Genomic DNA, 63,921 nt, shown 5'->3' with positions numbered 1-63,921 from the left:
AAAACAAGTTGACAGAAGAAAGAAATGCATCTTTTCCTAGTCATTAAATTACAAATAGATATTGGGTCGCTTCAAATTCTCAAAACTCAAAACCATACTTCTGGATTCATATGTATATTCACTTGAGATCATCCTATCAAATTCGGTAACACAGCCACCAACAATTGCAAAAGAATTCAAAAGTTCAATCCAGACGAATTACCTGAAAAAGAGCTTTGGACAACTGTGGACTTGCTTGCAAAAGTTGGTGAGCTAGAGCCTTGTTCTTAGCAGTCAGGGCCTGTTATCAGAATGAGACAAAATACTTGATTATTAACTGCAGACATATTAATACTAAAAGAAGAAAGCAGAAAGAGAAGTGACCTTCATCTCAGACATAATTTCATGCATTTGGTGTCTAGATAATCTAGACAGATAGTGAGTCAAGGGATCATTTCCTACTCCAGGTTGGCTCTGTAACACATTTTGTGCATTAGAAGTCTGAGCTCCACCGAGAACTCCAGCCATGACAGAAGCAGCAGTTGCAGCTAATGGGAGCCCTAGTGGTTGATGAAGAGTTGAATCACCCAAGATAGGGGCTCCACTAAATTGTTTTTGAACATCTGCCATATTTGAAAAAGCATCTTAACAAAGAAATTGTTCATGAATCATACAAAAACAGAATAAAAGAAATCACGAAAAACCTAATTAAAAATGAGAAATGAGAAAGACAACCAGCACTTGACGCCAATCCTGGTCCACCACGACCCTGCAAAGATAATACTGATTAGATATCTACTCAATGAGTCCATCTTAAAGTGTACTTCTAAAAATTGCAGTCACCAACAATGTAAAAAAACTAATGCCAGATGAAACTTCCAATCAAATGTATACTAGCAGATGACAGAGAAGCACAACATATTTATGAGGACGTACATCTTTTGCTTTATTAGTAAATAGTAATATCATGCTCAATAATGGTAATAAATGTGCCATAATAGTCTTCAAAAGCTATTTAACAAAATATTAATTTCCATGGAAAAAAATTAATTCTCAACTCATGTATTAAGAAAAATAAAGTTTGTTCCTATGTTAATAGGAAGAAAAGAACTAGTACAAAGGAGCAACATGCCAGAATTGGCCTGCAAAAATAACTAATAGCAAGGGACAGTAGGCACAAATATGACAGCATCTGGTGGCCATAAACCTTTGAGATAAATCTCACTGTTAAAACCCAAGGAGACACGAAAGGGGAACTTTGAAAGAGAATTGAAATACTCCTACTAGGTAACCAGCTAAAGGGTATCAACCTGCTCCCTGTTACGGTCAGCATTTTTATCATTTTCGGCAAAGTCAACTCGTAACTGACGACCATTTATCTCATAGCCCTGAAGGTTGCGGCGAGCACTCAGAGCTGTTTCTTCATCTTTATACTCACAAAACCCATAACCTTTGGGTTTTCCAGTTTCTCTATCAAAGACCAACCTGCATCAATATGACAGTACCATTAAAAGGCATACATAGGAAAAAGATGAACAGATCTACCCCATGTTAGATATGTTCCCACAGTGAGTTCCCTAAGATATTGATAACCATTCAACATTAACAGTTTTAGGTATGGAACTTTGCTATTTGTATACGGGTTCCTGTCAATATATATGTTCAGCTAGTCTGAGAGGCTTATTAAAGGAACTATTTACTGAATACAATGGTATCTATAGATAACAAGTACCATCCACAGCATAGAGAGAAGCTTATGGTAAGTGAGTTATATAGTACCTACACATCACTAGCCTGTGGAAAATCATATAAAGAAAGATGAAGAATGAAGTGTGAAAAAATATGCGACCAATTAAAAGTAAAAACCATGTTAATAACACTAAAAGATTGAAATTGCAAGGTGGACAAAATGAACTAGCCTACATGTAAATGTGTACCATCTCATTCCATTAAGAGTAAAAAAATCAGAGGTTAAAAGGACAACAATAGAGAACCATAACGAGTAAAAAAAGGTAAGCTTCCAACACGTCAAGATTGTTAGGGTTTTCAAGAATGCAGACCTGAAGGACACCACGGGGCCAACTTCCTCGCATATCTGAATAAGCTGCTCCTCCGTTGCATCGTACGGTATGTTACCAACTGCCAAAACCCCAAAAAATTGAAGTGAAAAACCCTGTTACACTCCAAGAATCGAACTTGCAACCGAATCGAAGACAGAAAGCAGCTCAAAGACGATCTTTCCTATTGAAGCAACTAAAAATACAAAGCCAACGAGAACATGCACCGATAGCAGGCAAAAGACAGAACATCGACAACATAATACTGATGACGAAACAGGGGGAATCCAACCGACCGAAGACGCAGCGGTGCTGGGAACCACCGGAGGCGGCCATGTCATGACAAGGGGCGAGCCTCCTTCCACTCGGTCTCCGGCCCTTCTCTTCTGCGATCGCCACCGCTTCCAATCCAACAGTCGCAGCCAGAGAGGCGGCCGCGATCCATATACAGACAGATTCGATCGACGGGCAGGGGCAGGTCACAACATGGAAACTCGAAGTCCCGCGCTGGCAAGAGGGACGAGAGGCGGTGCGGGAGATCTAAAAAGAGGGCTTTTCTTTAATTATCGGAATTCGGGGGGGCGGGCGCGAGGCGAGGTGGGAGGAGGAGACGGCGGCGGGGTTAGGACAAGGGGGAAAGGACCGGAGGAAGAAGGGAGGAGGGCGTTTATGTTTCCGGAATCGTGGTCGGAGTTGACCCTTTGATTTATGCAGCAGCAGCAGCAGCGATTCGTATGAAAGAGGAAGGCCTGACGATTAGGGTCTCAAATATATACACCCCCTTTGGGTGATTCCAATTCTAATTAGCCCGTAATAGAAAACAGAGGCGTCTGCCTCAAATAGTTTCATGTGGATCACATATTCCGAAAAATTAATACTTTGTGATTTATCATCATACGACTGTCATTAATACGGGGGTATGAAGAGGTACGAAGAGAGTCAATGCATAGGGACAGTCTCCATAACTCAAACCTTCATCTCTCATGTTGTTCTGATGTCTTATCTATCATGGAACCTAAACTGGGTTTGCACAGATTGGATGATATCTGACTGAATCCAGATTTGAATTGAATTATGATAAGATGGGATTTGGTAGCTTTAAGATTTGCAATCTGATGCAAACCATCATGATACTACTAATTGGAAACCAAATTCGAATCAGAGTTAGTAATATGTATATAATTATATACAGTTCTCAACAACAATGACATTTCTCAGAATGATAATTTTTGTGGATTAAAACATGATATTATCATCCGGCCTGCACTGTGATCGCAACAAAGTACACGAGAGTTGCAAGTCTCCAGAGAACACTCACAGGGAAATTAAGACTACAAATATCAACAAGAGTAGCAAAATTATGAGTCACACAGTATACAACAACACAAGGGAATTCTACAATCAACAAACACTAAATCATGCAGTATGATGAGAAGCCAAAGATCTCACCGGGGTGGGGAGGAAGTCACTGAACTTTGACGGCTTTTTCTTTGCATAATATATGCCACTCCTGTAGAACTGCAGACTGAAGGGCACGATGTTCCACTTCCTCTGCAGTAAGAGTTGATAAGGTTGACGGTTCTTTAGGGTTACCATTCTCATCATCAGTCTCTTTCTTTTTCTGATCTTCATCTTCCTCTTCTTCTTCCACCTTTGGAGGCTGTGGAGGTGGCTTGGCTGCTTTGAACAGGGCTATTTTTTCCATGGAGATTCTTAGCCTCTCTGCAGCCGCAGTCTTAACCTCTTCTTCGGGCATGTACTCCACACCCCCGTCCGTAATATCATCTAACCAGCCTTGCAGGTCTGATCCTATTTCCTTTGTGATTGATGGATCAGATGCTCGGATGACAAACTTACACATCATCGTTGTTGTCTCATCTCCCAGATCCACATTTCTGCTCACCTCGCTGGCACCGAAGATCATCATACCGACAAAACCACCATACCAAGTTTTTGCAGCATAGCACAACTGTCGAGATAAATCAGAATAAGAAACTGCTTTTACAATCAGCAGAACAGTCCAAAAAATTCAATCAACAATTGCAAAGGCATTAGAAGATGCTTGCCGGTGAAACAGGATATGCATTTTGATTCTAAGATTGAAAAGATCAATAATTATTATTTTATTAATCATTCACAAAATGGAACAAGGTCAACCATGCATGATAGATCAGAATGTTGGGCATTTAGAAAAACATATACCAAAAGTTATTATTGTTGAGATGAATGTATAGATTTACTAGAAATAATAGAAAAATACATATTTATACTTATAAACATTGAGTATAACTCATACAAAAGATAAAACGAAGCAAAAGATGTTTCATGTGTTACGAATATACCCAAAGAAGACAAATAAATATTGTTTCAATGAGATGAATCAATTAGGATTAGTGGTGATGAAGTAGAGGGAGACCTAAGAGAAATTATTTTTTTTTTTAATTAGGAACTCTTAATTTGGCTAGCGAAAGTGCCCTAGACAGAGCTCAATGGTTGGAAAAAATCCATGCAGACATCCCAAAACAAGTGGGTCATTATGGCTTTCTTTTCTTCTTTTTTTTCTTTTCCAAATTATGGCTTCTTATCGTTGTTGTATACTCACTATGATTCTAAAGACACTGCATGTATAAGATGAAAAAATGCAGTTTAATAGGAAGAGTATTCTAAATTATAGAACTAAGTATAAAACAATCTAGGACTTACCTGAAAGCCTGCCACTGTGCGGATGAAGTGTGAGCAGACTTGATGGAAAGGCTTAGATGCGAGTGATCTGAGCCCACTGAGGAATGGGGAAGCCTCATACTGTTGTGCAGCAGTGGCTTTAAAACCACTTCCTTCATAAGTATATGCACCTGTATACTCCAATATAGCTGGTAAACTTGGCCACAAGCGAAAATATTCAACAGGAGAACATTTATGTGGCAAAAGAAGATCTGTTAGCGGGATCTTGTAAGGCTGACACCGTAAGATTACAGGCTCTCCAAGTTCTGGTTTCTGGGAATGCTTTTGCCGCAAAATCTGAGAATCCTCTTCTGCATAATCTCCTTCATAATCTCCAGAAACACCACTTCCATAGAAAGGGTAATAAAGAACTTGAACCCAAAGAGCACATCTCTCAAAGTGCGAAACACCAACAGTGACGCTGCTAAGGACTGGATCCTAACATAAACAAATTTCACGTGAGGCTACAACATTAATCTAAATATTATCATAAGTAGATAGATACACTTTTGTCTTATATGCACCAAAAAAGTATTCAAATTGATTCACATTCTAAAAGGAAAAATGAGCCAAAACAAAACATGCTCACATGTAATGTATTCCAACCAATCAAATTAAGCAATGGAGACTGTATAAAAGGAGAAAGAACTGCTTCAAAAATGACCAGACTCACACATAGATATCATTGTGATGTGGCACTGGAAGGTACATCTCTTATAATTATTTTGTCATATAAATTAGGCCATTCATCCACTAATACACTAAATCATTACAGTTCTTCAACACAATAGCTCTTCACAATTAATGATAGGTATTAATGAGAAAATTGGATCTTATCATGCAATTATATATAATTAAACCCAACTTTGTAACTTACAGTTCAAAGAAATTAATGCCGAGTGCATACTAGTGTCTTCTCTAAAGGCTTTGCCATAGCATTGCAGTAAGAACATGAAAAAATTGGGAGAATATGTAATTTCTTTCCACTAAAGTAATATGACAACATGAAAAAACTTAAAACGTACTCTAGCACTATAGGCTTAAAAGTGCTGATTTATTCAGGTTGAAAAGATTTTGAAAGATATGTTTTAACACCTAAAAATGAAACTAGAAGTAGATAAAACTAATTTATGGAGAGGCACATATATGTATATATAGCATATATTGTAATATGTATGCATGTGCATGTGCAAGTGCAAGTACAAACAGATACCAACAAAGCAGTTTTTTTTAAAGCATCTATGTGCCACAAATACACATCAACAAGTGATAGCAAGGTAAAACAAATTGCAAAGTCAAAGGAAAATAAGCATCAACTGGAAAATTACAGAAGCAAACTCTAAGAAAATTAGCAGGGTCCCAAAAAACACCTGTGAGACAAGATTTCTTAGCGGCCGAACTGCCTGAAGTGACCCATCCATAAAGTACAATGCTCCAGATAGTCCAACACGGATATCCACCCTATTAATCTCTAGTTCAGTCAAGTTTAAGATCTGCATTTATTGACTTAATCAGAATGATTGATTGGTCTAACAAGTATACTGTAAAAAGTATTCAATTACTTTGCATTTAAATGTAAAAAGTATTCAGTCACAACAAAAATAATGAATTGCTTCGTCATGAATTTGTGACTTTTTTTTAGGAGATCTCGAGATGTAACATATAACATGAAAGTCAAAAGTTACATTTTTTCTATGACAACAACAAGAATTTGCAACCACTTATTACAATGCAGCACAATGAAAAACAGAAAGAGAAATCATATCTAAGGTAAAACAAATCAATAACTTTCAACTACTTAGCTAAACAAAAAAAGAATGCCCTATAATCATAGTTCACACTTCACAGCATCAGCTAATTCCAGTATGATACACCCGATTAGAATCAACGGAACCAGCTATAGTCCATCAAACTTATCCAGAATTAGCAGTTTTTTGCAGATTTTTTATTGTCTCACAGCCTCAAAAAGGGAGGAGGGGATATAGAACAAGAAGGAAAAGAATATCTACAACTATGAGTGTGAGATAGAGAATACAATGCTAGTATTAGCATTATGTTAAAACCATTGCATTTACCATGTACCACCATTCAACCACCATAATGTAAGATAAAGACGGAAGGATACAAGGAGGGAAAAGTGAAGAATAGAGTCGATCATTTATTGATGATCTTAACGATGTCGATCATATCATTCATAACCAAACACAAACCTGTTAGACAATCTTGCAAACTATGCCTCAAATAATCCTCAAAACTATGTCATTCTCAATTGGTTCTACCTAAAACGTTTAAGAAACAAAACTATCATACTAGAGAATGTCAAGAAACTTGATGCAACACTGGTTGGAGAAGTACCCAGCCAAGAGGATATTGCTAGAATTCTTATCAATCTCCTGTTCAAGAAAGATATATCTAGCTCTATAGTTAAAACAATTAGCTGCAGCATGGGTGGAAGAACATGCTGAAACAAACACCCAAAAGTGGACCATGCCACACTTGGAGCTGCAGGCTAATAGAGATGTGCAGGTCCAGGCCATTTTCTTAACCAATTTCTACAGAAGTATCCTCAATAAGTGCATAATTTGCATTTCCTTGTTTTATCTTTCTCTTTAAAACAAGCATCCACCCCAAGGTCCTCATACTTGCAACACTAGTTTCTCATATAAGCTGATTCCTGTTTATCGAATATTCTTAACATAATCATGTTTTTTTTCTTATTGCTTTCCACAAGGTTTCAATATCAGTTGGACTAGTACATGTCAACCGGTCTTTATAGTCTGATCATAAATCAATAGAAGACCATGTAGGTCAATACCAGTCAGTATTTAATATTTTATTTTATTTTCCCAGTGATGCTGGAAAGTCAGTATACCTCGCAAAGTATCAACACTGGCTAATCGACTGTCAAAACTGTAATCAGTCGAGATTTAAACCCTTTATACCTCAGTTACACACTAACTGAATAAGCTCTACAACCATCCTGTTGTACACCCAAACGCAATATCCATTTTATTTCCCTTTTCTGTTATTCCATTACTGAAATCTTCTATTTTTGCTAGCCCTGGGAAATATGTTTTAAATATTCCTTCACTTCATGGTTTGAAAAATTAAAATTATAAATATATATAATAATATAAATGCTAATTATGGAAGCAAAGTAGGCTTCAAAAAAACTATGTGAAATTAAAAACCTTAAACAAAACATGACATAAGTATGAAAGTCTAATACCTTTAAGTGCAGGGTGATCCTTCCATCCGTCGAATCTGCCAGGTGATATGCTTCAACATAGCAAGGATCACTACTACCAGTCAGTGCATGTGGTTTTGGAGATACTTTATGCCCAGTGGAATCGATGCCTTTGGTTAACAAAAGGCTCAATTCACTGGGATCATGCCTCCAAAGCTCTTGAATAGCCTTATGAACCAATCCCTCCAACTTTCTGTCTTGTGCTACAGATGTCTCAAAAAACTGGACTGTGAGCTTATGGTGGCTAAAAGGATAATCTCCTGTCGTCTCGCTAACACCTACCCATCTGAAAAGTATTACATGTTAATCATTACTCAAAAAATCAAACTGGCAGGAGCATATGTAGCTACAGATAGCCCAAAAATATAGCACAGAACTAAAGTTGATTTAGAAGATTGAAGTACGAATGACATCAGCACAGGTGAAAGATTCAAGAATGTGTTATCAATCCTTTCACAGAAATATACCATATATAGAGAGATAATTACTAATTAATTTCTTGTTCGTGTTATGCACTAGCAACACTACAAAATTATGATTCATGGATCTGAGTGCCCTCTCAGATAAAAGCTTCAAAGCATAAAACATTTTGACCCAAGAAGTTGGGTTCTAGAAGAGGAAAGTATAACAATAAGCTTGGGCAAAAGAAATCTACCGTGTAGCTTTTAATGCAGTATAGCCTGGATGATATGAACAGATCAAAACATGACTTGCACCTAATGGGCCACATATGTATGCATGGAGGATCGATAATCAGCTCAAGAGAACGAAAAGAATACAAAAGTTAAAAAAAATGAAATGTGTATATATATAGACATACACATATGAATATATACATATATATGTATATCTTATCCAAATTTCATCTTAAAGTGCATATGAAAGTTTCATGTTAAAGTCCAAATCTACTATTTTGAAAAGGGTGAGGATTGTTTTGCAAAAATGTATATCCTAGGCCTACGTCATAGCAGTTTAGTGTCATCAGAGTCCTAGAGCTGTTGGATCTGATAGTAACTCCCTCACCATTCAGAACATGCAACTACTCAACCACATGTACTGACCATGTACCCAATTTCCAACCCTCCTCATTTACTGTCTCACCGTCTAGATTACTCCATAGAACTTAAAAATGACAATGATGTCACTATTGACCAATGAACATAAAGAACTATCTGCTAATGTACTGGACAAGCAATAACGGCATCCAGCAAACAACAGATTAGTATTTCTTTCTCCAACCTTTCTTCGGACTCCTTCAACCTCTTGTCTTCTCCTCTCCTTTTGTCCCATTTACTTTCCTCTTCTACCTAGAACTCTCTGCCAAGGTTGGTTCTCTAGTATAATATTCATCCAAACCAGCCAATCCAACAACATTCTGGCGAAATCAACTGCAATATTAGAACAGGGGATAATCATCAACTAAATCAAACTTAGGACCGAGGCTGGATCAAAATTGAATTGTAATTGACCGATCCTTAAAACCATCGTAATAAGCATATTAATGCTCCAAAATTCCAAGTGTAGCAAAGTCCTACATGCATTAGGTCTGAGGTACAAAACCAATCATGCACCTCTGGCCGTGACAAGTATATCCTCTGCAGGACACTAAGTTATTGCTTTTTACCAGCTATTCTAGTCCATTAAATACAACTAAAAGTAAATATAGTTTTCACTATTGAAAATTGAATTATCTAAGAAGTATATTGGTAGCTATAACAAAACTAAATAATCATTGTACTGCAGTTCCAAAGAAACTATGCTACATAACGAATATGAGATTTATATTAGTACAATATAAAAAATAAAGTAAACTAACAACTTTATAACACTATTGGATTAACATTTGTGAAATTTCTGCATACGAAATTAACTTGTGCCATAAACACTCCCCCAAGCCATAAGCACATATTTATCAAATCATGTCTCTAGCTTTCTCAGTTTGACAAACCATCTATATCCCCAGAGAAAACCCCATATTTTGTTCACAAAAAAACCCTTGTTCTTCTGCTAAATGCAGTTACAGTTGCATTGCCATTGTTATTTTTTCCTATCAATAGAATTTCTTAGAGTCAACAGCCACAAACATATAGGATAAATGAATTAAACAAATGGACTTAAACTGAAGTGTTCCTTGGCCATTTTTAAGCTTTTTGCTAAATGTTATTATCAGCAACTGAAACACATTTCTTAATTTAACCAGCTAATATATTAAAATTGATATCTAATAGATACTTCAACAGTGAGTGAACTCAATTAACTGACAAAAGGCATTTGCGGAACTTGTAAAAACATGCATACACGACTGACCTGCTTTCTGGATGACTGGCAACGTACTTCAATATCTGCAATATATAGCGACTTTGATGCTTGTTTACAGAGTCAGCTAAGGTGCTACCTCTAAAATCTTCAAGTTCTTTACTCAACAGCTGACCTGCTCTGAGATTCCGTGTACCTAAACGTTGTGCACAAATAAGGATAGCTTGCACATCTTGTAGCCTGTTTGCAGTAGTTGCAGAGGACTCGGTGTTGAACAACACATTGTGTATATTTGATATAATTATGTTTAACGGATCCTCCAGGTCATCAGCTAGAAGTGGATCAAGACCTTCCATATCAAAATGTTCAGCAATGGCCCAAATTAAGCGTGCAGATATTCTTGGTGTATGCACCTTGTAAAGGAAATCAAGTATGAAATCTTACTTTAACATGATAAATAGGCAGACAAGGAAAACATAGGTGTTTATAGATATAAAATAGATTTAAAAAAACGAGAAACATGAGATCCTATGATGTACAAGTGATGTTTTCTAATTTACTAGAATTGATGTTTTAAGCACATATGAGATTACTAAAGAGGATCTTGGTTGTTTCACCAAGAAAGGAACCTTCACAACTTCAAATGCATAAGGATGAAAAAACTGTTACATTTTTATCCTGAACAAAGCAAATAAACTGATATGAAGATAGATCTCTTTGTTAGATTTCTTTTTTCACAAATACCATAGTGTCAGACTATCGCATGAATATTAAAAGAAGAATCCAAACAATTACATACAATAGATAATCCCCTAAGCACCCAGCGGCAACAAATAACTTAACCGGATTCAAGCACAAATGAATATGAGAGTGAGAAAAGAAAGGAAGCATTTAGAAAAACAGATTTTATTGCAATCATGAAGAATACTAAACCTGAAGAGGAAGCAAGGAAGAGAATAGCAAATTACTCGAAGTTGAACGTACTTTATCTCTAATAGGTCATGCTTACTTACTACAAATTTGCAATTTCCCACATCTGCACAATGCTTTAATATTTTATAATGTTGGTCTAATATCAGTTTAGTAACTGGCCGAACCAGTGTGGTACCCGTATACCGGGCAGTACACCAACATATACCGTATGGTATCACCAAAAAAATAATAAGTATTAAATATTGACCAACACCAATCTATACAGTCTAGGCCATGGATTGATTGGTAAATACCGATTGGTACATACCAATCTGGGAAATATTAGATTCCTTGACTGGGATAAATGATAAGACTAACCTCACGAAGATCTTTGATAAGTTGTAATTGCAAGTTGCGTAACCGAGTCTCATTCAGAATCTGCTCCTGAGAAGCACCATCCTTGATCCTCTTCACACCTCCTCTTGTATCATAAATGTGACAGAGCCTGACAAGTAACTTCAGGTAACAATCTATGGCATAAGTTCGTCCATCACAGTCCCATAAAACACATGGTCTGCACACTTCTACAACCTCCAAAGCTGACTCTGTCCAATTAAGTGCACCATAACCAGTACCATAGGCTAAAGCACCAATGACTCTACCCTCAGTTCCCGAATTCTTCTGCTCAGGCAACGGAAGAGATAATTGAAAGCAACTTTCTACTAGTGAAGCAACTAATTCCTCTCTGAACAAGCTTTTACTCATTACACTGTTCAAGTCATCCTTTATCCTTGCATCCTCGAAAAGTGAAGTAATGTCTGTTCCAGGGAGGGGCTTTTGTCCTCTTCGCACACTTTCTTTTGCAAAAAGATCAACACAAAGGGCTGTGCGGCATATACATGCCAGAGCATGCATACGATCTGATTCTGCCCTTAAGTTTCTCACCATCAGAAGCAGCATCTTAAATAAAGAAACCTGAAATCAGGAGGAATGATAGAAACTTCAGTCCAACATATAACCCTCCAAAACCACAAGAAGGCAGTCGAAGTAAAGAAAATCTATGCTTACCCCTCTGAGCTATCACAAAAAGTAAACTTTGCCTTTGAACTACAATATTAGGAAAAAAAAGGAATATCTCTGATCAATGTGAGCAGCTAATGCCTTAGTCTACTATTCTTTATCAAAGAACATTCCTAGTTCTTGAAAGGCTAAGATAACGTGGCTAATCCAGTCCAAACATGGAGGTGCTTTGGTGCATGTCCTCAACATGTAACATATTAGAGATCAAGACAAAAGAAACCAGATGCTTGGATGTGCTCAGGTGCGCGTCCTTGATATGCAATATGTTAAAGATTGCATATGCAATATAAGGCTGGTGGTGGCATCAGAACAGCTAGACTAGCTTGAGTGACGCCTTCCTCCTGCATTATGCTGCTGCTAGTAGCTTAAGTTCTTTCTAGTCATCTTTTTCTGTTGACTCTACACATAGATAGATAAATCATTCTCGAGTAGACAAAGACGGACTGAGAAATGTACCTGCATGCTGAGATCGAGAAGGTGGAGATTCGTGACGACAGCTCTCACAATGCTTTCTCTAGCGGAAGAGAACTCCTGCCTATCCCAGAGTGTCAGAATGGCGATGATTGATGCTGAAGCCCACTCCGGCTTTCCTCCCCGAACATCAGCCAGAGAGAGCATATTGATTCCGACCTCGAAGATCAAAGGTGGATCCAAAGAGCTCAAGAACGGCAGGAGATGGGAGACCACGTCCGAGACCCCGACGTGCTTCTCAGCGTTCATCGAGGAGTCCACCGCGGTGGCGGTGCCCGTGTTGTTGTTGCTCTCTCCAGACCTGGATAGCTTCCGGAACACCTCGAGGGAACCAGAAGCCACGGCCTTTGCAGCATAGACGAGCGGGAACACGGTGGCACGGAAGCTTTCAACAGGGATGATGAGGGAGCGGGCCATGAGGGCATTGCGCTTTTTCCAGACGAGGTCAATGGCGGCGACAACCCAATTGGAGCGGATCGCGAGTGAGTTCTCGCCATCGATGAGCTTGTCCCCCGCTAGGCGGCTCATGCGCTTGGTCTCGAACTCCTGGAAGAGGCGGCCGACGGCCGCGAAGGCGGCGCAGGAAACAGCGTCGGAGCGGTCGAGCGTGCCTTCAGCGATGCGGTCCCACCAGGCGGAGGCGCGGTCAAGGAGGCCTGGGGCGGTGTCGCAGAGGAGGACGAGATCGTCGCGAGCGAGTACGCATCCGAGGGTCTCAGTGGCAGCGAGGCGGAGGGTCTCGCTGGGGGAGTCGAAGCAGGCGGCGATCTCGCGGTGGGCGTCGGCAACGAGGCGGGGGAGGCGGTGGGAGGGAATGGCAGAAAGGATGGAGACGGCGGCGGCGGCGACGTCAGGGTCGGGGAAGTCGAGGTCGGCGCGGACGGCGGAGCAGACGGTGTCCCAGAGGTCGGGGGTGAGGCGGGTAGATCGGATGAGGTCGAAGGCGAGCTTCTTGGAGACGGCGGAAGCCGGGGAAGCGAGGATCTCCTCGCAGGTGGAGCGGGCCACAGCAGAGACGTCCCGCCCCGCCGCCGACTGCTGCAGCGCCTGCAGAAGCGCCCCCGATTGGCGCAGCGCGTCGCTCGACCGCAGGTCCGCCTGGATCTGCGCGATCAAGATGTCCATTTGCCTCGATTCCCCTCCTCCTCTTCAAGCCCAAGGAGATCGACGAAGGTGTCAAGTGGCTTGGAGTCGAAAGGGGCGAAAGAGAGAGAGAGAGAGAGAGAGAGAGAGAATGGGTCCTCTCGTGAAGTCAATAGTAGAGGAAACCTCTTTTACTTGCGAGAATGTATTTTCCAATTTCAAGTATTAAAAACTGAACAATTTATGGTGGGAATTCCCAAAAAATTATTTTTAAAAACTTTCCGTAGAATATTCATATATTTAAAATTTTATAAATAATATTTTTAAAAAAATAAATTTTTTTTCTCCGATCGATTGTCACCGTACGACTTTGCCCCGTCGACCATCCCTCGTTTTGAATGATTGTTCGTAAATATAATGTAAGAGTCCATTGTCATCGCTTAAATCTCTCGTTGTCGACTATAGAAGAGAAAGGAGATGCACCATCGATTACGAGCGATAAAGGAGAGGGAATGATTGTATATCTCATCGATTACATTTCAGAGTAGTCTTTGTCTTTGCTCGCAAACTCATCTTTCATGAAAGAGAAAGGTTAACCTATGTAACCATGTTGTGTGCTATAGTAGAGTGAGGATAGTCAAACTCAAGATTTTTTTTTAGAGCTATAAATTTTTTTCTCAATAAAATTCTTAAAATATTTTATATATTTATTACAATAAAAAAATTATCAAACCTATTTTCACATTAAATAACCTTCTGATCCGATCATTATTTAAGTTCCTTAAAATGATTTTTATAAGCACAAACAGCTAATAGAGAATAAGATGAGTTTAAAGAAATATATATATGCTTTGGAAGGATTAAGAGCGTAGGCCATAAGTCTTCAATAACATCAAATGATTTTTATTCCTTACATGCTTATAATATCTCTAAGCAGTATGTTTATATTTACTTCAATTATATTTTTTATGTCACATCTCTCTCTCTCTCTCTCTTATCGTGGAAAATAAAACAATAACTATGATACGTACTAAACCCGAGAAAATCAAAAACCTCATTTTGTAGACAACATTTTTGGTATATTTTACATTTAATATTTATCATATACTTCTATATCATCCACTACAACACAAATTCATAACTAAAATAGGTACTTATAAATAATGTTATCATTTAAAATAAGGATAACATATCATGATATTCGAACAATTCTTGATACTTAAAATTATAACTAAAACTCCATGTTAAATTTGCGAAAAAATATCTTACAACTCCTATGCAATTGAATAAGCCTTTATTTCTAACATAATTAAAATGACAATATTTCACAATAAAATATTTCTAAATTCACACTCCATGTCCATTTATTAGGTCAAAAATCATTCATTGTCTCCGTATGCAAGTGTTTACGGATTTCTTTCATTGTATTATACCATTATATTTTATTTATTTAATAGTTTTAAGATTACAAGATTGACACAAGACCTAGTTACATTATCTATCGGATTAATGATTTACTTATGTTTATCTATATATAATTAGCTAAAAACATACTATTTATTATATCATAAACTTAAGTCTATGAGCCACTTTTCAAGCCTTCCTTCCTGGTGTGATTTAGCATAGTCGAATCATTGGGAATGTTTCTTCCTAGAAATCTTAAATTCATATGAACTTGTGTTTTATAACATAATATTTCGGTTTTCTTTTTTTTCGTAAGCAAGCTCTTCATATAACCCCCTTTCAATTTTTCTAAATTTAATATAATTTTTTTTAAAAAAATATTATATGAGTTATAATTACGATAATTTTTTTAATTTTTTTAAAGAATAAATGATGAAGACGAGATTCAGAGTCCTCTCGTATTTTGTTTTATACATTATTACCAAACTACTAAAAAATAATAAATAAATATAGAGACTTATCTATGTGGATCCAATTGGGTCGTTCACATTAAGTGAGTTGGGCTCACTAAACTCGACCAACTTAGGCGTAATTCGGAAAATATGTCATCAAAATTTGCTTTTGTCTCTGTCTTTTTTGTTTCTTTCTATTATTTGCAATATGCCATCTAAGGATTGACTTAACCAATCTATGGAGTGTGTGAAGAGAGGAGGAAACAAAATCAAATGTTAAAAGAAAGATATGTCTCACATGCAAACAATACTCACACTACATGCTAATCATCGAGATGATTTAGATTAAAAAGGGTTCATTATTCTCTATCACTAATCCTTCCTACAAACATATTATTATAACAATGGTTAAGCAAGACAATTTATAGCAATACATAACAAGAGTAAAGGAAAGGAATCCCTACCTCTCTCTCTTTGGGCAGTTTCCCTTCCATCTCATTATCTTTTTGCTAGTCGATCTCATTATCCACGATAATTTGTTTTCATTAGCCGATTTCATTTTCACAATGTTCTAAGACAAGAGGATGGATGTATATATATATATATAGAGGAGACCAATAACCCTAAATCATAGATAATTTTAAATTACTAAAATACCCATGTCATAGACCATAAAAGGAAAATAAATAGATACATGCATCCTCTCAAGAATAACTTAACTCAGCTAATATTTATAATTATATATATATATATATGATTATGATTTATTCCTTATGAATATTTCTATCGTCATTTTATAAGTAAAAGCCTCCTAGATAAATTTAAGTGAAGAAAATTGAAATTGTTTATGAAAAAAAATAATGTTTTATTATTTTTTTGGGAATAATAATAATAATAACTATATTGATTAAAGAATATCCCTTGGGACATTAACCTATCAAAATAACATTTGGACACTTGCAAAGTAATTCCTAAATAACTCTAATTCATTTATTGAATGGATGAATCACAATCTTCCTCATTTAAGAATGCAATTTATCATAATCTAACATGATAAATTAACTCACTAACTTCATTCAACATCAACCACTAACAAAAAAAATACTTAAGATCAAATTAGTAATAATACACATATCAAGTTCTTATAAATCAATCAAAGTTTTAACCTACTTATAAAGTGAGGCGTGATTCATAATTCATATTTTTTATTTTTATATTTATTAATTTAAATATGTAATTTTTTAACCCAACAAATGTATCATCAAATTTAACACTAATGATACTAAAACACATGCCGATCATCAAAGAAAGCTACGGGTGTGTCCTAAACGGGCTTTGCGGCACTACCACACCATTTTTGGTTTTTTCATATAGTGTGATATCGCTTATCACGTTAAAATCTATGATATGTTATATATAATGTGAAAAAATATATATATTAAAATTAAAATCAAATAACATTAGATCGATTTTAAGATGTGTACTTTTCGATGTCATATGAAAAAGAAGTTATGTGTGATCTGGACATCGTCTTTAAATTAAACAATCGTTGTCAATTTGTAAAGAAAACTAGATTCTTTTTTTTCCTTTTTTTATCTTTTCGTAGAACTACTTATACTGATAGATTAAGAAGATTGTGAAAGAAATTATAATATCTCAACTGTATCCTCCGTAACAAGTATCATTTAAATCATGTTTATTTATAGACGAGAACAGAAGATCCATGATAAATAATTGTTCTTATAACAAGTTGTTCCTATAAAAAAAAATCCCCTAAAAAATTCTCGAATATCTGTCACCATCATCTTAACCTGGCATCCGAGTTCTGTGTAGCTTAAGTATGCGCACAGATCTGTTGAGGAGGCACAACGAGAAAGAGAATGGACAGCATCAACATTCGTCACTGTACCTGCAACTGGGGCTGATGGCCACGGCCACGGCCATCATTGCTGCCCTCTGCACTTTGTGCTGTAAAGAACCCCAACAGTGCCTCCATCTGCATGGTTGAATGATGCACTCAAAGGAGCAGCTTCCCATCATATGGCTTCACCCTTTTCTTTGCCACCTAAAAGTCATCATGCCTACTACACCTTCTTTCCTCAATCATTGTTCTTCCCTGCTTTCTTATCATATCGAGGGGAAACTAATTACTGGTTTTAGGAGATCACCGGACTCGATAGCCTCCTCGGTAGATAAAGTGTTCGACGTTTGTCCTCTGGATTCGGAGAAGAGATATGCGAAAGCCTTGGAAGACCAGACATACACCGAAACTTACAGCAGCTACGAGTCAATCTTCGAAGGCATACGATGGAAGAACTGTGATCGACAGGCTACAACTCAAATCAAATTGACTGCGGTGGTTCTTTTCTTTCACACCCGATATTTCGATGGAAAGGAATCGAATGCGATGGGAAGAGGTAGGTCCTCTTCCACATTGATCTCCTGCTTCATATTATTTCTTGGCCTTTTGGTTCTCTTCCTTCCACTGTGTCATACGCCAAAACAGTTGGGTGAGGAGTAAAGACCGGATGGTGGTGAAGCCGAGTCATGGCTTAGTCAATGAATGAGGGAGGAGGAAAGAAGCAAGAAAAAAGGAATGGCAGAAGGGAGGCATGTGAAGGGGGTGATGAGATTTGATGCATCGCAGCCACCGGCAAGAAGGCTTTTAGTAAGCTCCCTCATAAAGCTGCGTAGCTGCAATTGTTTTGAGTAGATAATGCAGGCAGAGGGTGCAGCTCGATGACCCACCTCATTACTGTCCACCTGTATCCACGTAATTTAATATGTGTGCGTGACAGATTTGGCTCCTCCACATTCTGATATTTAAAATGCTACAGTGCTGATCTGCAAACCCATGATTGGCCCACATGGTTAATGAGCTTGTTCTTGACAGTTTGTATGCTCTCCAAGGACAGGAGAAAGAATCATTGTCCAGGAAGAAGGAAATAGAGAGAGAGAGAGAGAGAGAGAGAGAGAGAGGAGTTCATGAGACATGAGCTGTGAGGAGGGGGAAGAAGACAAGCGCAAGGCTACAAACCAATCCATTACTAAGGATCTCAATCGACATGGTTTGTACTTTTCCTAATCTCAATGACAAAAACCACTACCGATGTTGCTGTGAGCTCTCTTTTTTTTTTCTTTTTTGGCTTAGAGATGGGAAGTACTTTGTGACTGCAGTTAGGGAGGGAGGACAGTCATTGGGAAGAGCACATGAGATCTCGCAGTTCAAGTGTGGATCGAGAGGGAATCTACCTCCATTCATGAGACTTTTTTTGTTTTTGGGTCACCCCTGGTGGAGGATTTCTGCTTTCAAATCCTCTAAGCTCACATCTCAAATCCAGACGAAGAAGAAGAAGAAGGAGGAAACACTTTCAATTCCTTTTGGTTTATTTCAAGCCCGTACGAGGCATCCGCGTCATGCAGCAGCAGCAGCAGAAGCAGAGGACGGTGAAATGGAAAGGAGAGGGTGCAGTTCTACGGCATCCGGTTACTGCACTTTTACTTTGCTGTGTCCCCCACAATAATTGATCAATTACCACCGTCGTCTTCCTCCTCGCGTCTCCTTTTACCGCAGTAACTCCTGAAGCTCCACCCCCCGCGCACGCACAACACGCGCAGGCCAAGGCGAAGAAGCTAAAACCAGACACCTCGCTGCAGTACTTGTTCCTTTAACCCATCTCCCTCAATAGGAAAGCCCCTGGCGCCGGTTTCGGTTCGCTTTGTGGGTGTAGAGCCCCAAAACCGGCTGAAAGCTGATTTCTTTGCTCTGCTTTTCGTATAATATTGACACAAAGATGGATGCAGACAGGTTGGCCTTCTTCAAATGCACACCAGGGAGAAATGATTCACTCGGTTGATTATGATATCCATGGATGAGCAGTAACCCAGCATCGTTTGCGTGGATTATTTTTGTGATGTGAGTGGGATGGGATGGTGTCATCATCAGGAATCCCATATCCGGAGAAGCCAACAATGGTGGCGTGATGCAGGAACAGTGATGCTGTTGTCTCTGGTGTTCAGGGCTCCATATAATACACCCCCACCTTTGCTTATTTTGAATTCACACCTCTCTCCGCCTCTTCTTCCTCCTCCTCCTCCTCCTTTGTCTCGCCTGCTCTTCCTGCAACTTGCGCTGCAACTTGACAGAACACGGAGGGAGGGAGAAGGGGGGGGACTGGGAGAAGACACCGAGCGCACGTGGGTCAGGTGAGTCGTGTGTGCAGGCAGAGAGGCCAACCGTGGAGGAAAACAGGGGGGGGGGGGGGGAGATGATTTGAAGATGGGCAGATGATAAGGTTTGACATTGCCACCGGTGGAGTCAACAAAAGCTTGGCTTCAGCTTCAGCCTTTGCGAGAAAACAAATGAGCACCGACCTCACCTTTAATCAGCACCCACAGAAAAAAAAGCCTTATTAAAAGGAGGGCAAGAAAGAGACGCATCGGATCACGCCATCCTCTTACACTTCTCCGCGGGTTGGTGCACCGAAGGCACCGAGAAGAGGGGGTGGCGGGGATGAATAAAGGTGGGAGGAGTTAAGTAATGGAACGCCCTGTGACGTTTAATATAAGAAGGGGGGATAAAGGGGTGTGCTTGCTGTGTTGTGCGAGGAGGGAAGTGGGGCAACCTGGAGTTGACTGGCAGATGAGTATTCTACTGCTGGTGTTGGGAGTATCTCACAAGAGTATTAGTCTGCCTCATTTAACTGGAGGACAGTGTGCAAAGGTTTTATCTTTTGGAAAGGAAATTTCTTTAAAAGAAGAGATGTTTATGTTGGGATGAGCTGTCATCAGCATTAGATGCTTTATCTGACGCGCACCTGCAATGTCTGCTGCTGCTGCTGCTGCTGCTACTGCTGCTGCTGCTGCTCCTCCTCATATTACCTGGGCGCAGTAATAATAATGGAAACCACGGCAAAGAGGGTGCTTAAGCTCCTAATCATCGAACGAAGCGGAGACTGTTATGGGATTAGCAGTGTCCGGCGGGTGGAACGGAGGATATGGAGTTAGAGAGACATGGAAAGGGAAGGATGGTTAAGTTCCTAACTGCATCTTTCTAACTCAGAAGTCTATATTCATCATTCTCTCCGAGGCCCCACGAGCGGGCTACTGCTTCTTTCTCAGGCGGCCCCCCTCCCCCAAGCAGTGTCAAGGAGAGAGAGCAAGCTGCAGTTATAGCGTGTGTAGGTGAGAGAGAGAGAGAGAGAGGAATCATAAGAGAGAAAGAGAAAGAGAAAGAGAGAGAGAGAGAGAGAGGGAGAGGAAACAGTGGGGAAAAGCGATGCAAGAAAAGAGGAGGAAGGAGAAAAGCTGAGGGAGTTAGGGTTTTAGGATCTAAACCTACGCGCCTCTCTCGCCTTCCCCCTTCTCTCCCACCTTTCTTTCTCGGTGTCGTATCTTATTGTTTGCCGCTCGCTCTCACTCTTTTCTTGCATCATTTTCTTATCTGTGCGGTTAAACAACCTCAGGTAGCGTCTTCCTTCCCCACCTCCTCTCTCTTTCTTTCCTTCCTTTCATTCTCGCCCGCACCAACGCGCGCACAGAGACAACAGTCAATCAGCAGGAGAGCCCCACGCCAGTCTCCAGCCAAGTATGGAGCGGCCCCCTGCACGTGTTTGCCTCCTCAAACCCTAACTAGGTTATATCGCTCTCTCTCTCTCTCTCTCTACCCTCCCCTTCCCCCTTAATATTTCTTCTCAACTTTTTTCTCCATCCAAAAATATAAGAACTGGAGCTGCCGTAAAGATAAATATATATACACAGTTGGAGAGGAAAAGGAAAAGAAAGAAAAGCAAGCAATTGGTGTTGATCTTAGGGATAGATTGGAAAACAGTAAAGCATGGAACAAAGCGAGCTTAGTAGGCATGGAGGACAGGGAGGTGGTGGTGCAGGAACAGGAGGAGGAGGAGGAGGAGGAGGAGGAGGGAGAGGGGGAAGAGTTCGGGCAAATAGCAACAGCAGCAGTGGCACCAGCAGCAGCAGAAGCACTTCGGAACACCACCAGCCACAGCACCACTTTGGCCACCATCACCACCAGCAGCAGAAGCAGCAAGGAAACAGCAGCATCCCGTCGTCGCTCGAGCTGGTCCCGTTAAAGAACAGAGCGGGCCCCAGCTCAGTAGCCCCCTTCATGGGCTCCATCGTCCACCACGGCGTCGTCGACGCCTCCCTCGCCATCTCCACCGCCAAGCCCGATCCCTCCCTTTCCCCCGGCGCCGTTGGCCCCTCATCTTCCTCTGCCGCCGCCGACACGTCCAAGAAGCTCGCCGGCGGCGGCGCCCCAGCCAAACGCTCCTCCAAAGATCGCCACACCAAGGTCGACGGCCGCGGGCGTCGGATCCGCATGCCGGCCATCTGTGCGGCGCGTGTGTTCCAGCTGACGCGGGAGCTCGGGCACAAGACGGACGGCGAGACCATCGAGTGGCTGTTGCAGCAGGCGGAACCCGCCATCATCGCTACCACCGGTACCGGCACCATCCCGGCCAACTTCTCCACACTCAACATCTCGCTGAGGAGCAGCGGCTCCTCCCTCTCTGCCCCGCCCTCCAAGTCCGCCCCGCTCTCCTTCCACGCGCTTGCCCTCGCCCACCACCGCCCCGACTTCGAGCAGGTGACCGACCCCGGCATGTCCCACGCCGCCGCAATGCTCGGTTTCCACCAGCTCCACCCTCATCCCCACCAACATCAGCTCCTGTCCGCCGATCAGATTGGAGAAGGGTTACAAGGCGGAGGCAGTAGCGGCGGTGGCGACTCTGCCGACACCTATTTGAGGAAACGTTTTAGAGAGGATCTCTTCAAAGATGAGCAGCAGGAAGGAAGCGGAGGGGCAGGCCCGTCCTCCCCGTCGTCGGCCTCCAAGTCTATGAGAGCTGGCAGCGGGCTCCAATTGCATCAACGGTCACAGCAGCAAGAAGCTGCAGCTGCCGCAGCCGCAGGTCTGACGAGGCCGCAGGGGATCCTCCCTGCGGCGGCAATGTGGGCGGTTGCTCCGAACAGCGGAGCTGGGGGAGCTTTCTGGATGCTTCCAGTGTCCACGGGTTCAGCGGCGCCCGCGGTGGCCGCAGCCACCGGACCCTCAGAGCCGTCCATCTGGACGTTCCCGGCCATGGCCGGGCAGTACCGCCCGGGGATCAGCGGGGGAAGCAGCATCCAAGCGCCACTCCAGTTCATGTCGCGAATAAACTTATCGGGCGGTGCCGAGTTCCAAGGCGGCCGCGCTCTTCCGCTGGGATCGATGGTGCTGCAGCAGCCCACGGGCGGCATGGCGGCTCAGCATCTCGCACTGGGAACGTCGGAAACCAATCTCGGGATGCTCGCGGCCCTCAATGCATACAATAGAGGTGGTGGCCTGAGCATGAATTCCGAACACCACCAGCCAATGGACCACCATCACCAAGCCCACAGTACCCATCAGCAGCACCAAGGTGCAGCCAGCGGAGAGGACCACCAAACCAGTTCACAGTAGTAGAAGGAGGAGAGTTCACAGGATGTCAAAGAGCAACCTTGGACGCACGCATGCAAGGCAGAAACAAAAAATCCAATTGGAGCTTCAAATCCAGCAACGGCGAGTGTTCCTTTCCTCCTCCTCCTCCTCTTCTTCTTCTTCCTCTTCTTCTTCTTCTTCTTCTTCTCTTTTGACTCGCACAAGGTGAGCTTTGGGTGATAAAGAATCCTTCAAATTAGTGGACGGCGTTCTTTCAGCTTGCGAAAGAACACTGCCACTTCTCTTATCATTATTTTTCCCCTTCCCTTTGTTTTTGTTTCGTTCTGCTTGAGTGTTGTGAGTTCAAGAACCTTACTTCCAAGAGTGGGGGACAAAGATTTGTATAGGGATCCAATTCGTCTGTGCAGTAGTAATTCTTTGTTTGTTTAAGCACAGAGAGAGCGGGAGAGAGAGAGAGAGAGAGAGGGAGAGAGATGGAGGTTTTAGATGACCGAGAACTCATAATCCTTTTCTGGTGTGCTTCTCCCTGCCCTTGTAAACTGTTGCATTAATCTGTCTTTCGGAATCTTCCTCATACCTAAGTCCTGCTTTTATCCTGCAATGGAGGATAAAAGCATCATCTGTTGCGACGCCTTCGATGTGCGTCGCCGCGGCTTCACCTTTGGACGCAACACAGAAACGAAGGGCCTTCACTGTCACGTCCAAAAGTAGGCAAACATCCTCATCTCCAAGACGACCGAGCTGGGAAGAAGACTAATCCCGAACGACCAAATCCTAAATGGTCATCCGTTAAGGACACGGCCCTCGGAGTCCGTGTTGCTCTTCGTGATCCGTGCAGATGGCTTGCCGTGTGAGTTCGGCTAACGATGCAATGCCCATTGGCGTTTCCTTCTGCATCGATCACCGACCTCTCGCGGCGGTGCCCGATCGCCACCCTCAAATGCTCGAGCATTTCGAGCTGAAATCTCTTCAAGATGGAGAGCCGAGCCAGATCAATAAAAAGCAGGTGAAGAAGACACGCTTGTTACCTCGTCTGTCTGCACTCCAAGAAGCAGTGACGAGCTATGAACTGATATGGAGATCTGCAGGTTATCATGATGAGGAAACGTGCGGGCACTGAGACCTCCAACTCCTCAGGAAAAGGTCAGCCGCCGCAGCAACCCATCTGGTGGGACTGCAATTTTGTAGCCTTCTCTTAGCAAAATAATCTTATTTTTGTCACTTTTATTATATATATATATATATATATATATATATATAATCATCTAAGATAATTCATTTACTGAACAAAGTAAAAAAAAGGATGGAGAATGCATCCTTTAGAGTTTATCATAAATGCTCTAAATTAAAGATAAATTCCAACAAAAGGTAGAAAATTCAACATACTTAAGAATCAAATCTCGTATTATTCGGATACAGTTGGAATGATCAATATACTAATGATGTATGATGTATGAAAATATACTAATGATCGACCATGATTTAGATTGCTAGAATAATAATGTGCACAAAGTTTGACCTTATCTCGATGGCTCTATGATTGAAGGAGGCCGGAATGGACGCTCATCATGATCCTGATTTCAATAGCTGAGACTTGGTTTTTGAGTTATGACACCCAACGACCAACCACTTCGCATTCTAATGGGTGTGGAGATTGATGCTAATCTTTCACTAGATTTTAATAATTATATATACATATTTTTTAAAGATCAAATTACTGTCAACATAAGATTGTAAAGAAAACTACCACCTACATACCTTATGATCGAAGGCATGGTTGGGCTCCATGTGGGACCGCATGTTGCGTCCAATCACAACGCCGGTGGGTCGCATTAGGCGATCTATAATGACAACCTGTCGTTGTCTTGTGTATCGGTTGGGGTGTGTTTATGAAAGAGGGGGGGAGGTGGATATGATAAAGAGTGCACTCACAGTAACGGGGCATCGATTGGTGCCGGTTTCTGCGCGGTCACGGAGCGAACAGGTGGTGTGCATCAAGCGGAGGTGTACACCGTATGCTACGTACAGGCTTCGCCACCGCTGCTGCGCGCCCATCAAAGCCACCGGGAGGCGGGCGTACATCTCCGATCAGACCCGTACGACGCCAGACACGTGGGGAGGGACAGTGCCCCCTCTGACCTCCCCACCTCCTCTCATATCATGTTGTCACCGTCCGCGACGATGAGATTCCTCTCTCTCTCTCTCTCTGTCTTTTCTCATCTCGGTCTCCCTGCATTTATTGTGGTTGGCGCAGCGGAGTGCTTGTCTCGTACCGGGATGACAGGTGATTTGTCGCATGGGTCGGGTGTTGGCCGCTGCCAAATTTGATCTGAGAGTTCCTCCGGACCCTGTGGATGATTTGATGCGTTCAACTTTAGCTTTTCATCATTTCATTTATCATTCGAACAACGTTACTGAACAAAATAATAGAAAACAAAAATAAATGGTAATGAACATGTATTTACTGATGTAAATTCTCTTGTCGAATTATTTGGAAGTGGATTCCACGACGCGATTGTCTTGAGCTCCATGATTAGAGCAATTATGGCAACTGCTTGGTCACAGATAGCCATCATTTACAGATCATATACCCAATTGGAAGGACAAATGAAACAGTTGAGCAAGAACACGATTTCTGAAATGGAGGCGACGGTGCCCCTTTGCGGGCTCGGCAGAAGCACGGCCTGCCTCGAGTCGTCTCCATCATCTCCTGCAGTCCTGTAATGCATGTAGGGGAACAAAGGCACGCTGTGAATCCATCTTTGCCCAATAGAGACCTGCATAGCAGGAGCTGAAGTCAATGAACAGGTAGAAAGTACGCACCAAAGTCAACAGTCTTGCTGAAATGAAAAGAACTTGACACTAGGAATAAGATATTACAAAGATTTCTGGTAGATGCTACTCCCTCTTGATGTCGACTGCAATCGGCACAGCAACGCCAACCTAATTGGTCTCAGCCGCATCCACTTTTCACAGCTACAACAGAATACAAAACTTATCGTTTGCTTTTCCTGGATCAGCCCCACCGTGTTGACTTTTAGACATACTTTTCCTGGTTATCCTCGATTTAACCATCCATTACAGACATCATATCAAGTGCCATAAAATATGAGCTATTCAAAACATATGATCGGGCCTACTAGACACAATGAGATGCAGGAGGATATTGCCGGGGCATTTTCTGCAATGCAAACAACACAAACTTCTATCTTACAGAACCATTTCAAATCAAGGTTTTAAACCTTGTTTTGGAAATCTGCTTGGCCCAATCCAGTATCACCAAATATAAAAGAGAGAAATATTGCCAAAATCAATCTATATGGTCTGATATCCGATGGCGGCTTGACTCTCAATGGATTCAGCCAACTACTACTGCACTGTCCTTACAAGAGGGACCATGGTTGAAAGTCCCACCATTTTCTTGATGTATGATTTCTTACAATTGAAAATATCATTCTTAAAATTGAGTTATACAGGTCTATTGCTCAAGGTCTTATGCATCAAGTTGCGACTGAGTAAAAAACAAAGAAAGGTTGTATAGCAATTTGCATCACATTTCACTTGTAAGCACATAGATTCCTAGTTTTCCTTTTTCTCAAGTCATAGCATGTTGCAGCCATGAAAAATCAACAGGTGCACCACACCTGATCACCATGTTGCATTAGTTGAATAGCATCTAAATGAGCTATATATCATGCTCAAAGGTATGAATCATAAATTGGGTGCATCTCTAATATTAAGGCTAGGCACTTCAAAAGTTAAGTAATATAAAGGAGTTGTTGATGAATGAACTCGGGCAAGCTTTTCGCTGGTAAATCAACAAAATCTTAAACAAGAAAAAAAAAGTGTAAACAAAAAGGAAGTATAAGAACTAATGAAGAACATATACGCCAAGTTGAAAAACCTGCACTGATCTTGAGATTACTATAAACTAAAAATGTTACTACTTCCACACAGGATGAAAGTAGCTTTGCAAGATCAGTCAAACAACACAAATAGAACTATATACTAGATATGTCATAAGCAAATAGAACCACATACATCAATGTCACTGACCAGAAGGTACTCAAATCCAACCATCACGACCATATTCACAAAATCTCTGGCACCTAGAAAGTTATAAACTTGCATGTCCATGGGCGCTGGTGCTACCATATGCCACTGAAAGCAAGTGTCTGCTATAGAGGCATCAATATAACCGAAAAAAAAAGTGCTGAGTAGCATCACAATTCTAAAAATCACCGAATCTTGGGCTTCGCATTTCATAGGCACAGCTTTACAAAGTTTGACCCCAATACATATGAAAGCACAACTAAAAATGAATTCTTTATCAGAAGGAATGACATATCTATATTCTTAAGGACAGGATTAACATAGAATAGTGAGCATATGTACAGATTATGGTCTTCTGGTGACATTAAAACAAAGAAGTTATTTATATTAAAATTAACAGATACTTGAGACATAAAAATTCTTGAACTGTTGGATAACCATGTTTTGGTCAAAATAATACAGCAGTAGCTAGTGGTATTAGTAGCAGAAACAGCATATGCCATAACTTTCCAAATCATAAGGCATGCGAAGTCCCAAGTCAAATTTGCAGCTCCCTACAAAAGTATTCCATATCCACTTGTGTTTCACTAAGTCTCATATAGGGACATCTGAAGATACTTACACCATTTGTTAGGCACTTCATGGAAAGTAAAGCAAGAAAAATTGAATCTGTACAGCAGCTTTTTCCATGATGTCTAGCAAAATCCATTTATTGTTTCACGAACTTTGATTTCTCATTTAAATCTCAGTAAAGAACTTGGACTTTTAAACCCAAACGAAAGCACAGAGTATCAAAATCAAAGCCAACAATACTTTCAAACATTAAGAATAGAATCTACATATCGTATAGCTGTCAAAAGAGGCGGTATAAAGCCACCAAAACTCTGAAACATTAAGAATAATACAAACAAATAGAACTTTAAATCCAACAATAAGAAGAGAACCGTACAAAATGGGGAAAAATCCAAGAAATAACACAAAATTTGGGGTAGTGACGACCGATTACAATCTCGGAGTCACTTCTAGACTCTGCAAGTAACTAACTAGGTTTTTCAGACAACAAAGACCAAAAGAAGGTTCAAATTAATCTCCAACATAATGCAATCCCTAGTTCGAACCACAAAAACAGAGCAATAAGCAAGATACGAGAAAACGAGATAGCAAAATAGAAGAAAAAACTAGGGTTTCCAGGCATCAGAAACATGACCGGAGCTCGACAACTCATAGGGGAGAAATAGGCGAACAAGGAGCGGCCTTCAGAGAGAATACTCAAAAGTTCCATCACCAGGCCGAGGAGAGGAGAGGAGGGCGCACAGCTCGAGCAACGGATTGCGGATCTCAGATTGAAAACTATCGTGGAATGCATCACGGATATCAGAGATCGCTTGGTTCATCATCTCCTCACAGATCCATCCGCCGCTTCCAGAGCCGTCGCGGCCTCTCTCTCGCCCTCCTCACATACGAACGCAAACGCTGTGATATATATCGCAACCGCAGAAAGCCGTCTGATCTCATATTGTACCATAATCTCAACCGTCCACCTATCTGATGATCAAATCAACGTTTTGTATTTATTTTTTACTCGAAATAATGGACGGTTCAGATTTGAAAAAAAAGCGATGGACGGTTAGCGAGGGACCTTCGTCACACTATAGCACGACATCGGCGGGATGGATAAAGAAATCGGATCCTGTGTTCCGGATCCGATCCGCATGTGGGAAAAGAGCCTGGGCAGTAACATTTCTTCCTCTGATAGCGTCACGCTGGAACAAAAGGAAGGGAATGAACACGAGATCGCTTCTGGGAAACGGGACAAGAGGACAAGCCGTGTCAAACCAAGTGATGATTCCGCCCTCCTGCGTCCGCCTCACTCTGTTGCTTGCCGACTGCCTCATGGCATCTTTTGAACCATTCCAATCTTCCAACCACTTCCCTGTCTCGCTCCTTGTCACCACCGTCAGGCACGCACTGAGACCAGATCGAGTGAGAAAAGAGAAGGGGGAGAGGCGGTGCCAACCAAAGAGAATAAAGCAGCCCACCGTCTCAACCTGGGAATCCAAGACGCCAGAATTCCAGAAACTGAGAAAAGAGAAATGACCTGAGGAGAAGATACCTCCTCTCCTTTCCCCCTCCTCATGTCTCCCAAGTTTCGTCGACTTCAGAGAATGGAAGGAGACGACATCGTCCGCGCTTGGCGTTCTCATGCTATCAAGAAGAGGAAGTTGAGGGATGGTTTCGGTGCATGCCATGTGAAGGCGAAAGATGCAGATGATGGGAAGTTCTTGGTGCTGCTTCAAGCGAGAGAGCGTATGCTGAGAGAAGACCCCGAGCGAAGCGGGCAGGAAGACGCGACGGACGAACAACTGCCTCGTTTGCTTCTACTCGCCGCCTCAGCGATCGACGCCGATCATGCAGACGCAGCGATCGACGCCTTAGTCGACCTGTACCAGCATGCTTCTCTGCATGGCCATCCGATGCAACGAATCATGGCCTACTTCGCCGACGGCTTGGCTGCCAGGATTCTGACAGATAGCTCCCCCTTCTACCGATCAATCATGGCGCATCCGACACCGGAGGAGGAGTTCACGGGCTTCACCGAGCTCTACCGGGCTTCTCCGTGCTACCAGTTCGCGCATTTCACCGCCAACCAGACTATAGTGGAAGCCTTCGAGGCGGAAGAGAAGCAAAACGGCAGAAGACTATATGTGATCGATTTTGACGTCTCCTACGGGTTCCAGTGGCCCTCTCTGATCCAATCCCTTTGTGACAAGGCTACAACGAGTAAGCCAATCTCTCTGCACGTGACAGGGTTTGGCAGAAGCACGGAGGAGCTCAAGAACACTGAAACGAGGCTTGTCGGTTTCTCGAAGAGCTGCAGCAATCTGGAGTTCGTGTACAATGGGCTTTTGCGAGGCTCGACAACCAGTGACCTTAAGATCGAGAAGAACGCAACCCTTGCCGTGAACTTGGTCTTCTATCTGCAGACCATGAAGAGCTCGTCTGAGATGCTCGCGACATTGATGTCCATCCACTCCTTGAATCCCTCCGTCGTAGTCTTAGCAGAGAAAGAAATTAGCCAACGCCCCGCAGGCTACTCAGCGAGGTTTGTGGAGTCGTCCTTGAACTACTTTGCAGCCATGTTTCGCTCGTTGCATGACTGTCTCCCAGCAGACAGCCTGGGGAGGCTGAGCATCGAGAAGAACCATCTTGGGAGAGAGATCAAAAGCGCCATAACCTGCAACTGTGAGATGACAAGTGCGTGGAAGGGGAGGATGGAGAGCACTGGGTTCCAAGGAATGAAGTTGAGTTCGAGGTCGGTGAGCCAAGCAAAGCTGCTGCTGAAGATTAAGGGCCAGTTTTCGAGCATAGAGCATGTGAGCAACAGCGGGTTTGGCATTTCAGAGACAGATGATGGAAGAACACTGTCTTTGTGTTTGCAAGATAGAAATCTAATCACAGTCTCTGCATGGAAATGCACAAGGTGATCTGGGTACATGTGAGCAAAATGAACCAAGCCAACTTTGGAACATGTCATGATCTAGAGCTTAAATCAAGAAAATGTTTTGTTTACATCATGATTTCTTCATTTCTTTCCTGTGTGTAGTTGGGATAGAGATGGTTCCTATGCTGCCTTTTTTTCTTGAGTACTGCAGTCGATTCAAATAAGTACGACATCCAAGTTAGATTCCACCTAACCAAGATTTGCAGGACACCACTGTGAAATCTTAGACTTGGCATCCTCAGTACAGTGTGCTTGGAGAATCCTTGACCTTAGGTAAGATTTAAGAGCAGAGGATGCAGATATACCTCAGGTCTAAATCTCCTCAGCATACGTGCCACATTCATGCACTGCAATGACTCCTTTAAAGGAAAAGTAAATGATTGATTCCTTCTCATTTTGTATGTAAAGATGCTGTTCTTGATTGACTTGAGAAGGATAAAGCAAACTTTTCTTTCCTCCACAATAATATATTGCAAAGCCACTGAAGAAGTTTCCTGACGGAAGAACAAGGAAGTAAACAAAGGAAAGCCATCTTCTTAATCGGATAGATTTGGGTCAAGATTTGAGTCTAAATCAATCTTGCCTTAAATGTGGGGCCCGCCTGTGGAGCCTTCTTATACGTTATTCTAACAGGTTGGTGTGTCGCCACGTCAGCTAAGGGCGTATGGGTCAAACGCCGTCTGTCGTAACGTTCAGGTCGGGACATAGAGAAGCGCTCTCGCTCGTGGGTAAGGAACCACGTTACCCGAGAACTTACCTGTTTTGTGATTTGCCTTCCTTATGGGACACGGTGGGCCTTCCAATTGCACGTCTTGGTGAAACGAGTATTCGGACAAAGTGCGAAGGAACATTACAGTCACACCAAAGTAGCCGTTGGAGAGGCGGCCAACGGGCTTCTCTGCTTTGAAATCCCCATTTCACACGAACACCTCTCTAAATAAACGCCCGAATCAACAACACACAAGAAAGAAAGACATGATGGGGGACAAGGAGAGATCGAAATCAGAGGAGAAGGAGATCAAGATCGCCGTCCTCTCCGTCCTCAAGAAGGGCAGCATCCTAAAGCGCCTCTTCCTTAACTTGCCCCCTCCTCATCCGCCGCATCCGACGACGGCCGGAGACGGCGGCCACATTCGTAACCCAGGTGGAGGAGAAGTAGACGATGAGGACCGCCCGATCCTCTTCGGTCGCCATCCAGATTGTCACGTCGTCCTCGATCACCCCAGCATCAGCCGCTTCCACCTCGCCGCCCGCCTCGTTCCCTCGCTGCGGAAGCTTGCCGTCACCGATCTCTCCTCCGGTGCGTCCTCCTCCTCCTCCTCCTCCAATTCCCGATATTTTTCTCTTCTTCTTCCTCTTATTCTCATTGTTTCGGGATCGGTGGTTGATTCGGTTCCCTTCGGTATCCAGTTCATGGGACTTGGGTTTCCGGAACCAAGATCCCGCCCAACGTGGCGGTCGACATGGTAGATGGCGACATTCTGAGGCTCGGCGCCTCGACGAGGGTTTACAGGCTTCAATGGGTCTCATCAAGCCGCGCGCTTGAGATGGATAACCCATTGGAGCCATTGGTTGAAGACACGGTAGAAGCCAATCAGGTTTTTCGATCTTTTCACTTCTCCTAGATTCAAGTTCTGTCCTTTCGATCTCTGCAAAACCGTTTACTTCAATTGGGATTTTACAGGATGATTGCGAGGAGTTACTAACTGACATGATCGAAATGTGGCCTACTGTGATACCTTCGGCGCCACCTTTGCCGGAATCTATGAATCCATCACCTTTGCCAGCCACAATGGAACAACAGAGCCCAATACTCGAAGCAGAGGGCTCAAGCCTCTTTGCTGCCTTGCCGATGCCTGAGTTCGTTGTGTCTTCGATGCCAACCATGGACAAGAATTCGTCTCCTCAGGTGTTATCTGCTGTTCAGCAACCATTCGAGGGGGACCACCTGAGCCTGGAGAGGTCCGAGAAGGGGAGCTTTCCGTCAAGCCTCTTGTCAAGGAGGAGTAAGTCGAGGTCTGTTGGCTTCCTTCGAATCGAGACGGGGAGGGGCAAGGAGAAAATCACAAACACAAGACCTAATGCAGAGGTCGGAGGAAGTACAGGGAAAGAGAACAACAGTGTTTGTGATCGAGCTCAGAGAGAGGAAAAACTTTGCAGGGTGCTCTTTGAAAATGCTCAAGATAGAGAAGAACATTTTGATTCAGATAAGGAGAACGTAACACCAATGTCAAGCCGAAAGATTAGGAGGACCAGCAGGGTTCTGCAGAAATCTGGGTGTGTTGCAGAACATTCTAATGTTGCAGATAAGGTTCGGTCAGCTCAAGAAGACAACTGCAAACATGAGGTACTCAGTGACTTGAGGACTAGAAAAGCCTCCTCTGAGAACCTAGTAAAGAGTAACATCTTTAAATCTAGCACTTGTGCTGGGAAGTCAAAGAAATATCAGGAAGATCTGCAGATACTACATTCTAATTCCATCACAAATTCAAGTGTGTTGGAAGAAGATGTGCTCTATGGCGACAAAGAGAACTGGACACCAGACTCTTGTAAACATATGAAATCGAGGAAAGTGTGTGATGGAATTCTTATGAAGGTTGAAGACAATGAGAACACGTTTCCTTCAGACAAGGAGAATCTGACGCCCGACATCTCGCGATCTGCGAAGTCGAAGGAGCCTTCCTTCAGTAGCTGTGCGAGAATCGAGAAGGATATCTTGAAGAGAAGAGTGGAACGGATTCCCTTTCAAACTCTGCTGGAGATTTCTGCTTCGAAAAGCTGCGATGCTACTTCGGAGGTTAACTGTGCTTCCACCAAGGATGCTCCGACTTCAGAATGTGAACCGAATCGCTCTTCCGTAAGTTTTTTAGAAAGATACTGCTGCTGCATGAATTTATTTGTCAGCCAAATGTTTGATTGATTTCGATCCTTAGTTGCAGAGACAACCCATGGGCGAAGTGATTCCCAAAGCAGAAGAGAGGAAGATCTGGAACATTGTGGTCGAAGCAAATTGCTTTCTGGATGAAGAATCAAGAAGGTCCCTGCAGCTCCTCGAAGGCCTAAAGGGGACTCACCTCATCGTCCCACGAATCGGTAAGCTCAGCTTGATTCTTCCCCTGTTTCAATCTAACATCTTTATGCAGCTAAACATCAGCTGCTGTTCTCTTGTCTTGCAGTCATAAGGGAACTCGACTGCCTCAAGCGGCGCGAGAGCCTCTTCAGCAAATCAACAAAAATGGCATCCAAAGGACTGCAATGGATAGAAGAGTGTATGGTGAACACAAGTTGGTGGATTCATGTTCAGAGCTCATCCGAGACGCTGCCGGTGCTGCCAACCCCCCCTGCCTCACCTCGATCACCATTTGGCGACGGCACCGACTCCAAATCCTTCTCCGCCTACGGAAGCTTGACTGAGATCGTTTCTCCGACCACGGAAGACCACATCCTCGACTGCGCGCTCTTGTTCAAGAAAACGAAGAATGACGGCCAACAATTCATCCTCTTATCCAACAGCATTACGCTGAAGATCAAAGCCATGGCAGAGGTGTGCATATAGTTCGGATAGAGAGGTTTCTTCCTCGCCCTGTGAAGCTAAAACTTGCGTTTGTGCGCGTTGCAGGGGCTGCTATGCGAGACTCCCAAGGAATTCCGCGCAAGTCTCGTGAATCCATTTTCCAACAGGTTTCTCTGGGGGAGCAGCAGTCCGAGAGGATCGACGTGGCGTTGTTCGTCGAGTGATGTTGGGCTGCTCCACAATCCCCTCCTCCGTCAACCTGTAAGAACAGTAGGGAAAGCAGCCGAGGCTGCTAAAGGATTAAAGCTTATCCTGATGCATAATTCCCAGTATGGACAAAGTAATCCAGTCAAGTGACAAAAAAGAGGAAGCAAATCTCTCTTCAAGATTGTAGAGATGCAATTCTAAATGCATTCGAGTCAATTTATCTATGCATATTTTATTTTATTTTATGTAATATCATTTTTAATTTAATTTAATAGTATCTGAAAATCTAATTTATTGACTTCCTATATCCATCAAAATCGATGTCAAACCGATTAAAAGGTTTCTAAACCGAACGATGTCATGCACGTCATCAAATGTCCATTCCTCGGATCGGGTTGAGGATAGATGGTACCCGGATCCGATAACGCCCGACACTATCTCCAAGGCGCCCGGGGACTACAAAAGCCCCACGTGCATCAAATGTCTATTCCTCGGATCGGGTTGAGGATAGATGGTACCCGGATCCGATAACGCCCGACACTATCTCCAAGGCGCCCGGGGACTACAAAAGCCCCACGTGTCGGCTCCTCTGCTGCTTCCCAGTGCCCCCGTCACCTCCAATGTCTATCGTCTGCTTCCGGTCGTTGGTCTTCCTCCATCAATCCCGCCCCAATCTGCTCCTCCACCGAGCTCCTCCAAGGTGCGGTTTTTATCGACGCCCGACGCGCTCCACTGTCAGAGCCCTCTCCGGCATCCCGGACCAAGCCGACCCGAGGTCTCGCAGATGGAAGAAGGTTCTCACCACCGCTGCCAGCCTCTACCCTCTCTATGTGACCATCGGAGGGACCGTCGCCTGCGTGAATCCGTCGGCTTTCTCTTGGTTCGTGAAGCGTGGGCCGGCCTCTTATAGCTTCTCTTTGGGTTTTATCATGCTGGCTACGGGTCTCACTCTGGAACTGAAGGACCTGTTCGCACTCTTCCGGGAAAGGCCTTTCTCTGTGAGTTATTACAAAGGAATAATTGGACGAACCGTAAAATATTCAAACTCTTTTGACTTCTAGGTTCCTTTTTTTTGGAATTCAGGATGTCTAATTTGAAAAGATTTATTCTTCATCTGTGTTAGGGAATTTCTCGAATGCTTATCTTTAAATTGGATCCTGATGGATCTCTTAAGTTGACTCACGGTGTCATTCCAGAGCTTATGTTTTGGTTGAGAGTCACAACTGTGTATAAATTCAGACAAGTAAAGTATGTAATGATGTGATGTGTTCGTTTTAGTTGGTCCCGGCGATACATCAGAGGATTACTACTTGCAATATGGTTTGGAGTTTGACAATTTTGTGAGTAGTCCAAAGTCAAACCTATTATCGATCCAAGTATCACATCACCATATCAACGAATTGGTCATGTTCAAGAGTACTTGGCAAGAAAATTCAAGAAAAATGATATTGTAGGAATGCATATTAATGTTTGGAAGAGGACAAGCAGCTACTGCTGAAGTCTGACAATATCGTCTTTCAACCGTCTGAGAGATATTAAAATTGCTGCCGGATTTCTAGTTAGCCTCAAAATGTGAATTCTGAGTAAAAATGTTGTTTGGTCTTCTTTGTGTAGTTGGATGGTGACTGCTTGTTTGTTAATCTGGAAAAGAAATGACTTGAAGAACTTCTCTTCTGTGGGCTATGTAGTTGCTGATATAGGAGAATAAATCCTGCTAAGATCTTCGGAATCTGCTTGGCTTAATATGGATTTTATCTGATTGCTCACCACCTTTTTTCTGCACTCATGGATAAGACATCCCTTTAAATGTTTTCTTACTGTTTTCTCTTCTGTTTGTGTTTGTAGATACTGTTGGGTTTTGTTGCTCAATACACAATTATGCCAGCTTTTGGAGTTATACTGAGCAAAGCAGTCGGTCTTCCACCATCTCTTTCGGTAGGTCTAATTCTGCTCGCCTGTTGTCCTGCGGGAACTGCATCCAATGTGGTAAGTCATTTCATTTCTGGACGAGATCAATGAAATGCTCTTACCTAGAGTTACTTTCTGATTCTTCACTTAAAACTGTTGTCATATTTCTCATGATCCAGTAACAAAACTATCATAATACCAAAAGCATTCTTGCTCTTTTTATGCGAGAAGAAGATTCATGAACTCAAGACTGCTAACTTCTTTATCCTCTCTTCTTTCACTATCATCATATATTTCAATGCTGATGCCCCATGTGTATGATCTTTCCTATAATCCAAGTTTTTTTTATTCCCTTAAATATTGCTATAAAGTAATTCTGATGTAGATGGGTTGCATAAAATTAGGAAATTATGCATTTCAGGAAAAAAAATATATCACCTGATGAGAAGTCCCAGGTTTTAAAAATTCTCCTGTTCTTTAATATCCTTCTTTCAAATAGTGTTGCAGGTGACATTAATTGCTAGAGGAGATGTGCCATTAGCCATCGTGATGACTGTATGCACCACCCTTGCTGCAGTACTTCTTACTCCTCTTTTAACCAAAATTCTTGCTGGAACTTTTGTGTCTGTGGATGCCATTAGACTGTCCATCAGTACTCTCCAGGTAAAATTCAAACAGTTCATCGATCTCTTTTTGTTACTTTTTCCTTCGTCAGGAATAATGTGTTTTTTGCTTTTAGGTAGTTGTTGCTCCGGTTCTGTTGGGATCTTATTTGCAAAGTGCATTTCCAGCTATCGTGAAAGCCATCATCCCATTTGCTCCCCTTCTTGCTGTATTAGCTTCTTCGCTTCTCTCAAGCAGGTCTGGGATGAGAAAATTTGCTTAGTTGCCTATTTCTTGTTTCTTTTCTATCTGCATGTTGTCCTTCACACAAGTTTCTCGGATGTTGCAGTGTGTTCTCGGAAAATGTTGTGCGATTTAGAACATCAACTCTGAATGGTTCTGGTGGTTCTGACATAATTTCTGGAGATATGGGTGTTGTGATACTTGCAGTGTTTTTATTACATTTTGCAGGCTTTTTGTTGGGGTATGGATTTTCCCTCAAGCTTATTATGCATCAGAAAATTTTTATCATCAAGCAGGAGATGTATTTTCTTATTTATTTATTTATTTATTCAACCAGTTGAAAAGATAATTTCTTAAACATAGTAAAGACGATTAGAATCCTTTCTGATAGTATGTGGATGCTTTTTTGTATAGATACCTGTCAGCAGCTATGTGTGGCATGGGAGAAAAACAGCGACGAGCAATCTCAATCGAGGTATCTGTTCATCTGACAACAGAACATTCACCTAGTCAATTTCTAATCTCTAGCTTCCGAACATTTAGTGTAAATAAAGCTTTTCACTTTGTAGATTAAGTTAATATGAACCTTTTAAAGGCACTCAAGTCCAACTTGTAGATTTTTAGTTGGAACTATTCATGCATGTTTACCATTCTTGCCAACTTTTGTTACTAGATGAGCTCTTTTCTTGTAAGTGCATACAATCGAAGAGTTATCACTAGTGTTGTTACTATTCTACCATCCTATCATCCTTCATGCAAATAGGCACATAAAGATGACAGTTACAAACTTTCTTAGAATATTTTGGTTCCTTTTTCACACGCAGGTCGGTATGCAAAACTGTTCGTTGGGTGTTGTCTTAGCGACTTCGCACTTTTCCTCCCCGCTGGTCGCCTTGCCGCCTGCGCTATCGGCTATTATCATGAACATCATGGGTAGCTCCCTCGGTGCCGTATGGCGATACTGGCTCCCTTTTGATGCTGATACCGAGGATTGACACAAAAATGAAGACAATGTTGTTATCGAGTTTCGTAATGTTGGAACTTTATTTCATTAAAATGCTTCTGGTCCAGTGAGGACAGTCTCAAGTCTCAGTCAATTATCTTCATTGTATATTTGTTCTAAAGAAAATATGGGTGTTGTGTGTATATGAAGAATTAAATTACCATAGAGGAAAATTGTTTGGTTCACAGAGTTCCTTCATTTGCGAGGATTGTTATTGTATGTATATTTGCTGTTTGCTTATTGCGACAATTGTATCCTCGGACGGGGAAACCGCGATTGTCGGTGCCTACTCCGACAAGCTTCTCAATTTCTTTGGAGGACAATGGCTTGGTTCCGGTTGTTGAGCCTAAGATGTTGCTTGATGGAAGCCATGGAATCGAAAGGACCTTCGAGGTGGTACAGAAAGTGTGGGCTGAGGTCTTCTTCCACCTGGCTGAGAACAATGTCATGTTCGAGGGTATCCTCCTCTCACCCCTGTCGCTGAATGCACAGACAAAGCCACACCGGAACAGGTTGCCGAGTACACCTTGAAGCTCCTGGACAGAAGAATCCCACCTGCTGCTCCTGGCATCATGCTACAGCACTAAACCATCATCATATCTTTGCATTAGATTCCCTAACACAGGTGATGATGATCGATGCTCTTGCATGCACTCTTGAACAGTTCCTCTCCGGTGGGCGGTTTGAAGTGGAGGCAACCTCGAACTTGAATGCACATGAACCAGAGCCCCAACCCATGGCATGTCTCCTCCTACGCCTGAGCTCTGCAGAACACATGCCTGAAGCCGTAGGGAGGAAGGCCGGAGAAGGAAAAGGCTGCCCAAGATGCTCTCCTCGTCCGTGCCAAGGCCGACTCCCTCGCTCAGCGCCGAAATTAGACAGGAGTAGGCGAATCGGCGGAAGCTAAAGAAGGGATGTCCGTCAAGAACTACAGGTACTGAGAACCGAGCAACGCCATTAATTTTGATTCCTGCTGTGTTCAAGGTAGAAGATGATCGCTGTGGTCAAGCATTCCAAAGCATCAGACAACATTTGGTATTAAGACTACCATACATTGATCGATTTCATCTGTTGCAAACATATCAACATTCATCGATATAAACAGTACAATAAGATTAATTAGGAGCATATAAGACAACGAAGATTCTCTCATTGATCCAAACATATCATTGGAAATTCTCCACTGGCATGCACTTCCTTGACCCTCATATCATACTCATACTCATCATCATCTTCTTCTTCTTCTTCCTCTTCGGTCTCCCTTTTCTCTTGCTTGCCCTCCTCCTGCTCATCTTCCTTGGTCCAACCCGAGCCTGCCGTCAATGGTGTTGACGCCGCCGGCGGGATCCTTGCCTCCTCAACAATCTTCATTATCTCCTCCTCGCTTTGAAGAGAGTAGGCAAGTCCGCTGGCATCCCTCTTGTAGTACATTGCTTGTGCTACCTCTGTTAGTCCCCTGGGCAAGTTCTTCAAGAACCAAGGGTGGTTCCTTATCTCCCTCACAGTAATCCTCTGCACAAAGACCAACTCAGTGATCTGAGATGCCACTGGAACTTGTACTCAGGATTTACCTTTGATGGGTCAGCAACAAAGATCCTGGAGATCAGTTGTCTGCAATCCTGGGAAATATGAACGTACTCGGGTATTCTGTACTGCACTGAAACTATCCTCTGCAATCGAAGAAGACAGTCCAACTGAGACAAGTAGAATGATGACAGGAATGAGATGATGGAGATGAAGCTAATACCGCCATGGTCTTCCTAAAATTCTTGGGGTCGTCCGGTTCTTCAAATGGGTACGCTCCCACCAGCATCACATACAATGTTACTCCACATGACCACACATCAGCCATCTGCACCGACCGGCAATGATGTCTATCTGCTTTGCCAATTTACTAGAATCGAAATCATAAGGGAGAATGGAAAGCTATTCATCACAGGAATCCGTATTCTCTGGAAGCCAAGTGTCAGCCAAAAGGGCCCCACACGCCATTCTCCGCCACCGTCGGTCCTCGTCAACGTACTGGTTGCGGCGCAGCACGAGGAGGAAGAAGAGAGGAAGGAACAGAGGAGAGCGATGGATGGATTAAATTACGGAACTGACCTTGCCGTCGTACTCACGCCGGGAGAGCACCTCGGGGGCGATGTATGCCGGCGTACCCACCGTGGACTTGGGGCGAGAGTGGAGCAACGACGACTGCTCTTCCATGCAAGAAACGAATGCAAAAAGGGATCTTCACTCGAAAATTCGAATCGATTTGGCTCTGAGGTGAAGGGGAAGAGGTTTTGAGGATGGATAACCTTGGAGTAACCGAAGTCGCAGATCTTGAGGCGCGGCGCCGGGCTGCCATCGAGCAACGTGTTCTCCAGTTTCAGATCGCGGTGGCAGATTTGCTGAAAACAACCGATTGGTTCAGTAATTTGGGATAAAGATGCGAGTTTGAAGGGAATTTACCATGTAATGGCAGTAGCTGACGCCGGAGATGAGCTGCTGAAAGAAATATCTTGCCTGTAGAAGCGACAGCTGAAAGGGTCAGAGACAGCGATTGATGCGAAATTGCGGAGGAAATCAGAAACATGAGGCCGAAGAAAAAGCAACGGGGGAGGGAACAAGGAACCTCATCTTCGCTGAATCTTCCCGCGTGACAGATGCGCTCGAAGAGCTCTCCGCCGGCGGCGTACTCCATCACGATCGCCAGATGCGTGGGCGTCAGCACGACCTGCAGCTCAAATCACGGTCAGGACAAGCAAAAAAGAACCATTTTTTGGTCGTGAAACAGAGAGATGAAAGGCTAAGCAGAGGCAATTTTAGGGACTTGCTAATGCCGACACATTTACCTCTTTGAATCGGATGATATTGGGATGGCAAAGCGACCGCTGGTTAATGATCTCTCTAGCGACGTTCTCGTTGATCTGCGAGACCCAAAGTGAGACGACATCCACCACCAAAAGCAGGGGATTAAAGAGAAGAAAAACCGGACCTTTTGGCCTCTGGGGATGTACTTCATGGCGACGAGCTCTCCCGTCACCTTGTCCCTCATCAACCGCGCCACGCCGAAGTTGCCCGACCCGATATCCTTCACCAGCTCGTACTTCTCCATTATCTCTCCCGCCAAGGTCAGACCTCAAGAACACGAAAGAGGACGCCTTTTTTCTGGTCGATCGGAGGTGAAAGATCACGAGTTCTTCGAAAGCTCTAAAGAAGAGGATCCAGAAGAGGAGGAGGAAGAAGAAAGCGTGAGGACAAAGGAACGCGGTGCGAGGAATACTTTGGACATATTTATCCCAAAGACTTGCCTTCGACTCATAACAGGGGAAAAGCGAACGACGCGAGAGGGAAGACGGGTGGTAGCAGTACAAAATCGCGGCTGTGCTCGGACAAGACGCGACTCGTCCGCCGCCTTTTTACACGAGCAGAATTAAACGACTCGATTCGCCTACCAAACTTGTGGTTGGACAAAACGATGCGGGACCCATACGTTGGTCCATATCTCATTTCGTAGACCGTTCGATTCGTGGCGTCACGAAATATCTTCCTTGAAAACGAGTGGATAAGACACGTGGAAGCGATGAATCGTTCGTGATGGAGCGATAGTGACGGCGATTGACGAAGGATAGCCCACATGATGGGCTGATTACGCACGGTTGTTAAAGCATCAAGCCACGATTTGTCCGGGCCGACGGGGACCCGATGATCTCGATATTGATTCTTATGCTTGTGGACTGGACTACTATATAATTTAAAGTCTCAGCATGACATCAGAGCACGCTAAAATAAGGCTCTTATTATTAATCGAGGAAAATCAATTAACCCTGATGTAACCCATGGGCTCCACATGGCCAGGTTTGTGTGTGAGAGAGGCCTCACATGGGTCGGAATTTGGGTAACTGAACCCCCCGACTTAGGTCAGCCAAGATGGCCGTACCATTGCCGACAGGTCATGTACATGCATGATCGTACGTGGACGATGTCATGGAAACTATTATTATTATTATTATTTTATATGAAGTAGATATTATTATTATTTCTTCTTCTAAATCACAAAAACCAAAAGAGTAATTGTTGACTTCAGAATGCAAGTTGTGCCTATCGAGTTGATTAATAGGAAGGAGATAAACGTGTGCAGGTGGGTGAAGCTGGCTATTATAAACACTCAATAAATAGAATAATACTATGCAAGATAGGGATAAACGTGGAAAAATATTCTAATGAAAGTGAAAATATGCAGATGTTACCAAAAAGAAGTAATACTTCAATAAAAATAAAAATTATAAAGAGTAGCCATAATGTTGACTAGCAGCACGTTGCAGTAGTAAGGACAAGGAAAGGATTGCTTACCTATGGAGCTCTGACTACTGTTCAAAAATAAATCAATCAAACAGATAAGGTAAAGAGTTATTTTTATTAGGCTCATGTTGCATTTTCTACTCTTACTATAAAATCCAATACATAAATATTGGAAATCGGTCTACGATAGATTTTACAGAGCACCCATGATATAGTTACCACATGATTGATGCCTTTTAACCTCTCGTAGTCGCAGAGGCAGACTCCAAAGTGCTGAAAAATTAGTAGCGGTAACCGTCTGATACGCTCCCTCCAACTCTGTCGCGAGGTATGAGACGCAACTCTGAGCCATGCTTCAGAAACACATTACCTGCATAAAGCATATCGAATAGCAGATGTGTATAATGATCTGATGTCCCAAAATCACATTTCTTGTGTGAATCAGGAAATGCCAATTATGATGACAAGTGACAAGAAAAATCAAGCTTCTGGGAGCAAAAAAGGGGAAAGAACAACTTCAAGCGAGGTTGCAGAACCAAATGGCGATGTGATCCTCTTTGAAGGGTCAGCGAGTGACGCCGGAACAGTTCAACAAATCAAGTAACGGCAACCTTTATATTTAAGAAAAGATCACTTTGAAGTGCCAATTCCTCGGTCTCGATTCCTCACATGCTTAGACTACCAATCAAGTGTCAGTTATTTGTCTGCACACGAGTTGAGCAATTACATTGCCTCAATCCTACACTCTCTAGAACAACGTTCCATATTCCATATACTAAAAGAAATGAACTAATCAGGATGGTATTAAGAAGAGAAAATAAAACTAATGCTGCTTATTTAGCTTTGATCGGTAGCAATGATTTAAAAAGCGTTAGGCGCCAAAAGGCGCCAAGGTCCAAAAACGCCCGAGGCGCTAGGCGCTCGCCCAAGCGCTTGCCCAAGCGAAGTGAAGTGCTAAAATATAAAAATATATAATATAATCAATAAATATAATTATTTAAATAAAAAAAATACTATTAAATTAAGAAAATCGGGTACAAAATCATAATAAATAAATAAATCATAATAGTATTTTTTTAAATAAAAAATATACTATTAAATAAATAAAAACTAATAGTATTAAAATTAAAATAATATATTATTAATCTAATAAATAAAAATACTATTATTAGTATACAGTTAACAGTATACTGTTAACAGTATAGTGAGAAGAGTGTGAGAAGACCGAGGCTGCTGAGGCAACGGCAACGGTAGCAGGCGATAGCCGTAGCTAGAGCGGGAGCGGCGAGCGATAGCGGGAGTAGGAGTGGGAGCTGCGAGCGGCGAGCAACAGCAGCGAGCGGCGATTGTGGCAGCGGCGAGCAGTCGGCAAGCAACGATTGTGGCAGCGGCGAGCAGCGACAGTGGCAACAGCAGCAGAGAGCAGCGACAGCGGAGAAGAAATTTCGGCGGCAAAATCGCGAGCGTTAAGGTTGGGGAAGTCAGGGAAATCGCAAGAGGGAGCCTGATATCGGTGATTTAGTTGGTTCGATTGAACCAACTAAAGCACCGGAGATCAACCAGACTTAAAAATCTGGTTCAGTCGCTTGGTTTAACCTAGGCGCTCGCCAGAAGCACCCGGCGCCTGGGCTCGGGCGAGCGCACAGGTGACGCCTCTTTGAAGCGAGGCGCTCAGGCCTCGCCTCGCCTCACCCAAGCGCCTAGGCGAGCGTCCGAGCGCCTATTGAAATCACTGATCAGTAGAATAATCCTTGCAGGTTCTTTTGAAAGGTCTAGTCATGTGTCCTTCCGCATACAAGTTGCAAACAAATTAACTCTAAATAAAATAATCAGTTCGAACAAATGAACAACTAAAACTCACAAAAGTGTTCATGTACAGGGAAATGACTGTTTATAATATCTCTTCTCAAATCGTCGCTAACCAACTCCAATAATAAAACTGATCTTGTGAACTATGCCATCACAATGAAACTTCAATGGTCTGCCCATTTGATAACTTGTTATTTTTTATAATTTTTTGAAACAAATAAATAAATTTTCCTGCAGACTAAAAGGACAAATTATGAAGGTATATGTAGATTGGCCTTTGTTGTGAATTACTTGAAAGTGTGAACTGAAAACAAGACTAACACAAATTGGCCAAGTAAACAAGTAGTATCAAATATCATATCTTCTGTATGTTCATCTTAGCACAGAGACTATTAAAAGGAGTTGGGTCATTTATTTACTTTTGCAATTTCCACTCTTTGTAGAGAATATTGACCAATTGTCTTGAAGCTCCTCGATAGTTATTTTCTTTGTCCTCCTTATAGTAACTAACATCCATCATCCAACTGACATACTAGTCGAAAGTACAAGTAAAGATCAATGGATCAAATATCATCAAGCTCTCTCCCTTATTTTGGATTGCCATTACAAGACATAGAACTGTGAATCTAATCCACCACTAAGAATCTAATCACTTCTTGCATTCTAAGAATCATTACCTCAAAATACTTCCTAACATTAAAATTATCATTCTTTGACTACAAGTAAAACACTGATATATGGGCAAGCCTGAAGCTGGATTTCAACAAAACACATGAAAAGATAATTTTCAACTGTCATTGGCCAAAGTGAAAGTGTCACAAAAAAATTGCACAACCGTGAAGTAAACATAAGCTATCGACAGATAAGGAAAGGTCAAGATGGTCACAACATACCAGCACTTTGTTGCGGGTTAATTCCCACACCATCTGCAAAGGGGAAAAAGTTCATGAATTTCACGTGCTGCACAGATAAATCCTATGAAAAATGTAGTACAATTATTATTGTCGACATGAAGCTAGAAACTGTGTGGGTTTCATTTACATCTACCAAAGAAAATATTTCCAATCCATTATATTGCAGCGGAAGAAAAAGCTGAACAGAAATTCTCCACAGCTATATTTCATTTTGTTTAGCATCCACAAAAAGAACTCTTTAATGTAGAAATCTACACAAAGCACTTCCACTTAAAGTCTAATTTCGCATTAAGGCCGCAACTGTGCCGAAACTTAATAGACAAATCACTTGGAAAACACGAAAGGGAACCTTCAGATCTAACGATTCTCACACAATCATCAAAGCCTGCCAAAATTCAACCTGTTTCTTCAACCTAGGATTAGAATCACAATCTACAAGAATTTACCATTGGTGATGATGGCGCTGGTCTGAGGAGGGACCTTGAACTCCTCTGCCGCAAACTTAAGCACCGCAGTAAAGGGCGCCGCCTCAGGTACGTTGAAACTGAAATCCGATCGACAGATTAGCGGAGAACAACCTAGGAATCGAAAGAGGGCGACGACACTTGGAAAGCGAAAACGGGGCTTACACTTTGTAGGGTAGCTTCGGATCGGATGTCAGGATCACCTTGAACGAGACCTTCCCACCACCTCCTGCTGCCGTCGCCGCCGCCATCTCTCACGCTGCGATGAAGAATCGCCCCAGAGAGAGAGAGAGAGAGATCGAGAGAGAGAGAGAGAGAGAGAGAGAGAGAACACAATCTGGAACGAGGTCGGGGGACATGAACCACGGATCGCTTTATACGATTGCTCAGAACCGTTATAATATACAGAAAACCGGTATAGTGTTTATATTGAAAATTACATACCGTTATAAGTCATCCGCCTTGAGAAAATTGCATGCATTGGTTTTCCAGTCAATAATATCAACAAAAAAGCAAAAAAAATCATATTTTATATAATCATCTCCAAAATTAGGTTTGAACAATTATAATTTTCAATATAATTAATCTATTTAACCTATTATTGGATTCAAATCCGCACAACCCAAACTCAATAGCACTAAATCTCATCTTTAAGTCATAGTGCCGAATCTCACAAATATTTTATGCCTGATGTGATGCAAAGCAAAGAAATATATAGTTGCGCATGGAATCTTTGTCTCTGTGTACACCCATTATGATGCAGATAGAGGCTGAGGGACTCGAAAGCATAAAGGTTTATCAATGACTTCTTCAAAGAAAGATACTCAACTTTGTCCCCTGTTGCAAATTCCAAACTCTTTAATCAAAAGATGAATTCATCTCAGTAACCATCAAAGTATATTGCATTATCAAAGTAAAAAACACAAGAGAACTTGATTTCTCATCAAGTATTGTGTAGCCATCTTTTTTCCTCTCACAGAGTTTGACCTGTTCTACCAATTGTCCTGATTCCCTTTACCCTTCCTGTTTGATTTCGAGCCGAAGGAAGAAGAGATACCTCGAGCTGAACCGGCAACCAAAGATCCAGTCTTTACCCCATTTCTGTCTTCATTTCATATAAAGGAAGACAATAATGTTGCAGTCAACACCACCAAAATACCAAACAAGAAGTCTTCAATCTTGCAGCTAATAACATATAAAACAGAACAGTTACTTGAAATTTATATAATCCATAAAGAATAAAAATGTATTGAGTAGCCTTTTGAGGTTAAGGCCATATTCTTCAGCATGATCTCTTAACCAAAGCTTCTGCTTGGAAGATGTTCCTTACAGCATAGAAAGGGCAATCCACAGTTTCTCCACTGTATATATAAGCACAAGTTACTGCACACAAATTATTCCCTTCAGCTGGATATGGATCAGAGTAAGTATTTCTTGGCTTCCCCTTTAATCACCAAGGGAAGACAGAGAGGAGAAGCTTATATGTTGATTAAGCTATCAGACTTCATATTCTCTCACCAGTGTTTGTGGGGCAAGTTTCACAGAAGCAACGGCATCGAATAATTTGCCAGTTCATTCTGGAAACATTTATGCTTTAGTTTAATGCTACTTGTCATCATTTCCTGTTGCAATTGGAGCATCACTTTAAATAAGCCACAGGAAAGAAAATATTTAGCCCAACAGTACTTTCAGCAATTTATACTCTGGGCATCCATGAGGCCATGATGCACCAAATCGTATAGTTTGGACAACAAATATGGTTCTGTGTTCACAAGCTGCAGCATAAAGTTTCCTTCCATGACAATAAATTCTCATTAAGTTAAAAATTACTTGATGGATTCTCTAAGGTATGAGTATGACATATGCATGCATGGTTAGTGATCTACATGCATTTTGGCATTTAAGTAGCATCTGAAAGATGCAATTTAACATGAAAACCTTACATTTTTTGTTGTAGGACCAACAATATTCTAGCAAGGAACTGGAGAAGAGAGGTCAGATGGAAAAAGAAGAAAACACATATATAAACAAAATGTTATATTTATAGAAAAGATATCTGACAACAATATGGACCATGCTTCTAAACAAGCACAAAACATGAAGAAAGCTATTATCTGATATATTGGATGGTTCTGTACTATTATCAAAATCTGGATACTCATTTTTTCGATGAAAAATGTAAAAAAGAAATGGAGTTTTCAACAGTCATGGTAATGTTTTTCTGCTAGAGGACAATGCAATTAAAGGCGAATCTAATGCTGTTGTAGAGCCCAAAAGATAAAGAAGTGCTCCAAAATAAGTTGCCTAGTTGATATCTCAGGCTGACAGAAACTCTAATGCATGGTTAAACACAAAAGCAGGAATTCTTGCACAATAGAATAGTAATACTACATTAGCAACAAGTGATTATTGTAGTAGTAGTAGTAGATAGTAAAAGTATGCAGTTTGCAGATACAAAAGTTCTTCATATGACATATAAAGCCCAAATTTATGTTGCTGGGGCTCAGATCTGGAGTGTGAAGTGCAATAAGAATCATACTGTTAGGCATGACATCTAAAGATCTAAAAGAACTTAATAAAGTTATAACTATTTTCAGTGTCACACACTTTCCTTTCTTCTGATTGCTTCCATCCTCATCTCTTCTTTTACTCTCTACTTTTCTTCTCTTTCTTCACATTGCGTGACCGCTTCACCATCTACTGCTAATCCTCCTTTCTCTAAGCAGGCAACAACGGACAACAGTCAGAGCAGGCAAAATTATATGGTAAGCTGCATGCCACTATATGTCAGAACAGGCAATTGCCTGTACCGAGAATCTTTCGACTTGTACACAAAGCAAAACATCACATAAAGTTGGAGATCAATTGGGGAAGCTCGGTTAATAAGAACAATAACTTCATTAATCACATGATTGAAGATACATACGATGTGAATTTATAGTTAAATCAAAACAAGAAATGGACATCATTACGGATCAATATCAGCAAAACTCAAAAAAAAGCTCACCAGAAAAAGAAAGGGAAAACATACCATCAATTAGGAGAACAAGAACCATTCTTTTTCTTATTTTTCCCTTTTTTGTGGGTGCATGAAGCCATCCATCAATTGACGTTGGGGCAATCCCTTGCAAAATGGCCATGCTCTCCACAATTGTAACATCCACCTCCTCCTCCACCAGCAGCAGCACCACCACCACCACCATAACCGCCGTACTTCCCTCCCCCTCCACCGCCTCCTCCACCACTTCCTCCTCCTTGTCTGCAATCCCTAGCTAGATGCCCATTTCTCCCGCAGTTGTAACAAGGCCCAACACCACCACCACCACCACCACCATATCCGCCACCACCGGCCCCACCATAACCACCGCCGCCGCCGCCGCCACCGCCCATCCTTCCACCTCTTCCACCACTCCTCCACCCTCTCCCATACCCACTACCCCCATAGCCACCTCCATACCCATACCCGCCGCCCCCGGCCCTACCCCTGCCGCCGGAACCACCCCTTCCGCCGCCGCCGAGGAAGATGGCCGCCCCATTGGGCCCGGTGACGTCCACGGCCTTGCTCCGGCCGTCATCGGCCTGATCCACGGAGAACTCGACGGCGTCACCCTCCGACAACGCCCGGAATCCCTCGGCCCGGATGGCGCTCTGGTGGACGAAGAGATCCTCGCCGCCGCCGTCCGGCGCGATGAAGCCAAAGCCCTTGGCGCCGCTGAACCAGATCACCGTCCCCGTCTGCCGCCTTGCATGCGCCATCTCGATCGAGACTCTCCGATCCAACCTCGCTCTCTGTTCTCCCCTCTCCCTCTTCGCTGGTTATTCACACAACGGACGGCTGTGATCGGGCCTTATCCGCGAAGGAAGGAATCACGATAAGATACTTAAGCTGGTGGTGGAGCGAAACAGTCACCTCTTCGCCACTTCCCGTCGCCAACAGTATTAACTGTCGACTTCTCCTTTCATTTTCCTTTTTATTCTTTCTATTTTTAACACTTAAAAAATATAATTAAGAGGACAAAAAAACATACAAAACTACTTTTTTTTTCTTTTTTTGTGGAGAATAAAATGTGACACAATCAATTAAAATTGCCACTGAGCAATTTGGCTGAATGCACTCTAATGCTGTCAGTACATATGGACACTGAGCAACTGGCTCAAAGAATCCCAAAGCTAAGAAGCATTACTTTGAGGAGATCAGGAAGAAGAAGAATTCTGTCACCATTCAAAGATCAATATGGGATATGTTTTTTCTTTCCCTGTGTAAGAAGAATATGTATCTTTCAAGCATTTGGCTTGAGCTGATGGAAGGATAGGATACTGATAGAAGCCAATGCCAACACAAAAGCAGTGGTTCTGCCTTCTCCAATATGGGGGATGAGATCCTTGTTGACAAAAGCTCACACTCGAATTATTCTGTGATGGAATAAGCTTTTGCTGAAAGAAATGCTCTTCATGGTTGGATAGGGAAGTGACAGTGACAAGATTTTGAGATACCAAATGAATGTGTTTGCTGTCAATCTATTTCTGGCACAGAATTGTAGATTTGCAAGATCACAACTGAGTACAGAATGCTCATCTTTGTTGCTATTCTTAGCTATAGAATCAAACTCATACATCAGTTCATCCTAATCCAAAGGCAATGTATCTCTGTAAGAAGATATGTGAAGATTTGCTCAGAGATGCCAGCTGCTGCAGAGGTCCTGGATGATGTGCACAAAAGAAAATTGCAGCTTGATAGTCTTCAATGGAAGATGTTATCACATCTTATCTAAAAAGCACAAATATGCATTCACTTTGGGCATTAGATATGTTCAGATCTGCATCACCTTTGGATTAAAGCAAGCTTATTCCTCCTCAAGGAACAGATGTGTTTTGGATCTTGTGAGAAGCTGACACCAAAGTGTTGATGTTCTTAGTGATGATGAGGATTGTGTCCCCAATTAATTGTTACTTGCTTCAGATTCAAGCTTGATTGAAGACGACGCCTAACTTCCAACAACAATAGATTTCGACAGATCATACAGTAAAAAGAATGAACTTATCTTTGTGAATCAATTGATCATTGTTTGCCCAAGAAGAATGATTATTCTCTGTATGAATCTGTTCTCATAAGAAAGCAATGGAATGTGCAATAATACTACATGAAATCATATCATTCTATTATTAGTTCATGAATCAGAACAATTCATGAAAGATTCTAATCAGAGATCATTCTATAATATGAGAACAGAAGAATCATAATGATGGTCATTACTGTGAAATTTGTCTTTGTGAAAGTGTTTGGATTGGAATGATGATAACTGCATGAACTGATGGCCAATGGTTCAGATACCATAAATACTATTCTTATGTCCAACAGCTATATAACTAGATATTAAGTGCAAGAAATTGATGTCACTACCAACATCAAATAGAAGGAACTTTGATGTTGTGGATGCACTTTTTGGAGTTTCCATACTTTGAAGCTTGCCACAGCATTTTACCAGAATCACATGCTAATTATTGGACTGAAAATGATATCTTTAGTTTTGGTGTTTTTGTATTCTGATTCCATATTATTTTACTTGTAAAAAATTTACTAAAAACTATAAATAAAGATACAGATGCTCTTAATTTAATTAGGGATATTATGTTATATAGAGCTCAATAATGACAAAAAATTCAACTAGTAGGAACATTAGCTCTTATTATTTTTGTGTTTCTTTGGCATACTTTTTCTCTATAATTGATTCTGTTCTCCCTGTGATTATAGCTTTTTTTTCAATTTTTGTATTAAGTAGCAGATTCATAATATATATAATTCTGTTACTTTTGACTATATATATATATATATATATATATATATATATATATATATATAAGATAATATTATTATTCTCTCGTATTCTAATTATTTATATAATTTGAAAATATGTCAAATTCAATCAAGTATGTCGTAGACAAACGAAAGGTAAAAATACTAAATCGAGATCTTAAAGATTATATCAAAGTGTGTCCTGTCATGGATTTAGTTGGTTTTGCCTAAGTCGGGTGGTACTCTTGCATGTTCATCCGCAAAGGTCAACCTCCCTGAAATCTCTCATGGTCCCTTAGGACCTACAAAAGAGAAAACAGGTTAGACAAAGCACCTCACTCGGGATTCATAAGCAAACATTTCAGAAAACACTTCATAGCCTATGCAAATTATAAACAGATTTTACAAGCTCTGAATGATTTCATAACAAAGGGTCAAAATGGTTGACTATAGATCGAATATCTCTCACAAGTGTCCACATGACATAATATTTATTTATAAGCCTAAAACAACCACTAAACCAACTAAAATGAGGTTGTTAGGCTTTCGACCATCCTTCTACATGCTGTGCAGAGCATAAACAAATTAAATGACATGGACATACATAAGTATTACATCAAACATCCTATTTAGAATTTTGTCTATGACATTCTCCCCTACTTATTCATTCGACATCCTCGTCGAAGTCTTTGCCGACGTTGCAACTCCTCACCTTTGCCGAGTCTTCAATCTTCTGCTCCAGCTGCAATGCGCCTCTTGGCTCCCAACTGCTCTCTGCTACTATTGTTAAGTAGTCGAACTTTTGATCCATTATGCTACTTCAACTCGCTAGTGATTCTGACTCTAGTGTGTGGTTGGCTGAGTTGTGTTGATCCCTGTTGGTTCCTACGGATCCTTCAGATGAAGGAAAAAACCATCCTTATTATACGCTAGTCTCTCAAATGCTTTATGCTACTTGAACTAGGTGGATGCTTGTTGGAGCTTTAACGAGCATCGCCACATAAACTTTTGAAGTTTTGGGCCATTCTTCCATAAAATTTGCCCATCGACTCTTCTTTCACTTAGTTGTCACTTCCAAGTAGATTTACATCACTTCCGCTTTTGATTGACATTCTATTGGGAAATGAAGCGGATAATCTACTCTCAGTAGCACAGATTATTATTGGTGAGAATTTGACAACTATTATCTTCCATTATCTTTGAAGGGTCTTTACACCTGTGTAGAGCTCCTTTATTGGATAGATAAGAGAATTGGGGTACTTGGTTTCGCCTATTCTCTTAAGAGTTGAGAAGACAATGGTTACTTGACTTCGCCCGCCTCCTCGAGGGTTGTACTTCATGTATCGAGCTGGTTACTAACCTTCACCTGCTCTTTACTCATACTTCTGAAGCACTCAAAGTGTTTGCACTCCTTGCATTGAGTTAGCTACTATGATTCACCTTTTCAATACCATCGAACTTCTGAAATGCAGAAAGTTTTTACCCCAACTTGGAGTAAGTAGCTAATAGTTTTGGTCACCTCTGGGATTGTATCGTCTTCTCCATCAACCCTACCGCTACTCCATTGAGTAGCAAAGGTATAGCACTACGTACTGCCTACTTCTTTCTTTAGTCGTGCACTCTTGTACGACCTAAAGTTCTTCACTTTCGGCTATTTTGATGAGAAGCTCATTGACACTAGTCTTACGAAGTTCTTTAGGCCTTGTCTCGATACTTGGAGTTTGCCTCTGCATGCTCCACCTCCTCGACCCCTTTCACGACTAAGCACTCTCCCTCTATAAGAGTAAGGGATCGGTGACTTCACAGAAGTCCCGCCTCTACGGTACCATAGCGCTACCATGCCCATGGCCCTATTATCCATCATCTTGTATTTAATGTTAGGATCAAGAGCACTAAGAGGGGGGGGTGAATTAGTGCAACGGATAAAAACATCAACTTCGTTAAATCTCTCATACGATAAAATCGTTTCCGATGTAAAATCGATTTCGAAAACTTAACTTGAAAGCATATGTAAATTTATTGAAGGTAGTAAGCTATTAAAGGGGTTTGCAGTAAGGTAATAGTAGGAAATAAAATGCAAACCAGAGAAGACGGGAGTTTATAGTGGTTCGGTCAATCGTGACCTACATCCACTCCTCCGATTTCTCTTCCGTCGAGGCCACTGACATCCACTAACAATCTTCCTTTACTAGGCGAAGATCAACCTCCTTCTTACACCCCTCTTCTCCTTTTACTGGATTTAGGAGACAACCCTTACAGGGGCGGTGCCACCGCCTGACAGGGGCGGTTGCACCGCCCAGTCTCGCTCGAAGACTGAGCCCAGGCAGTGCCACTGTTGGGAAATCATGGGGGCGACATCATATGCGCAGCGGAAGAACAATAAAAATAAAATCCCCGATTCCCAAAAAGATGTTCGTCGTCGTGCGAAGATTGGTGTGCAAAAATCCGTAAAACATAAAACTGCGTATAGAGATTGTATTACCTAGGGAGATCGTATATCCCTGTTTCCTTGCAGATCCTTAAGAGAGGGTGAAGGAGGTCAAGCGTCCTCCTCTCTAGCGGTGATCCACACAGCAGGGTTGCGACGACGCTCCTCAAAACTCCAGGCCTACTCTGAGGTGGAGAGGGAGAGGAGAATAGGAAAGGCAAGCAAAGACTCTAGCCTATGAGGCTGTGAATCCCTCCTATTTATAGAGATCCCGTGTCAAACCCTAATGAGTCCTTCCTTAATGGGTATTGGATCTGCATCCAATAAGACAAGGGCTCCGTCGGATATCTCATATCCGAACCTCTACTCATCGCAATGCCTACCATATGTGTGTGACCCTCTAGGCCCAATATCGAGCTGGCCGTGAGTCATACCTGTCAGAACTCCTTCTAACTCAGTGAATTATTATCTCTGTAATAATTCACTCGACTCATCGACTATGGACGTACTAGGCCACTACGCCGTAGTCCCCAGATGATACAGGGGAATCCAATCCATTGGACCTGTCTGTCCTCAGTTACCATGTACCTATAGTCCCTCATCCATCTAATATCCCAGAGACCGTATATCGAGCATGGTGTTGTCAGACCCATACGGTTTCTACTCGAGTCTCGCTCTAATCGGATTCTCCCGGAGAACTCTTTCTCTCTCAACCCGAATGACCCTGGCTAGGGATTTGTCTGAGCAAGAACATATGGGATATTCCTCTCATGACGTCGAGAGTGGATGATCCTCTGTCGACACTCAATAGCCCTCGTAAGGTCGACTACCACTCCCAATGACCAGTTGTACTAGATCTAGGAACAGCCAAACCTATAAGTCTGGTATCAAAGAGTGGAGCACTCATACAGGACATCCTTGGTGTCTCAAGTCTAAGGACCAGATACACCACTAGGACTACGGAATCGCTATCTGACAATAAGGCATCATCAACCATCCAGCATTCCGTAAGCGGATCAATCAGTGAACTCATTCTCCAATGAGCACATGTACTGTATCCTTAGTGTCCCTACACGAGCAGCTATGAGACCAGCTGCATCCATCATATGGACGGGTATACAGCACACCAGTCTATCCGGTTATCACGATGTCCCTCTCGAGTAACCTATGACCGGGATTATTTAGGATATGTGTTTAAAGGTGAATCGATCTCATTATCGTGATCTCATTACGATCCGATTCCCATTGCACAAATCCAATGACATCACAATATATATATGCATTTATGCAATAGTTATAAAGTGATATACGCCAAAATATAATAAGCAAAAAGATTCTGTATCAAGTCACACGTGCCATCACTCACGTGATTGGCTTGCTGGGCACCTATGACTAGCAATCTCCCACTTGACCTAAAGTCAATCACCTATGTGTCTGATCCCCATCAAACCCCTGTGACGCTCAAAGACAATCTGAGACAACGGCTTTGTCAGTGGATCTGCAATGTTATCTTCGGATGGAACTTTTTCCACTGCTACATCTCCTCGGGTTACGATCTCTCTTATAAGCTGGAACCTCCTCAGAACACTTCTGATGAGACCCGGGTTCCCTTATTTGAGTAATCACCCCATAGTTGTCGCAATATAAGGAAGTCGACTTGTCGCTATCTGTATCGACTCCCAAATCTGTGATGAACTTCTTCACCCAGACTCCCTCCTTTGCTACATCTAATGCAGCAATGTACTCCGCCTCTATGGTCGAGTCAGAAGTGGTATCTTGCTTGGAACTCTTCCAGCACACTGCTCCTCCATTCAAGGTGTACACATACTCTGAATTCGACTTGCTATCATCGACATCAGACTGAAAACTTGAGTCAGTGTAGCCTTCAACCTTAAGGCTATTACGTCCATATACTAGCAAAAGATCCTTAGTCCTTCTCAAGTACTTAAGGATACACTTTACTGCTTTCTAGTGCTCCAAGCCTGGATCCGCCTGATACCTGCTCGTGACACTCAGAGCATGAGCTATATCAGGCCTAGTACATATCATGGCATACATGATATACCATATTGCTGAGGCATAAGATATCATATCCATGTTCGCCCTTTCTTAGAATTTTCAATGCCAAACATTTTGACAATGGTTTCTATGTACCTGGACTGGGACAAGCCAAGCATCCTCTTGGATCTATCTCTATAGATTCTAATCCCCAAGATATAGGATACTTCCCCTAAGTCCTTTATGGAGAAGTGTCTAGATAACCAAGTCTTTACTGTGGATAGCATTCCTACATCATTCCCAATGATGAGGATGTCATTCACATATAACACCAAAAAGGTGATAGCGCTCCCACTTACCTTCTTGTACACACAAGGCTCATCTTCGTTCTTAACGAAGTCATAAGATCTGATTGACTCATCAAATCTTATGTTCCAACTTCGGGAAGCTTGCTTTAGTCCATAAATGGATTTAAGCAACCTACACACTTTATCTGGGCAGTTCTTGGACACGAATCCTTCAAGTTGCATCATATACACCTCCTCCTCGAGGTTCCCATTGAGGAATGCGGTTTTCACATCCATCTGCCAGATCTCATAATCATAGTGTGCTGCAATAGCCAATAGAATTCTAATGGATTTTAGCATTGCTACGGGTGAGAAGGTTTCGTCGTAGTCAACACCTTGTCTTTGACGATACCCTTTAGCCACTAGCCTTGCTTTATAGGTCTCTACATTTCCATCTACTCCGATCTTTTTCTTAAAGATCCATTTGCAACCGATGGGTACAATACCTTCGGTCGCATCAACTAGGTTCCAAGCCTTATTGGAGTACATAGAATCCATCTCAGAATTCATGGCTTCTTGCCACTTCCCGGAGCCTATACTCATAATAGCCTCCTCGTAGGTCCGAGGATCAATATCCTCAACATCCTCTCCTCTAATATGTCCCACATATCTCTCAGGAGGATGAGATACTCTATCAGACCTGCGTAAAGTTGAAACTTGTGTATTAGGTACCTGAACAGACTCGGGCTGTAGAGTGGTGCTTGAGCTTGATTCTCTAACTTCGCTCAGTTCTCTAACTTCGCTCAACTCTATCATTCTCCCACTGTCTCTGCCAAGAATGTGTTCCTTCTCAAGGAACACTGCTCTCTTAGCTACAAAGACCTTTTTGTCCTCGAGATGATAGAAATAATACCCACAATTTTCCTTGGGGTATCCCACAAATATGCATCGCTCTGTCCTTGATTCTAACTTATCGGGGTTGTGTCTTTTAACGTGGGCAGGGTAGCCCCAAATCTTAACAACCTTAAGATCAGGCTTCTTCCCTTTCCATATCTCATATGGTGTAGACACTACCGACTTAGTTGGAACTCTGTTCAGAAGGTAAGCTGCGGTTTCTAGGGCATATCCCCAGAATGAGATGGGTAGGTCAGCGAAACTCATCATGGACCGTACCATATCTAATAATGTACGATTTCTCCTTTCAGAGACACCATTGAGCTGAGGTGTATAAGGAGGTGTCCATTGGGATAATATCCCATGGTCCTTGAGGAACTGAGTAAACTCTGTACTTAAGTATTCACCTCCTCGATCTGATCGAAGAGTTTTGATACTCTTTCCAGTCTGGTTCTCCACCTCATTCTTATACTCTCTGAATTTCTCAAAGGCCTCGGACTTGTACTTCATTAAGTACACATATCCATACCTTAAGAAATCATCAGTAAATATAATGAAGTAGGAGTAATCTCCAATGGCATGAGTTGACATGGGTCCACATACATCACTATGTATGAGTTCCAACAACTCAGTGGCTCTCTCTCCAGTTCCACTAAATGGAGAGTTGGTCAATTTTCCACGAATGCAAGGCTCACAAGTTGCATAAGACACATAGTCGAATGGATCTAGATATCCATCATTTAGTAACTTTTGAATCCTTCTTTCATGGATGTGACCTAGCCTACAATACCACAGGTATGCACTGTTCACTTCATCTCGTTTCCTCTTAGACACATTTACATTCATGATATGTGGAATAGTGTCTAACATAAATAAACCATTATGCAATGTTCCTTTCGTGATGATCTTATCATCTAATAATATCGAACAACCATTGTTCTCAAAAACAAATTTATATCCACTAACTGTTAAACATGAAATGGAGATAATGTTTTTGATAATAGAAGGAACAAAATAACATGCATCTAATGCAATAAAAGCTCCACTAGGCAGATGTAGGGCGACCTCGCCAACAGCTAATACAGCAACTTTTGCTCCATTACCCATCTTGAGGTCCATCTCACCTCTCTCTAGTCTCCTAGGCCTTGCCAGAACCTGCAACGAATTGCATATATGATAAGCACTACCGGTATCCAATACTCATGTGTTATCATAAGAGTCTGACAAATGGAGACTGATCATGAATGTACCTGAAGCTTCATCAAGCTTTTGTTTCGCCCTTTCTACAAGGTACTCTTTGCAGTTTCTCTTCCAATGCCCATCTTTACCACAGTGGAAGCACTGGCCTTTGTCCTTTGCTGGGTCTTTCTTAGCAACCTTTGCTTTACCTTGTTTGCCCTTGCCCTTTCCCTTCTTAAGGGACCTTTCTGCTTTCCTTTTCTTTCTGATCTCACCAGTGTAGAGAACTGGCTTCTCTTTCTTAATAGTACTCTCTGCCTCCCTCAACATATTGAGGAGCTCTGGGAGAGTCACCTCAAGATTGTTCATATTAAAATTCATTATGAACTGTGAAAAGGAATCTGGTAGGGACTGAAGCACAATGTCCACACACAAGTTATCCTCTAGGACCATTCCTAGACCTATGAGTTTCTCTATCCACTCAATCATCTTTAGGACATGGTTCTGAACCGGTGTCCCCTCAGTCATCCTAGCGCGGAAAAGGCTCTTGGATATCTCATATCGTTGAGTCCTTCCCTGTTCCTCAAACAATTTGCGGACATATAGGAGAATGGATCTGGCATCCATCTTTTCATGTTGTCTCTGTAACTCTGGAGTCATAGAGCCCAACATATAGCACTGAGCAAGAGTGGAGTCATCAATGTACTTCACGTAGCGAGCGATCTCATCCTCGCTTGCCCCTTCTTCGGGCGTAGGCATCACTGTATCAAGGACGTACACGATTTTCTCCGCTGTGAGAACAATTCTCAAGTTACGGAGCCAATCCGTATAATTTGGACCAGTGAGGCGGTTGACATCAAGTATGCCACGTAAGGGATTTGAAAGCGACATTTTCTGAAAATAAAGATGTAGCAGAAATGAATAACATACAGATTTTGCAAGAAATAAACTATCAAGATATGGACTTCTATCTTAATATGCTCCCACTATTTTACTATCGAGTCACGCGACACCCTCAGCACGTGAAACGGAAGTCTCCGGCAGACTTCTAGTGGGGATCAGGATCCAATCAGCGTCTTAGTGTAACCTCGAGGGACTCGACCAATCACACTAAGCCTAAAAGGTAGGCAACTCTTGCCGATCACAACTCCTTATGATTCCCGTCCTGTTCGGCCTCCGAATCACCATGGCCTCGAGGGACTCGGCCAACCATGATGCTCGGTTAAGTCAACACCTTCGTTACAAGATGAGTCTGATTTGATGATATACCCTCAAGGGACTCGACCAAGCATATCATGCCCTCAGGTCACCGGTGACATCTCTATGTCATAAGCAAGATAGCGAATCGCGATATAGGTGAGTCTCGAGGGACTCGACCAACTCAACCTACACCGGGAATCGGTTCCTACTCATAACGATGGAAGGCCACGTGGGTCAATCTAATTGCCTCACGTTTACCGACTTAATATTATCGAGAGATGTTTCTATGATTTGGTCTCCTAATATGACATGTCACACATATACATATTTAATATATATCTACATCGCATGCAAATATATATACATATCTAGTATGTGTATAAGCAATCACACCAGATGATCATGGACCACAACCTAATATGATTAGGCCCGAGCCAGTAGGCCTAATCACTCACATCAAGATCTATGTGTGCAACGGTGCATCTCCATGCCCTGTGATCATCCATCTCGTCCTCGTCGGTTTCGTCGACATCTTGATGCATCTCCATGCATCACGATCGTCCGTCTCGTGGGTCCCGCTATCGCATCCACGCTCCCGCTGCGCCTCCTCATGTGATTACAACTTAATCATAGGCACGCAGGCCCGACAATAAACGAGAAATATAATGGAGGTTCGCAGACCTCAATAATAATAATCACAAATATACACATCACACGGTCCATGATCATCCGTCCACACATCATACATCACATGTATAAATAATCATCATGTAGGACTACTAGATAATAATAAAAATAATAATCAACTAAACCTTTTAATTAATTAATATTTTCTGAAATCTGAGACATGTAGAGAATTTCTCAATTCCTAAGGGTATTTTCGTAATTTGGACAAAAGACAGAAACTGGAATTTCTCAAATTCCGAGGGGTAAAACTGTCTTTTTCCCAGAAAACCCTAATGCCCTTTCCCCCTTTCGCTGCTGCCGCCGCCGTCACCCTGCCGGCGGCGGCCTGTGCGGCGGGACGAGGGCGCTGCCCTCGCCTGCAGGCGGCACGCCCGCTGGCGGCGATGCCGCTACGGGTGGGCGCCCCCTGCGGCGCCTCTGCCCGTGGGCTGCCAGCCCCGCCAGCAGCAAGCCTGCTGCAAGCAGACCGCCGGCCGGCTGCTGCAGGCACAACGCTTGCGCATGCGCCGACGCTGTGCTGCCTGGTTGCGGTTGCCGCTGCAGGTGGCTGCAGGCATGCAGATCGAGGGCAGCAACTGTTGCTGCCCTTCCTTGTTTTTGCGTCAACGATTTTGATGTCAAAATTCTTCCTAAACACAACACACGCAGTTCAAAACCAATCATTCGCACGAACAACCTGGCTCTGATACCACTGTTGGGAAATCATGGGGGCGACATCATATGCGCAGCGGAAGAACAAGAAAAACAAAATCCCCGATTCCCAAAAAGATATTCGTCGTCATGCGAAGATTGGTGTGCAAAAATCCGCAAAACACAAAACTGCGTATAGAGATTGTGTTACCTAGGGAGATCGTATATCCATGTTTCCTTGCAGATCCTTAAGAGAGGGTGAAGGAGGTCAAGCGTCCTCCTCTCTAGCGGTGATCCACACAGCAGGGTTGCGACGACGCTCCTCAAAACTCCAGGCCTACTCTGAGGTGGAGAGGGAGAGGAGAATAGGAAAGGCAAGCAAAGACTCTAGCCTATGAGGCTGTGAATCCCTTCTATTTATAGAGATCCCGTGTCAAACCCTAATGAGTCCTTCCCTAATGGGTATTGGATCTGCATCCAATAAGACAAGGGCTCCGTCGGATATCTCATATCCGAACCTCTACTCATCGCAATGCCTACCATATGTATGTGACCCTCTAGGCCCAATATCGAGCTGGCCGTGAGTCATACCTGTCAGAACTCCTTCTAACTCAGTGAATTATTATCTCTGTAATAATTCACTCGACTCATCGACTACGGACGTACTAGGCCACTACGCCGTAGTCCCCAGACGATACAGGGGAATCCAATCCATTGGACCTGTCTGTCCTCAGTTACCATGTACCTATAGTCCCTCATCCATCTAATATCCTAGAGACCGTATATCGAGCATGGTGTTGTCAGACCCATACGGTTTCTACTCGAGTCTCGCTCTAATCGGATTCTCCCGGAGAACTCTTTCTCTCTCAACCCGAATGACCCTGGCCAGGGATTTGTCTGAGCAAGAACACATGGGATATTTCTCTCATGACGCCGAGAGTGGATGATCCTCTGTCGACACTCAATAGCCCTCGTAAGGTCGACTACCACTCCCAATGACCAGCTGTACTAGATCTGGGAACAGCCAAACCTATAAGTCTGGTATCAAAGAGTGGAGCACTCATACAGGACATCCTTGGTGTCTCAAGTCTAAGGACCAGATACACCACTAGGACTACGGAATCGCTGTCTGACAATAAGACATCATCAACCATCCAGCATTCCGTAAGCGGATCAATCAGTGAACTCATTCTCCAATGAGCACCTGTACTGTATCCCTAGTGTCCCTACACGAGCAGCTATGAGACCAGCTGCATCCATCATATGGACGGGTATACAGCACACCAGTCTATCCGGTTATCACGATGTCCCTCTCGAGTAACCTATGACCGGGATTATTTAGGATATGTGTTTAAAGGTGAATCGATCTCATTATCGTGATCTCATCACGATCCGATTCCCATTACACAAATCCAAGGACATCACAATATATATATATATATATATATATATATATATATATATATATATATATATATATATATATATATATATATATATATATATATATATGCATTTATGCAATAGTTATAAAGTGATATACGCCAAAATATAATAAGCAAAAAGATTCTGTATCAAGTCACACGTGCCATCACTCACGTGATTGGCTTGCTGGGCACCTATGACTAGCAGCCACTGCCTGACTGGGGCGGTTGCATCGCTTGGTAGAGCTCAGAGACCGAGCTCAGGCGGTTCCACGGCCTATCAGGGGCGGTTGCACTGCCTAGTCTCGCTCGGAGACTGAGCCCAGGCGGTGCCACCGCCTGACTGGGGCGGTTGCACCGCCCAGCTTTCCTAGGAGACCATCTCCTAGGCGGTGCCACCACCTGGCAGGAATTTTGGTCCGAATAGGTTGATCCATTCGGCCCAATTTGGGTCTATCAAGGGCCCAATTGCCCCCAGATTAAGTTAATGGGATCACCTCCCATTCCTAACTTAATCTACATGCTAACTACGATATTTCTTAAGACATTTACTGCAACTTGCTCTAGTGCGTCAATCGCTTCTTCCGACGAGCTTCCGGCGAACTTCCGTCGATCATCCGATGAACCCTCGGTGATGCTCCTGCGGACTTCCGGCAAACTCCTGGACTTGCGACGATCCACTTGGCGAGTTCCGACGAGCTTCTTTGGGCAAGCTCCTTGACTTTTCGGATTTGTTCCCGCAGAACCTCCGACGACCGTCCGGACTTCCGTCGAACTCTCGAACTCCCAACGTGATCATAGTCTTGACTCCGGTGCAACTCCTGCTGCATGTCTTACATCCATCATAGTTAATCCTGCACATGTAAAACAAAACTTTGATCGAGACAATTAATCCTAAACAATTAACCAAGTTGTCCGGCATGTCATTGATCCCTCGACGCTTCGTCCGATTCTTCGGCGCATCATCCTCTCCTACGGCCTATTGCCCAATCAGCCAGTTGACTTCGCAACTCCGATATCCTTGGCGCAATACCTGCTCTTCTTGGCCCGATGCCCGAGTCCACGACCCGAAGCCTTCTGTCGATACGTCGACCGATCTACCGGCCTGACGTCCAATCTTCTAACATGTTCCTCCGACACAACATGATTTTTTCTGCTTTAATTGTCTCATCCTAATCGAAGCATCCTGCGTCACTCAAAACGTAGATTAAATTATAAACATATATCAAGTGGTTTCATCATCAAAATACGAGATTCAACATTTACATCCATTTTCTTCATGATCAGTAGATCTGCCTCTGTGGCACTCCTTTGAATCCACCTCCATTCTAACCGATGCTTTGTTTTGGATAGCTAAGTCCCTCTATACTTATCGTCACTTCCTCGCCCCTTTCGACCTCTTGCTTCAACACCTCTATGTTCTCTAAGTAGTTCCCCTTGGTTGATGGAAAGATAAACTGTAACTCTCATGCATTGTCTCTATCATTATGTTGTAGGGTTTACACCGATTCTGTTCTCCTTAGCTTCCTTGGTAGCAACGCTCACTTACTTGACCTTGTCCTCTGACTTGTTAGGCTCCCTTAAGCAAATATAGACTCTGGAGCAGTCCAACTCTCCAACTGCTTAAATCATACCTCTACATGATCAAGTCCCTCCAATGGGACTCACTAGTACTTACATTCGAACTTTTCCCTCGGTGGTACACAACCCTTATATGCTGATGACCAAGACTTTCATCTGATGCAAAATTCTTTGCATGCATGGAAGTCCCACCTCTACGGTATCATAGC

The 63,921-nt window shown here is 42.6% G+C and overlaps 9 protein-coding genes and 1 long non-coding RNA gene across 16 annotated transcripts in view; 4 read left to right on the top strand and 6 right to left on the bottom strand.

The window, feature by feature from the left end:
- Positions 1 to 2,805, bottom strand: part of LOC135624608 (cleavage stimulating factor 64-like) — a 7,151-nt gene extending 4,346 nt beyond the window's left edge. Inside the window, exons 1-6 of the mRNA XM_065128408.1 lie at positions 2,333 to 2,805; positions 2,040 to 2,118; positions 1,290 to 1,464; positions 715 to 748; positions 364 to 602; positions 203 to 280 (exon numbers count right to left, since the gene is read on the bottom strand). Coding sequence (XP_064984480.1) covers positions 203 to 280; positions 364 to 602; positions 715 to 748; positions 1,290 to 1,464; positions 2,040 to 2,118; positions 2,333 to 2,372 — 645 coding nt within the window. The 5' untranslated portion in view covers positions 2,373 to 2,805. The remainder of the gene's footprint in view (positions 1 to 202; positions 281 to 363; positions 603 to 714; positions 749 to 1,289; positions 1,465 to 2,039; positions 2,119 to 2,332) is intronic.
- A 524-nt stretch (positions 2,806 to 3,329) lies between these two features.
- Positions 3,330 to 13,978, bottom strand: LOC104000286 (protein TPLATE). Of its 2 annotated transcripts, XM_009422294.3 has the most exons (7): positions 12,709 to 13,977; positions 11,551 to 12,147; positions 10,312 to 10,673; positions 7,987 to 8,290; positions 6,128 to 6,250; positions 4,740 to 5,195; positions 3,330 to 4,005 (listed from the first exon to the last, which is right to left on the bottom strand). In XM_009422294.3, exons 1-7 carry the CDS (start codon positions 13,846 to 13,848, stop codon positions 3,502 to 3,504), a joined length of 3,486 nt encoding a protein of 1,161 aa, XP_009420569.2. In that variant the 5' UTR covers positions 13,849 to 13,977; the 3' UTR covers positions 3,330 to 3,501. The 2 variants fall into 2 exon arrangements, with proteins under 2 accessions (XP_009420569.2, XP_064984479.1); XM_065128407.1 differs by lacking the exon at positions 3,330 to 4,005 and having other exon boundaries at positions 4,856 to 5,188; positions 12,709 to 13,978.
- A 5,929-nt stretch (positions 13,979 to 19,907) lies between these two features.
- On the top strand, positions 19,908 to 23,670 carry LOC104000287 (transcription factor TCP8-like). The gene has a single exon (XM_009422295.3). The coding sequence runs from the start codon at positions 21,499 to 21,501 to the stop codon at positions 23,122 to 23,124; it is 1,626 nt and encodes a 541-aa protein (XP_009420570.2). The 5' UTR covers positions 19,908 to 21,498; the 3' UTR covers positions 23,125 to 23,670.
- A 489-nt stretch (positions 23,671 to 24,159) lies between these two features.
- Positions 24,160 to 28,631, bottom strand: LOC135624607 (uncharacterized). Its single transcript, XR_010491746.1, has 4 exons — positions 25,984 to 28,631; positions 25,569 to 25,880; positions 25,036 to 25,451; positions 24,160 to 24,277 (listed from the first exon to the last, which is right to left on the bottom strand). It is a non-coding gene; the product is annotated as an uncharacterized LOC135624607 (long non-coding RNA).
- A 191-nt stretch (positions 28,632 to 28,822) lies between these two features.
- Positions 28,823 to 30,776, top strand: LOC135624606 (scarecrow-like protein 4). The gene has a single exon (XM_065128406.1). The coding sequence runs from the start codon at positions 29,292 to 29,294 to the stop codon at positions 30,639 to 30,641; it is 1,350 nt and encodes a 449-aa protein (XP_064984478.1). The 5' UTR covers positions 28,823 to 29,291; the 3' UTR covers positions 30,642 to 30,776.
- Positions 30,777 to 31,618: 842 nt separating this feature from the next.
- Positions 31,619 to 34,690, top strand: LOC135624603 (FHA domain-containing protein PS1-like). Of its 2 annotated transcripts, none has more exons than XM_065128398.1 (6): positions 31,619 to 31,958; positions 32,069 to 32,256; positions 32,343 to 33,515; positions 33,598 to 33,751; positions 33,835 to 34,202; positions 34,278 to 34,690. In XM_065128398.1, the coding sequence occupies exons 1-6, from the start codon at positions 31,634 to 31,636 to the stop codon at positions 34,527 to 34,529; spliced, it is 2,460 nt and encodes an 819-aa protein (XP_064984470.1). In that variant the 5' UTR covers positions 31,619 to 31,633; the 3' UTR covers positions 34,530 to 34,690. The 2 variants fall into 2 exon arrangements, with proteins under 2 accessions (XP_064984470.1, XP_064984469.1); XM_065128397.1 differs by having other exon boundaries at positions 33,592 to 33,751; positions 34,278 to 34,687.
- A 271-nt stretch (positions 34,691 to 34,961) lies between these two features.
- On the top strand, positions 34,962 to 38,334 carry LOC135624604 (probable sodium/metabolite cotransporter BASS2, chloroplastic). Its single transcript, XM_065128399.1, has 7 exons — positions 34,962 to 35,377; positions 36,225 to 36,365; positions 36,795 to 36,950; positions 37,027 to 37,148; positions 37,240 to 37,374; positions 37,548 to 37,608; positions 37,958 to 38,334. The coding sequence occupies exons 1-7, from the start codon at positions 35,000 to 35,002 to the stop codon at positions 38,126 to 38,128; spliced, it is 1,164 nt and encodes a 387-aa protein (XP_064984471.1). The 5' UTR covers positions 34,962 to 34,999; the 3' UTR covers positions 38,129 to 38,334.
- Positions 38,335 to 39,135: 801 nt separating this feature from the next.
- LOC135582616 (serine/threonine-protein kinase SAPK7-like) lies at positions 39,136 to 41,466 on the bottom strand. Of its 2 annotated transcripts, none has more exons than XM_065128400.1 (9): positions 41,117 to 41,466; positions 40,974 to 41,048; positions 40,754 to 40,855; positions 40,591 to 40,659; positions 40,437 to 40,529; positions 40,240 to 40,332; positions 39,884 to 39,988; positions 39,708 to 39,806; positions 39,136 to 39,648 (listed from the first exon to the last, which is right to left on the bottom strand). In XM_065128400.1, the coding sequence occupies exons 1-9, from the start codon at positions 41,234 to 41,236 to the stop codon at positions 39,286 to 39,288; spliced, it is 1,119 nt and encodes a 372-aa protein (XP_064984472.1). In that variant the 5' UTR covers positions 41,237 to 41,466; the 3' UTR covers positions 39,136 to 39,285. The 2 variants fall into 2 exon arrangements, with proteins under 2 accessions (XP_064984472.1, XP_009420573.2); XM_009422298.3 differs by having other exon boundaries at positions 40,591 to 40,644; positions 41,117 to 41,459.
- Positions 41,467 to 42,519: 1,053 nt separating this feature from the next.
- LOC104000292 (ubiquitin-fold modifier 1) lies at positions 42,520 to 46,096 on the bottom strand. The gene is made up of 4 exons (XM_009422300.3): positions 45,776 to 46,096; positions 45,593 to 45,690; positions 45,126 to 45,158; positions 42,520 to 42,793 (listed from the first exon to the last, which is right to left on the bottom strand). Exons 1-4 carry the CDS (start codon positions 45,859 to 45,861, stop codon positions 42,705 to 42,707), a joined length of 306 nt encoding a protein of 101 aa, XP_009420575.2. The 5' UTR covers positions 45,862 to 46,096; the 3' UTR covers positions 42,520 to 42,704.
- Positions 46,097 to 46,439: 343 nt separating this feature from the next.
- On the bottom strand, positions 46,440 to 49,487 carry LOC135582612 (glycine-rich protein 2-like). Of its 4 annotated transcripts, none has more exons than XM_065128402.1 (2): positions 48,642 to 49,487; positions 46,440 to 47,232 (listed from the first exon to the last, which is right to left on the bottom strand). In XM_065128402.1, exon 1 carries the CDS (start codon positions 49,364 to 49,366, stop codon positions 48,713 to 48,715), a length of 654 nt encoding a protein of 217 aa, XP_064984474.1. In that variant the 5' UTR covers positions 49,367 to 49,487; the 3' UTR covers positions 46,440 to 47,232; positions 48,642 to 48,712. The 4 variants fall into 4 exon arrangements, with proteins under 4 accessions (XP_064984474.1, XP_064984475.1, XP_064984477.1 ...); XM_065128403.1 differs by having other exon boundaries at positions 46,440 to 46,715; XM_065128405.1 differs by having other exon boundaries at positions 46,440 to 46,711.
- Positions 49,488 to 63,921: the final 14,434 nt, after the last annotated feature.

Source organism: Musa acuminata, chromosome BXJ2-10 (assembly GCF_036884655.1).
Source record: "Musa acuminata AAA Group cultivar baxijiao chromosome BXJ2-10, Cavendish_Baxijiao_AAA, whole genome shotgun sequence".
NCBI lineage: Eukaryota > Viridiplantae > Streptophyta > Magnoliopsida > Zingiberales > Musaceae > Musa > Musa acuminata.
Note: the sequence above shows the minus strand (reverse complement) of the source record. Positions and strands in the feature narration are given on the sequence as shown.

Bases quoted from the DNA above. Each gene is read 5' to 3' on its own strand.
- LOC104000286 (XM_009422294.3), bottom strand. From the start codon at position 13,848: ATGGACATCTTGATCGCGCAGATCCAGGCGGACCTGCGGTCGAGCGAC. The intron at 10,674-11,550 runs GTTAGTCTTATC...TTCCTTTACAAG, and splicing joins TTATCAAAGATCTTCGTGAG to GTGCATACACCAAGAATATC. The intron at 5,196-6,127 runs GTGTTTTTTGGG...TGTTTATGTTAG, and splicing joins TAAGAAATCTTGTCTCACAG to GATCCAGTCCTTAGCAGCGT.
- LOC104000287 (XM_009422295.3), top strand. From the start codon at position 21,499: ATGGAACAAAGCGAGCTTAGTAGGCATGGAGGACAGGGAGGTGGTGGT.
- LOC135624606 (XM_065128406.1), top strand. From the start codon at position 29,292: ATGTCTCCCAAGTTTCGTCGACTTCAGAGAATGGAAGGAGACGACATC.
- LOC135624603 (XM_065128397.1), top strand. From the start codon at position 31,634: ATGATGGGGGACAAGGAGAGATCGAAATCAGAGGAGAAGGAGATCAAG. The intron at 31,959-32,068 runs GTGCGTCCTCCT...TTCGGTATCCAG, and splicing joins CGTCACCGATCTCTCCTCCG to TTCATGGGACTTGGGTTTCC. The intron at 33,752-33,834 runs GTAAGCTCAGCT...CTTGTCTTGCAG, and splicing joins CCTCATCGTCCCACGAATCG to TCATAAGGGAACTCGACTGC.
- LOC135624604 (XM_065128399.1), top strand. From the start codon at position 35,000: ATGTCTATCGTCTGCTTCCGGTCGTTGGTCTTCCTCCATCAATCCCGC. The intron at 36,366-36,794 runs GTAAGTCATTTC...ATAGTGTTGCAG, and splicing joins CGGGAACTGCATCCAATGTG to GTGACATTAATTGCTAGAGG. The intron at 36,951-37,026 runs GTAAAATTCAAA...TTTTGCTTTTAG, and splicing joins TGTCCATCAGTACTCTCCAG to GTAGTTGTTGCTCCGGTTCT.
- LOC135582616 (XM_065128400.1), bottom strand. From the start codon at position 41,236: ATGGAGAAGTACGAGCTGGTGAAGGATATCGGGTCGGGCAACTTCGGC. The intron at 40,333-40,436 runs GTTATCCATCCT...ATGGAAGAGCAG, and splicing joins GCGACTTCGGTTACTCCAAG to TCGTCGTTGCTCCACTCTCG. The intron at 39,649-39,707 runs GTAAATCCTGAG...GTCTTTGTGCAG, and splicing joins TTGTTGCTGACCCATCAAAG to AGGATTACTGTGAGGGAGAT.
- LOC104000292 (XM_009422300.3), bottom strand. From the start codon at position 45,861: ATGGCGGCGGCGACGGCAGCAGGAGGTGGTGGGAAGGTCTCGTTCAAG. The intron at 45,691-45,775 runs GTAAGCCCCGTT...ATCGGATTTCAG, and splicing joins CCGAAGCTACCCTACAAAGT to TTTCAACGTACCTGAGGCGG. The intron at 42,794-45,125 runs GTATGTTGTGAC...TGCTTTATGCAG, and splicing joins TAACCCGCAACAAAGTGCTG to GTAATGTGTTTCTGAAGCAT.
- LOC135582612 (XM_065128402.1), bottom strand. From the start codon at position 49,366: ATGGCGCATGCAAGGCGGCAGACGGGGACGGTGATCTGGTTCAGCGGC.